Here is a 72,089-nt window from a genome sequence, read left to right on the forward strand (position 1 = left end):
TCTGTCTGGGAAGCAGAGATAAGGTTTATCTTTATCACAGTGCAATTAGGAAAGCTAGTCTGAAAGAGGATGTGAAAGTTCTTATAAAAGGATATATGAACACTCTTATTATGTATTATACTCCTAACGCTAGTGTATTTAGGAAAATCGAATTAGGTAGTAAGACTCTGCTCCAGAAAACCCATTTCTCTGTTTTTAATCAAAGGACAATTTTCAAGGAAAAATTTTTTTATCCCAAACTGTCTTGTGAGATGTCAAGTCTCAGTGGCTTCCAAAGTGAGCTCTTCTAGAAGAATTTGTGGTCTTTTTCTTCTTTTAACTGAGATTATGGTATAATTTTATTAATAATTTCCAGATTCTAAGTAAAATATAAATATAACTTTATTTTAAAAAATAAATATGTATAAATTTTAAAATGTAACATTTGGTAACTTACAATAGTTTAACTAAGGTAGAACACAAGAAAAACAAATAGGTAGCTTACAACTTTTAACTCTTTTTTTTTTCTTACTTTTTATTTTGAAATGATTTCAGACTTACAGAAAATTTACAAAATAGTACAAACCACAGAGTGACGATGTCAAGATCCTGGTTTGTAAATATCGTTCATCAATAAAAGGAACAAGGGCTCTGGAGAAATAATCGATTGTAGGGCTAGGGCAGCTAGGGCTGGGAAAATACAAGACAAGGCAAAAAGCAAAGAAGTGCTCAGAAACCAAAAGGACGGAGACATGCTGAAAGGCTATAGGAGCCCCGACTGGTGTGGCGCAGTGGGCTGGGCATCATCCCACAAACCAAAAGGTCACAGGTTCATCTCCCAGTCAGGGCACATGTCTGGGCTGCAAGCCAGGTCCCCCATTGGGCACGTGCGAGACAACAGACTGATGCCTCCCTCACACATTAAAGCCTCCCTCCCTCTTTTCCCCTCTCTCTAAAAATAAACAAAATCCCTAAAACAAAACGCCCATAGAAGTCTACTAGAACTCCCAGTGGTCAGAGCTGGAATTATCTGAACAACAAAATAAAAAAATTATGAGACTATGACCCAAAGAATAAAATAAATATACAATGAGTCCTTACAAATATGAATATGCCTTAGACAAAAGAAAGTAGCTCCTTTTGCATATAAGATTTTGGGGTTATTATTTTGTATTTTTGTTAACAGGTTTTTTCTTCTATTATCATCACTGGTTAGATAACATATGATTTATAAATTGTTTGAATGTCATATGGAAGTACAGTATCCTTAATAAGAATTCACCTTACACTGTAATGGCCTTTTAGCAGTGAAGATCAGCCAGTTGCAATATTATCAACAAGCGGTATTCACCATTGCAGTACTAGAGTAGGCATGCCCCAGACCATTAAGAACTTGACAGAACTCCATACAGGAAAAAAGAAACGAACAAAATATTTACAAAAGGATTAAAAGATTGGGTAACTGGAGTAATGGCAACTGCATGAATCTAAATCTCCCCACACATCCTCCAAAAAACAATAAAAAATGGCAAATAGAATTACGTAACCTGTCTTAACAGAACTTGTGGTCTTTAGGGGAATTCTGTAGAGCTACTTAGATGCCATAGATAACATCAAGAATTTTTAAAGAATACAATTTTCAAAAATACCCTAATGCCAATAGAGCCAGAAAACAAAATTTTTAATGTAGGAAGAAGTAAAAAAACTTTTATACTTTATAACTATCTGCTACTACCTCTCATTTTCCCACCCTCATGTTGCCATAGCAACAAAGAGATTTATCTACCAGTTAATAAATAGTTGAAAATACACCACCAAGCAGCTATTTATATCATAGATTTATAGGGCGTTAGCCCCTTGGATATATGCATATTGGCAGCACTGGGCACTTTTTGCCATTGATCCTGCTTCAATAAATCCCAAGCAGTCTAGAATGTTAGCATATCAGAGAGCTAAAGCCATTTCCTATCACATTCATTTTTCATACATTTTTCTACTGTCACAAATGAGGAGACTCTGAAAAAAAAGCAACTGGGAAAAAGATATTTGCCTTGCTCAAAGGTGGTTGAGATCTGTGTGGAAAAAGTCCAGCAATGGTTAATATAATGAGAACAGTTTGCACGACATGGATGTAACCTGGCAGCCAAGGACAGTGAACTGGAATGCGCATGCATGACCAATGATGACTTCACTGTACTAGTCAGTGGGGGCGGTAGACACTGTTGAGTGAGCATGTGTACCGTGTGGCCATTGCATTCAAAATGATTGAGCCAGTAGAGCAACAAATCTGCATTAAATTTGTGTTAAGCTTGAACATTCCCCCGCAGAAACCATTTGGATGATTCAGGAGGCTCTCAGGAACAATGCAATGAGAGCAGCGCAAATGTAAGCGTGGCACAAATGCTTCAAAGGTAGTCGAGAATCTGTTGAAAGTGATCCACGTTCTGGAAGTCCTCCAACAAGCAGAACACCTGAGAAGGCTGAACACGTACAGGCTGCAATCAACAAAGATCAGTGACTGACAGTGCGAGAACTAGAAGCTGATCGGGGGATGCCAGAAACTACTGTGTCCAAGATTCTGATGCAAGATCTTGGCATGAAACATGCCATGACAAAATTCATTCTGCAGCTTCTGCTGCCAGAGCAGAAGGAACATTGTGCTGCAGTTGCTGATGACTTGATTCAAACGGGTACCAATGAACCAGATTTCCTCGAGAAGGTCATAACCGGAGATGAATTGTGGGTCTACAGCTGTGATCCTGAAACAAAGACCCAGTCGTCCCAACAGAAGCTGCCTAGTTCTCCACTCCCAAAGAAGGCTCAGCATAGTTGCAGCAAGATCAAGACCATGTTAACTGTGTTTTTTGATTGGGAAGGTGTTACACATCATGAGTACACCCTCCAGGCCAAACAACTAATAAGGAGTAACTACCTCCATGTTCTTCATTGGTTGAGAGATGCAATATGACAAAAACAGCCACAGCTATGGGCAGCTGGTGATTGGCAGCTTCATCTCAACAATGCTCCCACTCATGCATCATGTCTGGTGCATAGTTTTTTGGCAGAACATCAAATCACTCAGGTGACTCAGGCCCACTACAGCCCAGATTTGGTGCCCTGTGACTTCTGGCTTTTCCCAGAACTAAAATCACCTTTGAAAGGGAAGAGATTTCAGACCATCGATGAGATTCAGGAAAATAGAACTGAGCAGCTGATGACAGTTCCAACAAAGGATTTTACTGTGTTTTGAACAGTGGAAGAGATGCTGGGAGAACTGTGTGAGGTCCCAGGGTACCTATTTTGATGGGAACCGAGGTATCATTGTCTTACGTACAATTTTTCTTGTATCTTCTATCTTCTTCAATAAGTGTCTCTATTTCTCATATTACATGGCTGGATACTTACAGACCTGTATATAATTACTAAATTATTGGTCAAACAATGGCAGAGCCACCCAAACTTCTCAATCCCATACTAAATGTTAAACTAAAGAAATCTATGGAAAAATATAAAACCAGATATAGAAATTAAAACTCTTGGAATTTTTTTAATCTGATTCAAATATACAATATTTTGCTGTGTATAATGCATACTGACATTTTTGGCCCAAACTTACAGGAAAAAAATCTTTCATTTTAATTTTTTAATTCAATGTTTTATTTATTTATATTTAGATACTTGTTTTTTGCATTATAAAGGAATTTTAGCATTTAGTTTTGAACATATTATGGTACAAGAAATTTTATGTAACAAATAATTACAAAGCACAAGAACAGATACAAGGTATTTAAGGCACTATCTATGTATAATGCACATCCTTACTTTTCCCTCAAAAATTTGGGCAAAAAGTGTGCATTATACATGGCAAAATATGGGTAGTAATGTATTTATGTGCACTGAAAACCTCAGGGCTTCCATTTAAAACTGCCCTAGAGCAGGCAGAGGGGGAACTTAATATGACCCTGTAGCAAGTTCTATTAAATGGATTTAGGAGTAGGAGAGCAAAATTTGTCTCTAGCAAATCTTTTGACCACTCTCTCAACTTATTTCCAGTTAAAGGGACAATTCTAAGAAAGGAACTCGAGTGAGTGTGTGTTTACACCCATCCCTCTGCTGGCTGCCCCTGTGTGGGCACCACCCCCGCCCTGCCCTCCACACAGTCGGGTTCCCAGGGCTGTTACAAACAACTGCCAAAGTCATGGAGAGCACGCTCCAGCAGCCCTGGGCACCGGCTCCATTAACCTACCTGGTTTTCTCAGCATTAACCCGGGAACCACTCCTGCCTGCTGAGGGGCCATGCCCCTCGTGACCTCCCCCCAGGTCGGGTCCTTCAGGGTCAAACACTTCCTTGCTCTGTTCAAGTGTTATGGAGTTGTTCACCTGGCTTGAAGTAATAAAATGCAGAAATAAAAATACTAAAAATATATATCTAAAATTGTAATGAAATAGGCTGGGGGATTTTTACTGAGCAGGGGAAGAATTTGGGTAAGAACTAGTTTTTGAGAGTGCTCCCTGTTGATTGCTCCATTCTGAAGAGGAAAATAATTTATTTTTTTTCAAGGAACTTATGAAATTAGCAGCTGAATTTAAAGCTACAGATTCTTTGTTCTTTTTACTTGCACCAACATGGAATATGAGTTTATGACTCACATTTGCTCATTGATAGAGCAATGAATTTTCCCTTTAACTACAGATCAAGGCACTTTTGTAAGTCTACAGCACAAGGAAGCCTCCCACAGAGGGAAGTCACAAAGCAGAGAGCTGACAGGCTCGGCTCCAGTGTGCCTGAGCAGGAGCTTTTCAGACAGTATTGAACAACTGTGCAACGTTCATGTCATGCGCGTCTAACCCAGTAACACCCTGAAGATTCACAAAAATGCCAAGTGTGCCACACATGGATCAAGAATTTGGTACAACTGAAGGAATGCCAGCAATCTTCACAGGTGAGGGGGATTTTGATAAGACCTACCCCATAGCTTTGGCCGGGAACGCCTCTTTATCAAAAGGCTCCGTGATTCCCTTTGAGCACCAGTTGGTTATAAAAGTAGACTGCCAGAGAACAGAAAATGGATATGGTGGCAAGTGGGAAGTCTCCACTGGCCAGCGGGGAGGTGTGCTGAAGCAGCTGCTGGGTTCCACTGGGCTCACGGGCTGAGGAGATGACTCTAGGAGAGATAGCCTGCCAAGAACAAAAGAATAACATGTTCCACCTAGATTATTAAATGATTTTATAAACAGAATGATGATGAAGGAAAGTTCTACATAAAAGAATTTCTGATAATAGTACAAAATAAATAAGAGAATTAGAAAACTCACACTTTACCCACAGCCTAAGGAACAAAGGACCTGGACCTTAATTACCGATGGAATGGTTAAGTGACAAGCTACCAGTGAACATTAATCTGACTAAAGCACCTGGACCTACCGGCCAACCCTAAAATACCATGAGAAGTGGAACAGGCATTCTGTGCTTCACCACCTTTGACTCATTCTTGTCTAAATAAGTGAACCTAAATCTAGTTGAGCCTTTAGATCAAGTTAACAGCCCACAAGAAACATAGAAAACTAAGGATGATGTTAAATGGCAGCATGAGAATGCAATCAGCCAACTTCAGAATGAGAAAAACTCATTGTCCCAGTTTCTTTAAGAAATAAACAGTATGAAAAAGTGGCGGGGAAGGGGTGTTGGAGATCAAGAGAGACTTCAGAAAGAGAGGCAAACTAATGCAATGTGTGGACGCAAACAAAACAACTTGTAAAAAGACATTTTGGGGACAAATATGAAAATTTCAAAAGGATTGTTTAATCAGATGATATGAAATCTTTACTAATGGATAGTGGTGTTTTTAAGCCCTTATATATTATAAACAAACTGACATATTTATGGATAGCATGGATTTGCTTTAAATATGCCATCAAAAACCAAAGATGTGGGGAGGGAATAGATGACATAATATTAGCAAAATTTGATGACTGTGGATGCTGGTCAATGGGTACAGAAGATGCATTTTACTATTCTACTATTGTGTACGTTTAAAATATTCCATAAGAAGAAGATTATGAGGACAGAAAGAACTGCTGTGGCAAACAGTTCCCATAGTTCAGTCTCCACTGACAAATCCATAGACAAAGTTCTCAGAGGGGAAAGTGGACAAAAAGGGAGGAGAAGGAGGCAAGGAGGGAGAAAAAAATGGCTGGTCAAGTAGCCGCAAGTCATTTTGGTCTCTCTAATGGAGAAGACTTGAGTTCACCTCTGCGATTCAGTGTACCTTTTTTTAAGCAAAAATAATCTCAGATGAGTCCTTTGGTTAATCAAATGTTCTCACCATTCTTCAGGAACATGGTGATATAATATGAACACAGATGTTTAGTTTGAGAAAATGCAATGTCCATGGGCAACACAGATTACTATAAGAATGTCTTTGCCAGGATTATGTTTCTAAGGCTTTATTGTTTACCTTTAGCGTAGTATTTCTTTTCTGTGCATGGATTTAAATAATACAATTGCTTTTCCCTTGGAAATGGGTGGGTTTAGGAAAAAGCAGGTGCATTGAGAGTTGCTTAGATAGAAATGGACATGATGCCCCCATGATGGCAGAAAGACAAGCAGGCAAGACCTTCAACTGCTTTAAAAGCAGATTAAACTGGGCTCAGCGTGGCTCAAACTGGACAGGAATTCAGCCACCTTCCTCTGATCTGCCATGTTTCTTAACTTGAAAACCCCTCAATGTGCAGATGTTGAGCTACTGTAATTTGGTATAATTGCCTCAGTGGGAGCCATTGGTCAAGATCACTTGGCTATGGGATTTATTTAAAAGGAATAAATATTCCTGCTTCCAATGTCTAAGAAAGAACAGATCCTGAGCCACAAAATTAAAATTGAGAAGGCAGGCATCGACTAGAGAAGGAGTCCCCAACCTCCGGGCCATGGACCAGTACCAGGCTGGGCCTGTTAGGAACTGGGCCGCACAGCAGGAGGTGAGCTTGAATGTGATGCGCTTGAATCATCTCAAAACCACCATCCCCCACCTCAGCCTGTGGAAAATTGTCTCCCACGAAACCAGTCCTGGCTGCCAAAAAGGTTGGGGACACTGGACTAGAGGACAAAATAAATTCCTTTGCCTGGAAATTGGATCCGGCCTCCACAAAGTGTCACCAGCCTCAAGACTACCATCAGGGACCCACCATCACGGGTTCAGGCCTATGAGAGCTAAGTGTATTCTCACCCAGAAGTGGGTTTTGGTTATATTCTGTGTAGTATACTTCTCTTCCACCATTCTTAAATCTTCATTAGTTTTGTCAGTTTTGTGGTCTGTCAAGAGGACACACTTGGACACAGGTTTCACCCATATCCATGCAAAGAAGTAAAAGAAAAGGTGCCGGCCAGGAATCCTGTGGTGACCTGAAGCAGAGTGAGCAAAGGTTCATGTACAAAGCAACACAGAAATCAAAACTCCCAAGCCAGGAGCTTACACCAGGATAGAATTTTTAGCACAGGTAAACATCTGGATTTCCAAAGAAATGGTGACGTATTTATTGCTGAAGTCAGAGTGGAAGCATAAAGGCTTTATAAAGTGCGTGTTACTGCACACGTGTTCTCACAAACTGATGAGGCATGTAACCAGTCAAAGTTATAAAAGGGACATTTAATTTTAGTTTGGATTTAAAAAACAAAACCAAACAGCAGTGCATTTGATTGCAAAGGAAAACACACTGCAGCTAAAGCTCTGACAAAAAAAGAAGCTCGAAACAATTAAATTTGTTGGATTTGTGTCTGTGTGTGTGTGAAAGAGAGAGAGAGAATCATATCAGCCTTCAATATAGCCACATCTCCTGACACCACGGAAATGGAAAAGGATTTCATTAGACATTGAAATTTGTGTCAGTTCTGTTTTTGCTGGTGACCAGCTACTCGGAATATGATAGCTTGATTCAGTCTGGAGAACTGTGGTGTCCATCAGTCGACGCCTTCAGGCTTCAGGACACATTAACATGTGGTAAATAACAAGAAGAGAGGTCTTCCACAATAGATGTTGGTGTGAGCAGAAATGACAAACTTCCCCAGCAGATCCAACTGAAACGATCCCAGCCCAGTATGGCTCTGCCTTCCTTACTGAGACTATATTTTATGGTCTTTTCAGGCATCTGGTCCTAGTCCTCTGCATTAGATTCCTTACCCCCGTATCTCCATGACATCAGCTGAGAGTCACTTACTTGATAGAATCCAAGAATGAATGGGGTAACTAGAACTAAACTTCCTCCCAGCACTTGATTTTACACCCACCCACCCACCTGCCCTTAACGAGGAGGGAAGCCCAGTCCTTGTCTAGTTCATTCCAGCATCGGCAATTCTTAGCAACACATGCTCAGCCAAGGACAAATTAGCCTTATCCTATCACATTCTAATTAATCCCAGTATACCTTTTCCTTGGCCCATAAATTTCTACCAACTTATTGCATCCCTGTCTAGTTGACTCCAAATAGATCTAACCTGAGTAAAATTACCACTATGTAGATTTATATGAATCAAAAGTTAAATAATTTACAAAAAATTTACTGTTTCTTTCTGCATGTCCAACAACTACTTCCCAAAATAAACAAACCTGAGGATTATTTAAAATTTATTCAGTTAATTTAAAATTTTTTATTTACCTGTCCCATTACTTCCATGTTCCAGTTAAGTGCTGTTACACAGATTAACTCATTTAACACAATCAGCTAATATTTATTGACTATTGTGTACCTAGGTATTAGACAATGCAAAAGGAACAGTGTAGTATAATTTCCTAAACTTCAAGCCCTTGAAATACAGGTGAGTAGATAAGACTTGAACAAACACACACGAACCAGAAATCCATAGTCAGAGCCATGCAAGTGACTGAGACAGCAAGTTTGATAGGCACTTGGAAGAGGGCAAAAGACGTAACTGGCACGTAGTAAATGTGCAATCGATGTCTGACTGAATTAAATTGAACCAGGGCATTTAATATTGAAAGTAAAGACGGGGCGGGGGGTGACATGAAAATTCGATAATCTGGAAACCTGCAGGAAAATGCTGAGAGATTATATGCATGTTTTCTTTTAAACGGGGTTTTTTTACTTACTATAAAAACATATTAAAGTGACGTATTTTACTTTTGAATGTCACCACTGCACATTGAAAGGGAATCCTTACAGGTGACATATCTGATAATGTGCTAAAAATATGATTATAATTTTAATTCATTCTGTTTGGGATAGAACATCACTATAGCTGCTATGTATCCTACAGAATTTTGCTTAATTTGAGCCTTCTGAAAAATATGTTGTCATTTGATTAATAACATTTCTTCTCCACTGCAAAATTGGTTTTCATGTTTATTTCCAACAGAAAAAGAAAAGCAGAACGTGACATTATTCTGCAAATTCACAGTGACAATATGAAAAATCCCATTTCAGGGGAACACTACACAGGAAGTACTACAGACGTGAAGTGGTGGCAGGAATCTGTCTCACACCTTTCCTGTGACTTTGATTCATAAACCAACACCAGTGTGCCTGAAACATCACAGATTAGTGCACTGGTGTGATTTGCAAGTTAGAATCTCCGAACTAAGATATTCAAATTAAAATGGAATCAAAATACTTCTATTACAGTGGGAGGCTCACAAATTAAGACCCTAGGTAGCATCACCCGCATCAACATGATACTTGGAATTCCAATTTGTAGTCAGGATGTAAAAGAATAGATCTCCCAGAAAAACTAAGTACAGGCACCTTCTGAACAAGAAACTAGTAAGAACATAAATATAGTAGTAAAGAATATTACACTCCATGGATGAAGTACTGTAAGGGTAGGCGGCCTGGAGCAAGGGAAAGGGCAGAGAGCCAGGCCATATCCTGGTGCCTGTCACACTTGCATTGAATGGATGAGGGGCCCTGGACAGCTGAGCAGCAATAATGAGGGCTGGGTGATGCTGTCCATCACCATCCTTACCACACTTCCTGCTGTGGACTGGCCCCCAAGGAGCCTCCGATTTTATTGGGCTTTCCCTGAACTTAAGGCATTGACTGAGCAAAGGAGGGCTGTCAGTCTTCCTGGTGGAGGGGCTCTCTTTGAAATAAATACAGTGGTACCCCAGTACTCGTCATTACTCTTTTCTGGAAATCGTGATGAGTGCTGAAGCTGATGAGTACTGAACATGATGAGTGATGAAGCATTTTCTCTTGCAGGACTGTGTTGTGACTCACATAAGTTCCAGCAAGTGCAACAAGTCCCAAGTGCTGAAAGACTTTTTCCCATCAAAATGCAATGAGTTCAGAACTTGTTTGCCAAGTTCTGAAGCCGATGAGTACTGAGGTATGACTATAATTTGAAATAAATAAATATAGTTCCTACATTTTCTTCTTGAAATGTGGTTATCCTGTGTCCAAAGCTCTGAAATATAATCACAGTATAATGGACAGTGTTGGTCTATGGACCCCCATACTGTGATATTACTGTAATGGTAACAGTAACAACTAATATTTATGGAATTTCTATCATGTGCCAGATACTCTGCAGATGGTTGCCCATCCCCAGCAGTGAGAAAACAATCGCAGAGGTATTGATTCCAAGTCCCTAACACATGGTAGAGGCTCAATAAATATTTGTTGGATAGGTGAGCAAATGAACAGAACAAACCTAGATAATTCCTAGCCCTGTACTTCCTGGAGGAAAAGTATTCATAGTGGGGTTGGGCAGCCTGACCCTCCCTAGTGCTCTAATTAATGACAAACACATGCACACTTTTCTTGGCAGCATCTCTACCTTGGTCCTCGTTACCTTCAACCACTTTCTTGCCCATCAGTTCTAAAACATGTTAGAAGCGTCTAATTCTTATCCTCTTTATGTATCGGCGTAGAACATTCAGTGTTCCATGCATGACAAATATGTGTAGAATTGGAAGGACAGTTAAAAGTCAAAGCAAGAATCACGATTCATCACATAAAAGAAACATAAATCCTGACGGTAAAGGGCCTTAAACGTATCCTGACAGCACTGCTCCTTTTTCACCAGGGGGAGAATTGGCACGTGGTTTCAGTTTTACATGTTTCAAAAGCCAAATATATGAGTACATTTGAGAGTATAGATTCAAATGCCAGTTTCCAAGAAATAGGCACTAGTCTGAATGTGAAACCCTCTTTTGGCCAGCAAACCCATGCTGAATTGAGAAAGGATTTCTCTAAATTTAGCTATCTTTAGAAGTCATTCTGAGATAAGGGCAAGAAAGAGCCAAAGGGATGACTATAGGAAGCCCATTCCAAAAAAGTTCCAACATTCACATATTTATTTCATAGGCACTTACTGCATGCCTATTATGTGTATGACACATTCCAGAGCACAAAAGGACCTTTCAGTCTGGTGGGAGAGACACAGAGAAATCAGGACTGTGGGACTCGTGCTTCTTCAGGGAGCTACAGAGCACAGGGGGACCACCTGACCGAGCTAGGGCGCTGCATCTGGAGTAGATTATATGCAGAACAAAAGGATCATTCTGAAAATAAATATTTCATCTGGCCTTCCAAGGTAAGGGTGGCATTTAAAATATCTTCTCGGGCGATGCAAAAGCCCACGTTGAGAAGCTTTGGGTTGAAACCACAGGCAGGTGGAGAAATCCCTTCTCCAGCCTCTCATGCTTACCCAGAAGTTTGTGCTAAACTCAATATATCAGTGCAGTAAGATATGCAAATTTTAAAATGCTCTTCACTTTATAGTGATGTGCACAGTAATAGAATAATGCTTTTGGCCACCTAAGAAAGATAAACTCCTATAAAAACTCAGCTAACCTAAGCTTGAAATAACCTGATGTTTTTGGAGTGAAGGTCAAATAAACCTCAGTGAAACCTGAAAAAAAATGCTTGAGAAAAAGAATCTCATCAGGTTATTTTCTTTCTAATCCCCTACCTTAAACTATCTTCAATATGTTTCTAAGTGCACACAGTTATTCATGCTGGAGTATGGCATGAATAAAAATGCTGTAAATGCAGTTTTGCACAGTATGGGAACCATCGAGTATTTTTACGTACTGATGCCATAATACCAGTTCTCTCCCACTAAGGAGGAAAGAACTGAAGTAGAGTATATAACAAAACTTTTATAACTGAATTGTGTTTTCCCACCAGACCCTACAGGTTCTAATAGTTTAACATGGCATATGTACTGGTTTTCTTTTTTTTATTCAATTGTCCTATGATTACATTAAGTAGATTGCTAATGCAGTTGATTAAATGAAGTTTCTTTGAAAGGACTGGTGATGTTAATATTCCTGGTGAAATAATAAATATCACTAGCATTAAAGCCGTAAGTATGACTTTACTCATAAGGGGAAAACAAAAGTTCATCAAGGATCGAGCTAATGGAGAATGGATGGCTCTCTATCTTTAATTAAAAATCGTTTGTCGATATTAGAAAAGAAGAAATGTAATGTTAACACAGCAACACATAAATAAATATTTAGAAGTCGATGAAATGCCAAGTTTACCAAGAATGCTTGGGGAGCTGGAAACTCATCTATATTAAGAAAAATATCATTGTTTATACATGAAGTTATTTCTGTAAGATTCAAATATTCCCATTTAACATTTAAACACTACAAAGTCTTATTTTATAGTTGAAGTTTCTTATTATCTAAAGTGAATGCCAAAAATACAGAAAAAAATATTAAAGCAGAAATAAAATATTAGCAGATTTTTCATTTATGAAAACAGCAGCATGGTAGATGAGAGTAAATTAACAGTCCTCAAAATTGAAACACTAACATGTTGTATAAAATTACAAAATATTTTTAAAATGCTTTTCAATGCAAAACTGAGAAGATAAGAAAGTAACAGACACACAGAGCCCAAGAATGAAGCGAAAGCATGCACTCGTGCAGGTGAGCAAGCACCAAAGCTGGCTTCTACCCTAAGGTTTCTGCTGTACCCAGGGACCTCAGCTTCTACTGTGATGGCTGCATGGAGGTCAATGGTTAGGAGATCATCCCTAAGATCTATGCGAATAAGTACACTAATAAAAAAAAACTACACACAGAGCTGGAACACTAGCCTCAGGTGCAAAATGAACCCCAGTACACAAAAAGAAGATAGCAAAATCTTGCCTGTTTTCACTTTGGCACTGCGTGTGGAGCAGGAGGGGTGGGATTCCCTGATAATTAGTAACAACTAGTTTGCACATGAGCTTGTAGTCCAAATTCACACCACCTGTAAGGACAAAAATCCCCAAGCACAGAATTTAATTCAAAGTGATCCAAATTTAGTAGTTCCACTAATCAACAGGCAGAAGCCAATGCTAACACTACCTAGAGAAATTCAGCTCCAACCCAGAGCTCAGAGAGAGAATTCCAAAGAATGTGAAGAGTCCATAGTAAGAAAAAAAGTTACTAAACACACACAAAAAGTAAGGCAATATATGTGAGAAATATATAATAGATCCCCAAAAAGATCTGAATATGGAATTCTTAGGCACTGGAAATAAAATAACCATATTAAATATGATTTGAAGAAACAAGAGAGCTTAAAAATATAGAGACAAACAAGACTCCATAGAGAATAATTAAGTATACAGAATTGGAAACAAATAGAATCCTAGACATAGATATTAAAAAAAATGAAATTAAAACCTCAATGGAGGGATAAGATAGACAAGACACAGCTAAAAAGAAAATTGGTGGATATTTAAAAATTGCCCAAAATGAAATCTGGAGACATACAGAGAGGAAAACAATAAATATACAGGTTCATGACATCATCAAGATGGCGACATAGACTGTTTTTGACCTCAGTCACCCTCATACGAAAACACCTGGCAACCCTCCATAGATAAGACACCACTGTGAAAAGTCCCAGAACCCTGAGCTGAGGGTAAGGCTGAAACCTCTGCTGGACCACAGGGACCAAGAAGAACCATATTAGAAGGGTAAGAGGAGAGGTTTCACTTTGAACGCATTGCCCCTCCCTAGGCCAGCACAGCACCACACTGAGAAAGGTGGCCTGGGTCCATGGTTTCTCCAGTTGTTAAAAAAAAAAGTTCCCAAAGAACACAAGGACTTCCAGTCAAGATGACAGCACAGGTAAACACAGCTCACCTCCTTGCACAACCACATGAAAATTACAACTAAAATACAGAACCACCATCACTCGCAACCATCAGAAATCAAGTTGAATGGAAGTCTGACAACTACAAAATTAAAGAAACCACATCCATCCAGATTGGTAGAAGGGGCAGAGTTGAGGGATGGGTTGGTCCCCACATCCACATGTGGTAGATAAAAATTTGGGAAGTATATCTCTGGAGCAAGGAGTCCCAGCCCCACACCAGGCCCCTCAGGCCAGGGTTCCAGTGCCAGGAAGATTAAGTCCCTATAACCTCTGGTTGAAAAAAACAGCAGGGGCTGAGTCAGTGGAAGAAAATTCTGGAGTCCCAAGCAGTTCTCCTTAAGGAACTCACACATGGACTTACTCAGGTTCATTCCCTCTGAGCTCTAGCACCAGGGTAGCAAGCAGCTTGAAGGCACCAGTGGCATACAGTGAGGAACTGAAGTGTCTGGTATCAAGGCATGAGCTGGGGCACAGATTTCTCCCAGACAGAAAGGCAGGCAGAAGCCATTGTTCCTTTTCTTAGCCCTCTCCCCACAGAGTCACAGAGTGGCAGGCAGTGCCATATCTGAGACTCCATCAACCTGGCAAACACTGTTTGCCCTGCCCTGGAGATCCCTTGAGGCTTCATCCCACCCAACTTACAAGCCCAGCTGATCCTCCATGGAAAGGGGAGGTTGGTAGTCAATGATCAGTGGTCACAGCCAATCCTTGCAGCTGACTGGCCTGGGTAAACCCTTTGCATTGTCTTATCAACAGCAATCAAGGCTCAACTACAAGACAAGGGTGTACTCAGCCCACACGAAGGGTACAAGGGTACACACCTCAAGAACCCAGCTTGGGTGATGGGGGAGGCTGTGCCACTGGACCCTATAGGATACCTCCTACATTATGACATGCTAACAAGACACGCCGTCATAGCAGCTCTACCTAATACATAGAAACAAACACAGCAGGGCTGCCAAAATAAGGAGACAAAGAAACATGGTCCAAATGAAAGAAGAGATCAAAACTTCAGAAAAAGAACTAAACAAAATGGAGATAAGCAATCTCTCAGATGCAGAGTTCAAAACACTGGTTATAAGGATGATTAAGGGACTTAATGAGGACCTCAACAGCACAAAAAAGGATACAGTCAGAAACGAAGGCTACACTAATTGAAATAAAGGACAATTTACATGGTAACAACAGTAGAGTGGATGAATCTGAATCAAATCAATGATTTAGAACATAAGGAAGCAAAAAACAACCAATCAAAACAAGAAGAAAAAAGAATCCAAAAAAAAATGAGGATAATGTAAGTAACTTCTGAGCAGCAACTTCAAGAGATCCAACATTCACATCATAGGGGTGCCAGAAGGAGAATAAGAGCAAGAAAGTGGAAATTATTTGAAAAAATAATGAAAGAAAACTTCCTTAATTTGCTGAAGGAAATAGACATGCCAGTCCAGGAAGCACAGACAGTCCCAAACAAGATGGATGCAAAGAGGCCCACTCCAAGATACATCATAATTAAAATTCCAAAGGTTAAAGACAGAATCTTAAAAACAACAAAAGAAAGGCAGTTAGTTGTCTACAGGGGAGTTCCCATAACATTGTCAGCTGATTTCTGAAAAGAAGCTTTGCGAGCTAGAAGGAACTGGCAAGAAATATTCAAAGACATGAAAAGCAGGGACCTAGAGCCAAGACTGCTTGATTTACCCAGTAAAGATATAATTTAGAATCGAAGGGCAGATAAAGAGCTTCCCGGGGGGGGGGGGGGGGGGGGGAGAACTAAAGGAGTTCATCATCAGCAAACCACTATTATATGAAATGTTAAAAGGGACTTATTTAAGAAAAAGACGATCAAAACTATGAACACTAAAATGGCAATAAATACATATGAGCAATTGAATCTAAAAAACAAACTAAGCAAACAAAAGAAGAGACAGAATCATGGACATGGAGAGTGTTTTGATGATTGCCAGGTGGGAGGGGGTGGGGGGGAATGGGTGACGAGGTAAGCGGATTAAGAAGTACAAATAGGTAGTAACAGAATAGCCATGGAGATATGAAGTACAATAAGAAATGTAGTAGCCAAAGAACTTACATGAATGACCCATGGACATGAACAATGGTATGGGGATTGCCTGAGGGAGTGGGGGGGATTGCCTGGGTGGAGGGGGACAAAGGGGAAAAAACTGAGACAACTGTAATAGCATAATCTGTTGGGGACTGCTCTGTGTGGTTTCGGAAACGGTAGCCCTGCGAGAGCAAGCTCTGAAAGGGGCTAGTAAGTCTCCCTGGAAAACTGGGTAATGCAGGTGGCCAGCACGACCCAACACCAACACTGAAGGTTCCCATGAGAATCAGGCGTCAAATGTACATTTTATCCTTTGAATCTTGCTCTGCTTTGCTTTGTATAGCCCTATCGATATAAATCGGATGTTTAAGTTCAAGGCGTAAGGAGTAAACTCCTTATTTCATAAATGTGTCTTAAAGACCATCTGGCATCAGTATGTCTCACAGACGCTGACCTATGACAAATCTCTGTGTTCCTTCAATTGTTATCTGTAGATAATATCTGTTTTTGTATGACTATAGCCTTTTGACATTGATTGATGAGGTATGTGCGTATGCTGTATACACCTACACGTACCATTCCCAATAAAAGCTGTTTGGGAGAAGGGTTCATGGCATTCACCACTAGAGGGAATCATCACCCACCTTCCCACTGGAACAACAAGATTGTGTCCAGGACAATTTATTTCTCATCCACAGCAGCTGGGAGAGCTCTGCTAGATGGGGCATCTCCCACAGCAATCAATAAAATATAATTAAAAAAATAAAAAAAGGTAAAATGATATAGCAAGAAAAAAAAGTTCCCAAGGTAGACATTCAGCTTCCCAAGCTTTGTGGGTCACTTTCCAAGAAGCCCACTCAGGTCTCACCCCATGGGGATCCCTGAGGGAATCTGCCTGGCCCAATCACTGGAGATCAAATAGAAATGGAGAAGGGGACAGAGCTGATATTAGAGAATTACAAAGGATCATAAGACACTACTATGAACAATTACATGTGAACAAACTGGACAACCTAGAAGAATTTTTTTTAAAATCCTAGAAACATACAACCTCCCAAGACTAAGTAATGAGGAAATAGAAAATCTGAACAGGTCAGTAATGAGGAAGGAGCTGTTATCAATAATCAAAAACCTTCCAACAAAGCAAATCCTAGGACCAGAACAGTTCACTGGTGAATTCCACTGAACATTTAAAGAATCAATGCCAATCCTTTTCAAACACTTCCAAAAATAAGAAGAGGAAGTACTCTTGAAACCATTTTATGAGGTCAGCATTATCCTGAGAGCAAAGACAGATAAGTTTATTATAAGAAAAAAACTACAGTCTAATACCCCGGATGAATACAGAAGCAAAAAATTCTCAACAAAATACTAGCAAACTGAATTCAAAAGCACATTAGAAAGATCATACAATATGATCAAGTGGGACTCATTCCTTGGATGAAAGGATAATTCAATACACAAATTAATAAATGTGTTACCACATATTAATGGAATAAAAGATAAAAATCAAAGGGTCATTTCAATAGATGCAGAAGGAGCATTTGACACATTCATAATCCTCTCATGATTAAATTCACAACAAATTGGCTATAGAAGGATGTACTTCAACATAATAAAGTTAACATGAGACAGGCCCACAGCTAACATCATACTCAACAGTGAAAGTTTGTAACCTTTTCCTGTAAGGTCAGGAATAACACAAAAGTGTCCACTCTCCCTACTCCTATTCAACATAATACTGGAAGGCCTAGCCAGAGCAATAAGGCAAGAAAAAAATTAAAAGGCATCCAAATTCAAAAGGAAGAAGTAAAATGGTCTCTGTTTACAGATGATATGATCTTACATATAGTAAACCCTAAAGACCACCAAAACCTATTAGAACTAGTAAACTAATTCAGTAAAGCTACAGGATACAAAATCATGTCCTCTCAATAACCTCCTCCAGCAATAAATTTTGATAACAGAGAAAGATGCCAATATACCACAAAAGGTACTCAAATAATGTGTGTCATTCGACATCATTTTGTTATAATATTGATGAGGAAAAAAATCAATTCCAAGCTGAGGCCACTGTCTGTGTGGAGTTTGCATGGTCTCCCCATATCTGCAGGGGTTTTCTCCAGGTTCTCTCTAGTTTCCTCCATATCCCAAAGATGTGCATGTTAGGTGAACTGGTGTGTCTAAATTGTCCCAGTCTGAGTGAGCATCAGTGTGGGCATGGGTGTGAGTGTGAGTAGACCCTACAGTGGAAGGGCATCCTATCCAGAGCTGGTTTCCTCCTTGCATCCTGAGCTGCTGGGATAGGCTCCAGCCACCCACAACTCTGAAGTAGAATAAGTGGGTTAGAAATTGTTACTTGTTTTTATTAATCATTCTGAAACCTATGTATTGTTCACATTTATTTCAATGTTTAATATTAGAATTGTTTAGGTCTTTATTTAGAAGGTTGGTGATGTTTTTATGACCAAAAATATGCTGTAGAAACTTAACTTTATATCAATTAGCCTATGGTAAAGTTGGTTTTATTATAAATTGTTGTTTTGCTTAAAGTTGCAGTTCCCAAGAACCTATCAACAATGTTAAGTGAAGACTTACTGTTTTGGTAAATGACTATCATCTTGGTAGTGAATAAAAGCAGGCTAAAAAACTACAGGTATAATATGATGTCAATATGCTTACTGGAAAAATAAATATACATACAACATATAAATTCATATAATCTAGTAACCACTGAAGAATATTTTGTCCTTGTAGCTGCACCATCAGAAGATACTCCTATGCAAAACTTTAAACCATATTTTGACAATGTAATTATCCATAGTTTTATAATTTTAGAATTCATTATGTTTGATGGCAACTAAGTGAAAAAATATGGCCATTCTTCCTTAAAATCACCATAGTGTGCAAATTACAAAATATACTTGATGAATGAATGTACATTTCTAACTTCTGCATGTAAATGATATTTAAGTGTTGATGGTTGCACTGCTTATTTAGCCAGTATACCTCCACCAATTGTACAAGTAAGAACCATGTAAAGAACCTGCAAAATAAAATTCATAATGTTTGGAAGCCAATCAAAGATTACCATATCTACAAAAAAAAAACCAGGAAACTATATCTATAGTGAGGAGACAATTCTATCAGAACTGACACAAACTTCAGCGTTAGTACACAAGACATTAAAAGGGTTATAACTGTGATCTATAAATTCAAAATTGTAGGTAGAGACACAGAAGATATTTACAAGACCCAAACTGAATTTCTAAAGATTATAACCATAATGCATAAATGAATATATATTGATGGTATTAACAGGAGAAAAGAAATTGCAAAAGATTACTGAACTTGAAAATATAGCAATATCCAAAAAGAAAAAAAAGAATATTTTTAATAACAGCATCAGTAAGCTGTGGGACAAATTCAAATGGCTTAATATATTGTATGTGCTTTCAGAGGCCTTGGAAAAGATGGAAAATAAAAAGAAGACAAAAGTATTTGAAAAATTACAGCTGAAATTTTTCCAAGCTTGGTAGAAACTATCAACCTACAGAGTCAAGAAACTCAATGAACTCCAAATAAAAGAAATGAGAACAAAATTCCACCAAAGCATCTCATAATCAAATTGCAAAAATAAAATAATAATTAGTGAAAAAGATAAATTGTAAGAGTAGCCAGTAAGAAACACACACACATTTTTAAGAGAGACAGAAATTCCAAAGGCACCCTCAGAAACTCTTGAGGGTGAAGGGTATGTTCATTATCTTGATTCTGGCTACTGCTTCACATTGTATTTATATACACATATATCTGAGTGTGAGTGTGTGTTTATGTATGTATATCACACACAATCAAATTGTACACTTGAAATGTGTGCAGTTTGTTGTATGTCAAGGACACCTCATTAAAGCTGGTTTTAAAAGAGCAGGTCAAAGACAAAAGCATAGGTTTCCATCTTGGTCTCCGATCTCAAGATTATGTTTTTTGTTTTATTTGGTTTTGCCTTTGTTTCTATGTCCAACTCTTCTCTGTTAGCATGGAACCAAATTTTTATTTTGACACTAAATATCTGTGTGACCTTAGCATATTACTCAAACCTTGGACTCTGTTTATTCATTCAAAAAAACCCAAGGAGGTTGAACTGAATAATCCCTTAAACTCCTTCGGCATCTATAATTTCCCTTGAATCGGATTACAAATAACACAGAATGACTCCTCTCCTTAAAACTGATTCCAGGGTAGATGTAGGACTTGCATCTGAGCACAATTAAATCACTCGCCATTCCAATAGATTAAAGCAATGAAAGCAGAAAAACTATCTGGCACTCCATAACTTTCCATATGCTGTACATTCAAAGATTATCAGGGAAGGGAAAGCACTGACCTGTATATGGAAAGTCACTGAAGCAACAACAACAAAGCAGGCAGCTCCATCCTGTCATCCTGGGTAAGACCCAGATACCTTCCCATAGGACTGGCACACTTTGAATCACTAAGTAGGACTTTGGATTAAACAGTCTGTGAAGGCCCTCCTACTTGCTCCAACATTCTGTGATTTGCATTTATATTGTAGAATGAGGATTAAAATGGAAACAGATGAACATTTTCACCCCCAGTCCCAGTTTTCATGTGAAATGTTTCTGCACAAAAATGTTTAATTGCTTTGCAGAAGTCACAAAGATGATTCAATGCCTCTTTCCTCTCCAAATGTGTGTAACTATTAACTATGCTTGTACGATATAGAAAACATGATGTTTTGGGATAATTTGGAAATGAACATGAACAATATTCTCTAAAACAGCTATCACTGTTATCTAAGTCAGCAGGTGCTTGCTGAATTTTGCTATGTTCATTGCCCATTTTGGCTTTGCCCTTAAGAATATCCGTATCTTCTTAAAGTATACTTAAACAAAAAGATGGAGTACTTATTTCTATAGTGGTTACTTACATTACTGGTAGCAGATACTCCCAATACCCATTCCTGCCTGCCATACTTCTTCCACCTGCCTCCCTTCATTAAAGTCTGAATACATTTCCAGCCTATCCTTGAAGCTAGGAGTGAACATATGACAATTCTAGCCACTGGGTCATAAACAGAAGTCATTCAGCAGCCACTGTGAACTTTTTCTTATTATGATGAGGTTTATACATCCCCCATGACCCATCCCAACCCACCCCACATCACCTTCTTTCTTCATTAAACACAGGTGTTATGTCCATGCCTGCAACAGCTATAGTGCCACCATGCAATTACAAGTCAGCATGCCAAGGGCAGTAGTGGGAAAAATAGAAAAGGCTTAGGTCCCTAATGACATAGTTGAGTCAGAAAGATAAATAAACAAATAAATACCTATTTGTTTAGGTTTCTGTTATCCAGGCTGCCTAGTAGTTGCAGCAAAACCTACTCCTTATTGATACAATAGGGGGAAAGGACTGTCTTTAGTTTGAGAATATACATGTGACTTGCCAAAACAAATGAAGTGGATTCTTGGTTTTTCATATTCAGAAGACCACCATTATTTAACAGGGCTATTACATATAGTCTTGATTTCCATCAACATTCCAAGGAGGAAACATTAGCATATCACCATCATCTCAGGTAAACAGCACATGATGTATAACTTGTATAGACACATGATCCAGTTTCTATCATGACCATAGCCTCTTTCCTATTACCAAAAACCGTAGTCATGTATTTAGCATCAGTGTGTCTTCTGCCTCAAAAGTCATAGTCATTTCATTCATTCATCTAATGAATAGTTAAAAGACCCACTATGTGTCATATACTGTCATTTCGCATTTTCTCAACTGATAACTGCAGAGTCTTGTCAGTCTTTGCCATCCAATGTGCTTCAAAACTCTAAGGATCTACATTTTGTATACGTGGGCAACAGTAAAATAGTTATAATTTGTTATGTCATTTGTTATGGATACCTACACCAGAAGTCAAGATCGGGCATCAGCAAATGGTTCTATAAAAGGCCAGAGAGTAAATATTTTAGGTCTTATGGGCCATAGGGTCTCTGGTGGAACTGCTCAGCTCTGTCACTGCAGCACAAAAACAGCCCCAGACAACATGAAAATGAATTAATGTGACTGTGTTGCAATAAAACTTTATTTATAGACACTGAAATGTACAGTTCACATAACTATTAGATGTCACAAAATTTTCTTCTTTCCATTTTTTTTCCAATCATATAAAAATGTAAACACCATTCTTAGCTCTTGGGCCGAACAAAAACGCAGCAAGCCCCACAAACCATTGCTAAATGAAACCTGTTGTTTTGCCCTGAGGGCTTCAGTCACCTGATTGTGTCTTGCAGAACAAACAAATGGGAACTTTCAAAACCTCGCTAATGTTTCTTGTGTAATTCTAATAAAGTTTTCGACAGAATCTCTAATGTGTGATTTACAAATAAGTCATTCTAGATTTCTTAACTCCTGCTTTCATTTATTTGGGGGAAATCAGCCTTGCATAACAAAGAGAGCATTACTGTGAATGAATTATGATCCGAAATCACATTTCCACTGACAACTGATACTCCTCAGGGAAGCTACATGCCCAGCACAGAGGAGCTCTGCTCCATTCACCTCTGAGCTTATCTCTATTATCTTCCCCAGGGATCAGCCCATCAGGGCTGTTTTTCTCCTGTCACACAGCACCCGGCAGGGTAAGAAAGGAAGCATTCTTTGGTTGGCTTTTCAGTCTCTTCCTTGAGTTTAGTCGGGCCACTAGAGATTTGCATAGTGTCCTATTTCATACAGAAGTTAATGGGACAATAATAATAATTATTATAGCATTAAACAGAAAAAAATTGCTTTAGCATGCTTGGTGAAAAGGGCAAAACAGCATTATTATAGAGTATAAAAAACAATGGTTCTTGTCATTCTAGGACTCATAAACACAACCCCAAAGAATGACTTGGGCATTTTTTACTATTGCTTTTAAGATCTTCTCCTATGCATATTTGGCATCAATAAGTCATATAAACTGTCTTTTTATGATCAAATATTTTCTAATTCCGTTTTGCTAGCCAGGAACAGAAATCAGTGCACTGTGAAAGCATCGGGCAGCTGCAGCCCACCCACCTCTGTCCCATTCATTTGACTTATTACCCTTTCTGTGGCTGCAGCTCCTCTGCCAGGACTGGAGCTCTGCCCACATTTCCATTATTTTTGGCTACAGTCCTATTAAATGAAGGTGACTTTGATTTCCAGGTCCAATAAAAGCATTTGAAGATGGTTTGGCAGTATGGACAGTGAATGAGAGCATCTACTAACTAACAGTATGGCACTATACTAAGCTCTTCATATATTTAACACATTACCTTGGATGATTCCTTTCACCTCTCAGCAATGAGGTGCTATTACCATCACCTTATAGATAAGGGAGGAGGTGGTACTTGTTCCATTGCATCATACTGCTTCCTGGATTATAGTTCTTTCCAGCCTCTTTCCTTAAGATCTGAATTTATCTCCACTTTCTCATGTGGGTATGCAGAGATGTCCCAAAACAATGGTCAATCACCCTAAACTGATTTTGGATTACCTGGAGCTGTCCCCCCCCTTTTCCTATCAAAATAAATCTGAGACTGTTGTGTTCCTGCTCCAGGCCAAGCCTCTATCACTAGACAAGCTTTCTCCAATCCCTGTCCTGGGCCTGGTGAAAAGATCCCAGTCCCTCCCCGACAGCCAGTGTTTCCAGATACCTAGGAGGCCCACACCATGTCTATTCAAGTCACGTTATTTCATTGCAAATCTTTGAATACTTAATCCTACCAATAAATAGGAAGGACATTGTCCCACCTTAAATACTACTTCAAAAATAAATTGTATACTATAAATGTGTGCCATTAAATCTGAATTTTTCTATGAAATGAAATATTCCAATTAAGTTTTTATTGTTTTCAATAACCATTTTTCAAGTGCTTTGTCCTAGAAAGTGTAATAATATGCCCAAAGAGATACATGGAGCTTTTTTATGTATTTAAATAATTAGACCCAGTCCCAGTTCCAAAAGTTTAAATAAATTAGCTAGTGAATTTCTATGTATCATAAGAGAGCCCTGTTTTATGTTGCATAATAAAGGCATATGCAGTTGGAACTCATTCTGGGCTTATGACAAATAGTGAGAGAGTTGAGTTGTCTTTGATGTCTCTTCGCCCTTTCTGCAGCACCTTTCCCTAGGCACCATGCTACTGTCCTGTGTCACTCCCCTAAATGCCAGACCTTTCCTACTCCCTGTTTTTGTCCCTATCAAAACTACCTGAGGCGTCATTTTCTCAGTCATGTTCTCCATTTTCAACAAAAAGAAATACATGATATATTCTAATTACAAGTACCTTAGTATATTTCCCCTCAAAGGTAACAAATTATCAGTTTGGCTCCCAAGATTCTGAGCTAGAGGTCACTGGTCAGTACAAGGAGAATCAAGGTAAAGGATTTCAGATGACCACAGAAGCACAGAATACTGGACAGCTTGGCAGATAACCAAAAGATATGGCAGGTACAGATGGCAGCAGTCCAGTACCCAGGGATTCAGATGGCAGGTAATTGACAGAAGAAAATCATCAGGCAGGTGGCTAACAGCACAGGTTCAGCCATCGAAAGTTAGGTCAGGCACAGAATCAGAAAAATCTGTAATATGAAGTCTGAGAAATAAGAAATTCATAGAAACGGAATAATTCTATCTGAAGAGCCTGGATTACACAACTAGTTCCCTCCCCAGCTGTGGCAATAGTTTTGTCCAGGTCGGGTTAACCATAAAAGTCTGAGAATAAAAGGGATGTGATGTGTTCGGATGAGGAGAAATCAGACCACCCCAGCTAAGGTTAGTAAGACCATTGACAAAGCCTCGTGGACAATCTTGATTATTTCCCTCCTTCGAGAGCGGGCAGAATTGCAATGATTGAAACCATTCTAAATGTACTGCTTAAGTCCATTCTATAGCAAGGGGGAAAAATTCAGAAACGAACTCCACCTGGGAGCACAAGGTTGAACAAGGAATTGAGAATGGTCAAGAGAGGTTTCACAAGGAGATATTTGAGGTTGATTATAGAGCATAAATAGAATATTAACATATAGGAAGAAAGACAAGGAGGCTTGAAAATACACTTTGCACCTAAAGAATTGTAGGTTGTCGAGTGTGATTAGCAAATAGGTAACATAGTCGGAAATAGCAAAAATAAGCTAAACTATATATATGTGTATATGTATATACACACATACATACATATACACATGGTGTATATGCTCATATATGCATGTATAAACATACACCTATATACATACATACATATTTTGTTGTTAAATTGTAATCAGATTGTGATGGTCTTTGACTTTAATCTTAGGAAAGTGAACTTGAACTTAAGTGAATCCATTCAAAAATTTTAATCTGTTCTGTAAAATCAGTGGTAAGAATACAAAGGATGAATTGGGAGAAGAGAACCACCGCACAGAGACCAGAGCCACCCAAGGTCAGTTACGATGATCCACACAAGAGGGGATGAGGGGCTCGAGCAGGGCAGTAGTTGTGGAAAGAAAAAGGCAGCTTCAGTCATCCGTGATAGGTAGAGTCAACACAACTTAACAACCTATTTTACACATAGGAAGAGGAACACTGAGGTTCCTGGCTTATGCAATTGATGAGACAGGGCTGCCATTCTTGAAGATAAAGAAATAAGAGAAGATTTGGGGGACAGGATTATGAATTGGATTTAAATTTGAAAAAAAAACAATAAACCTGGAATAGCAGGGTGATGTTGTGCTATAGAATCAAGGATCCAGTATATTGCAATATTTGAACACTTGGGAATGCACAAAATTACCCAGGAAAATTTGGGGAAGGAAAGGAGGAAGAGACAACCTGGATAATTTGTTTACACATGAAAAAATATGTCACGACTACAAATTATGCAGATATTTCAGCCAAATGGCTACTATCCAATAGAAAGATTCTTATATTTGAAACAGGTGAGGGAGAGGAAGACCAACTCTGCTTAAGGGAGAAGTACTGAAAATTAGGAGAGCTTTTCTGTGCTCACAGTCCCCCACTCTCACTATTAAGGTTTCTTCAAAGGACGAGAAAATGATCATGGTCTGTGGGATCCTTTCTGGTCTTGGACTCTGGTCCTCTCCTCTCAAAAGTACTTGCTACCTTACACCTCACTGGCAGAATCCTGGCCTTTTCATGGGCAGAAGCTGGACTGGCAATGGCACAGGCACCACCTAAAATGCATCCAATTAGTGGGGTCATTACATGGTGAGGTATAGAAAAGTCAAATCGCTGTATTGTACACCTGAAACTAACATAACCATATAAGCTGTATACCAACTATGCTTACATTAAAAATAAATTTAAATAAATACGTAAAGATAAAATGCATCTAAGTTCATCACCACCAAGTCTACCTACTAATGATATAACACAGCAGACCTGGTCGACAACTTTCCGGAAACACACTAGTCCTGTTGTGGCCAGAATACCGCATGCAAATCGTCTTTATATGCATTCCCATTTCCTAGTAACAGACAATTTAGATTTACTTTTTCAGGTTATTCAGCAACATGTAGTAAATGACATCTATTACACTGGTCCAAAGCAAACACCCAAAATAATTAACCTGATGGTGGTACTCATTTCACAAAGCATACAAATATCAAATCATCACGTTATACACTTCAAACATATTTTATTTGTCAGTTATAACTCAATAAAACTGGGGAAAGAAAAAGAACCAAACATCTATTTTATTACTAAAAACCTCAGTATTCTCAATAATAAAATTGGGATTACAAATGTACCTTCCAGAGTTGTTGTGAGGGTCAAACGTTTGTGAATGTGTTTTATAAACTTTCATCACTACATAATTGTTAGTTTTTCTTGGTAGTATGAGACCCCTGAAGTTTAATGGATAGCTACTGATATATAGGATTAAGTGACAAAGTGATTTTCAAATCACTTTTACTACAGTTCTTAAAAAATAATAAATGATTAAGACATTAACACAAAGAAATGTGACATTTTAACAGAAAAAAATTGTATTCTGATGAGCTGATAAATATTCATAATTGTACACATTCAATTCAGCACCTACACAAATATGAACAAAAACTCTAGGCCTTTCCTTGTGAATGATAGAATACAGTAAACTAGGCTACCAACGAGAATCTAAACAAATGCATTTCATCTAATCAACAACATTGTATGAGTGGTAAAACTATGGAACTTCAGGGAATTAAAAGGACATTAATTTCATTGTTACATCCTTGGAGTGATATTGTACAGGCATCATTTTAGAAGAAGATTATTTCCAAAATGATTAATCAAAGCTAGACACAATGCAGCAAAAGCACTGTTGTTCCAGATAGTAGGTTTAATGAACAATCAGTTCAGGCTGCGGGAATACACTCTGGTTTCCACACCTCTCTGCAGTATTTTACATCTATGCTCAAGAAAAACCTGGGGAGAAGAAAAGCCATGACTGACCAATTGACCATTTCAGCAGCAAAACCTTTTACCTTACAGTAGAATGATGAAGAGATTAGTTGGTTCAAAAGAATAACTATGGAAAGATTTATAGATGGTAAGCAAAGTTCAGGCTCCCACATCCCCAAAACATACGAGTTTGTAAGGGGTAAAAATATGTCGACAATGAAGCCAACTCTGTGTATCCCAAGCATTTGAGGGCACCAGGGATGCAATTTTCTGAAATAAAATTTCTGTTCATGAGATAGGAATTATCTATAAATGGGGGCTTTTGTCTGAAAAGACAGAGAGAGAGCAGAGAGGGAGAGACAAGAATCATTTCCACTACAGAAGAAAGCTGCAGGTTGGCAGAGCAGCATCCGCTGGGGAGTGCAGATCTAATTCTGCTGTTCACAGTGCTAAATAGCCCCAGAAATTCCCAGCCATTTCCTCTCACAGAGGCCCTGGTATGACAGCATATGCTAAATAGGGGCCCACAACAGGAATCAATTCCAGCAGTCCTTTTACATGATCACAAGGTAAGTTTTAAAGCCCAAATTTTTTCCTTGATCGGGTGTAATGGCAATTAAGATCATTTTTCAGTAGATGAAAATGCGTGACTATATACCCCTAAACACTTAAAAGGGAAGCAGAAAGCCCTATTTCTCAAAAAGAGCAGGCTTGGCTTGCCTGGACTATACATCAAATTAAGTGTGGTCATGAGGCAAATGAGCCTAGGTTTGGGACAACAAATGCTGTCAATGGATCTGGCTCCATTAGACTTGGGGACAAACTACACTAAAATAAATGGGATCTGGTTCCATGGGGGACCAAATTATGGAGCTTAAGAAAAAAACTCCTTGCCATTATAATCAACTACTAAAGAATTCTGCGAGGGAAATACGCTCCAATGACTAACAGTTACTCTTTCATTAAAATGATATAATAGTTCTACCAATGTCATTGCATTAGCATTTTACATAAAGCTATAAAACAGTAGCAAGTAAAAAAAAAAAAAAAAACAACTGTCTTTAAAAGTCAGCACTTTTGAGCTTTGTTTATGACACTACACCGTCTTTGTGATATAAAATCTAACATCACTAAGATAAATACTGTTGGCTGGCCAGTTTTATTTTGGGCAGGAGTGCAGTAAAGGAACAAGGCTGCTGAGTTCATCTTTCATTTGGATGGGCTTCAACATTGCACGTACACTGGTTAACACAACCTGAGATTTCTCTGAGAAGCTTTTTGGAGTTCATATATCCTTAAGAAACAACTGAATTACATACTTTTACAACATTTAAACTGCCCCTTTCAGGGATACCTATATATATCTAAATATAATAAATAAATCTCTATGTAAATATCTAAAACATTTCCAGGCAGATAATAGAAAGCCATGGCAAAACCTACACAAAAGACTTCCAGAAAGACAAAGGTGCAAATGTAGGTGCTGACTCTGTTGACAATCTGTCCTCAGTCCATTGGGTCTCTAAATAAATATTAGACATTCTCCATCCTCTACCTAGTCTGTAGGTGATGTTCACATTTTCCATTTGTTGTTGTTTCCAATACCATTCCTTAAACAAAATTTCAATTAGAATTAGCAACACACTTAGGCAGGATAGTAACCCAGAAGGTTTAAACTATTAATTGGACATTACCCAATTGTTAAAGTTTAATGGTAACAAGTGCCTAGTGATATAGTTAGCATTCAGATTAAAAATAAAGGTTTGTCATGATTTTGAGTAAAAGTGGAAAAAATTTAAATAGCTAGTACACTAACTGTGGTTCTTCAGGAGCAAAAACAAATGGAGGATACGTCTCTTTTCTGTGTTATTGGCCTTATTTGCATATATGTGATTTTTTTTTTTTTTTTTTGCTCATATGTTCAATGACACGTGTTATGAAGGAGGCAGCATGCTGTAGCGGGAGAACATTGAATCCAGACTAAATTCTGGATTACAATTCTGGCTTCACCTTAGGAAATTACATGGCTCATCTCTAAAACTAGGAGACTGGGTTGGAAGATGTCTAAGATAATGGACAGGATGATGTGGGCAAGGAGAACACCCTGTCACCACACAGCAGTGGCAGGCTCCCGTGGCTTGCCCAACAACTGTCAAGGGCAGTCGGCGGGTAGAGGAAAGCTGTGTGTGGCTCAACATCTAATCAAACTGAAGCGGAAGTTCTGTCACCGTGGATTGTAAGAGTGCTTTTCTGGCCTCTACGTGATCTCACTCCAATAAGCAGCTAACTGATGATCTTCAATTTCTAAATAGTATGTTAGTATTACTTCTAAAATTCTATATTCTAATTGTAATTCTCACCCATATCTCTGTTCCTTTATTACTAAAATCTCCTCAATTTTAAAGGCAGGCAAGCTGAAGCAGGAAGTGAAGATTTAGTGAGTCGGTGTCAGTCAGAACCGAGTATACATGAGACTGGGCCCCAACTCTGGGTTCTAACTCTGTGCGGCCTTCGATTATTACTAAATGCTTCAATTGGAAGTTCCGCCATATTGAACATTTCTCACTGTTAATGAACACATTTAATCCTGCTGCCTACATCAAAAATCCAAGTATTGAGTAAACGTGTAGTAAATGTCTAAATGTCTATTGCAGACTTTGGGGCTTTTAGAATTCAGAAGGTGGCAGATAACATAATCCCTAACCTCAAAATGTTTACAGTCTGATTAGAGAGGTGGATATAAAAATGAAAGGTCAGCAAAGTATGTGCAATAGTTCTCAAAATAGTTTGTAAGAATCACTTGAAAAGCTTGTTAAGATGCAGATTCCCAGGCTCCACACCTAGACCCATGGATTCTAAGACAGTAGATCTGGGGTGGGTTCGGGAATTAGCCTTTTAAATAGCACCCACATAAGTGATTCTAACTAACGCGCATGTTCAGGAGACCACAGACTGAGACACACCAGTGGGTAGGAGCTCAGGCATGGGAGTCAGATAGTCTGGGTTTGACTCCCAGCCCCACCACTACCCAGCAGTGTGGCCTCAGTTATGTTACTAAAGTCCTCTGAGTTTTAACATTCTCATCTATAAAATGAAGATAATAATAGTGCCTGAGTGTTAAGTGGTTATAACATTGGAACCCACTAAGCACTTAATAAAAGTTGTTCTTCTTTGTGTTATCATTAATATTCTTATAACACTAGAAACTGACCAAGTGCTAATTGATCTGGCATTGTTCCCAGAATTCAATGAATAAAAGGAGAGTTCTGGATATGGGTGGGGAAAGCTTGAAGGAAGCAGAAGTTGGACTGAACCCTACCCTAAAATCAATGAAAGGTTCTATTATCAGAGTAAATAAATTCTGTGTTTAAGAGGCATACTGAGCAAATTATCAAGGTAGGTAAGAATGAGCTGTGTGAGAACCGGTAAGGGAAGCAGCCCCTGAAGTGGAAGGTTGGGATGGGGAAAAGTGGGAAATAAGTAGCCAAAAGACTGAAGGCTCGGAAAGCCTTAAGTTCCCCCATCTTATTATTTGAAACACCTAATTTTAAGAGACATCTTACACTGAGATAGGTCCCCATATTAAGAAACAAAATATAAAAAGATCAATTTATAGTAATCTGTTTTTACAAAAATAATCCTTTATTTGCAGAAGAATTTATCACACAGAACCTTAATTCATTGACTGCAATAACAGGTATAAGACATTTCAATTTACTAAAGGTAAGATATTCAACCTTCCAATCATCACCCAGTGGTCATTGGCACCAATTCAACAACAACAGGAATCCCCATTTTGGAATGCTGTGAAGAAGGAAACTTTATTCAGTGCAAAACAGCTCAACAGTGATACAGCACAACTGTGAAAACAGCATGGCTGTGGAAGCAACCATGGGTGGCCCTGGGACTGGGCCCCTTTCCAGCTAGCAGATATATTCTGCTCCTTGCTGGTCTGCCTCACACTGCGCTGGTCTGCCAGTGCTCTGCACTGGCAAGACAACTTCGGTGTTTCAACTCAGCCTGAGAAACACAATCTTCAGTCCTCAGTAGAAAGGGAAAGTGTGCTCCCCAAGGTAGAAGAGACCTGGTTTATACAGACACAAATCCCATCTCTAGCCCCTGGTTGGTCTGTCCTCATGCAAATGAGAACTCCAAATACTTGCAGTTTGATTGGTCCAAAGGCACTGTCCTGACTGTTCAGAAGAGCTGCTCTGATCGGTTGGTAAAGGAGCTGATGGGGCTATAGCTGTGCAACTTGGATTGGGAAGGGAAAGCGTCAGTTCTATTGGTTGAAACAGGATTTCAGGAACTCCTTTATGAAGGCTGGCTCAGATGGCAGGAACACAGTGCAGGCAGGAAGTTCAGTACAAAGACAGATAGTTCAAGGCATAACTTCTCCCTGAAGTGCAGTTTGCGTGAGAGGCCCCTGTGTAGAAATGGCTGCCTAGGCTCTGTTTCTTTATATTTGAGCCCAGTTAGCCACCAGGAGCACTTCTTAGTAGGTAACTTCATTCTGTGGGTCCACATCTTTCTCCTTTAGATCAGAACCTGTTGACAGACAGTGATGATGATCAATCAAGTCACAGTTTGTCCCATGTCAATGCCAGAGAAGCTTGGCTACCTGCTCTGGTTTCCTCTAGGCCCTGTGGCAGGGCAGTAGTCAATAGAGCAACTTGAGCCATTTGCTTATGAGAGATCTCTCAGGCATCTGTCATACTCAAAAAATTCAGTCTCTTATAAAAGCAGCCATAACAATTTGGGAAAGTTAAAGAACAACAAAGGCAAGTAGTTCATAATAGGAATCAGGAGTGATTGACAAAAGGTATTTGGCATCATAACCAATGAATTACAAACACAGAGGTGATACAGTGGCTTGATAGATCATTACTCAACCATTACTCAAGTTTTTGTAGGACACTTTAAACATTCCGTTATACAGAACATCAATATCTTGACACTGAAACAAATTGAACAAATTAGAATGACAATTTGCAACCCAGACCTTAAAAGAGCTAAGCCCAATTGGGAGCCAACTGAAAATGTCAGAAAATGTAAATCCTAACCAGCCATTGACACCAGAAGTGAAACTGAAATGCCCCCTAACGAACCTGGCAGGTTAACAAGTTTGGTTCTTTCTCACTCTGCCTGGAAGAAGTGTTTGTCTAGGCACAGGAGGAGGTATTGGCTATGACACCAACTCCTCCTTAGGCTGCAAGCCCATCATCAAGAGTGACTCCAGTGTCGAGGACGACTCATGCTTGGAAGTCTAAAGATGTTGGCTGGGCTCAAATGGCTCTGGCAGTTGAGCAAGCGATTCAGTTGATGGTTCCAGTTACTTCACATCATTGTATCTAATTGAGCAGTACCAAGGCCACCCCAGGAAAAAGCAGTTCTGAGAAAGCAATCACCCTCATCTTCCTGAAATACCTGCTGGCAAGTCCTATCCCACAGAAAGGCTGCAGGAGTTCTCTTCATAAACAGAGGGAATCTCATCAGGGTAATAATCTACTACAGATAAGGTGCTCTTTCTTCTCTAATGAGAAGTTGGAGGGATGGCTGCTAATCATTTTGATAGCAAAAGATGATGTCAAGTGACCCAAAAGGCACTGTCCAGTCAGCCTCCAATTCTAGACAATCAAATGCCCAAAGCTGACTTATGTATGTTCAGAGAAAAAAGTAAAACCTGTGGGGGCACAAAGGGTGCCTGCTACAGTTTGTTCATTTATACACTGATTAACAGAAAGGGAGAACATTTTCCAACCGGAGCTCAGTTTGGTTGGACCAGCCCTTTAGAAGTCCTTCCCAGTTTGGTTGGGGTGGGGTGGGGTGGGGTGGGGTGGAGAGGTGGGGAGAAAATGCAGACAACTGTAATTGAACAACAATAAAATAATTTAAAAATTGGAAAAAAAAACAAGTCTTTCCTGGGATGTTTGGAACATTGAGGGGTGAACGTTTAGATTCTTGACAGTGTGAGCTGTTTCCATTCACAATCGCCTTACCAAGGGGAGTCACACGGAAGTCAGGATTGAAACAGGTGCAACCAAATTTAAGGCATTTAAGATATAGGTATCAATGTGATAAGGGCTGGCTAGCAACTAATTCAACTGTGGGAGGTGGTTGGATCCCACCTGGAGAGAGTGCGGCCAATGCATAAGATGAATTTAGGCAGATACAGGGGAAAGGTAGAACTCCTTTTTGCAATTTAACCTGATTAGTTCAGAAGAGAAAGGTGTGGTGAAATCAACAGCAAAGTTAGGGATAGTTGAGAAACTGCTGACAGAAAAACAATGGGACCATCTGTTTTCCCACAGGTAGAAACAGGTATTGGAAGGCAATCCAGCATTGAGATAGATTTCATGAGGAGGCTAAAATTGAAAGCACTGTATAATAATACATCTATGCCTAAGGTTTCCCACTTACAAAGGTTAGAACAGCAAAAATCAGGAAGTACTGTATAGTTAAGGGTTTATAACAGGGAATAACTAGAACATATAATTAGCAACTATGAAACAAAACATAAGTTATACACAGCAGTAGTTGACCTTACTGGCCCAGTCCTGAATCCTAGGAAAATCATCTGTTTTGAATGGCACTGGCTTTTTGTCTGAGTGGTTTTCTGTTCTGAATAACTTTAATTTTGAGGTGTCCTATAGGCTGGGGTACTCAATCAAGTAAATGAAGTTTGGGAGACTTTTAAAATGAAAAACATCATATATTTTTAAACTTTGCAACTCAGGCATTAGTTAACAATACCCTGTAAGGTCCATTCCAGCGAGGCCGGAGGGAGTCCTTATGGAGATGTCTTTTTCAACGGACCATGTATCCAGGCTACAGGCCATGATGGTTAAGTATCTTGGTCTTCTGGGAGTACGCTGTGGGAAGACTGCCCTACGAGATTGCATTAATTTCAATAGCCTTTGTTAGTCTCTTGAAATAAGTTTGAAGGTCTTCTTAATAAGGCAGATTCACATATTCCCTGATCTAACTTCATAGGATAGGTCTTCTGGTAACAATTTTAGAAACGAACAATCAATGTTTACCAAAAGAAATAGATCTCAAGATAAGCAATACCAAGGGAAAGGATTTAGGCCAAGGCATATTTAAAAATTCAGTAAATTTTACCAATTGAGTTTTACCTATCTTGTTAGTTTGTTCTATAAAACCAGAGAACTGGGGTTGATAAGCACAATGGAAATGCTACAATATCAGCCAAGTTTTGCATACCTGGTATAGAATTTGTCTATTAAAATAGGTTCCCCTCTCCCTATGGGACTCTGTGGAAATTTTCCAAGCAAGAAAAATCCTTTCTAGAAGTATTTTAGTAACTGCTGTGGCTATAATCTTTCAACATAGGAATGCTTCTACCCAATGAGAATACATATGGAGCATCATTAATACATTTTTATCCTTGAAGGCAATTGGATTGAAAACCACTTTCTAAACATAAAATAGGCCTAATTACTTTCATTTCCCCCTTTTCTAAAGAGAGATTCCCTTATTTTAGTTTGGCATTTAATTGTTCACTTAAAAAACTTCCCAAGTTACTACAGAAAGTTAAATGGTTAGGAGTAAAATTTAGCTTTTTAAATATTAAGGTTTGGTTTACCTAAACAATCGAAGCCCTGATAATGCGGAGCACATCTTTACTTTCCCTTTATAATTTCCTACTGAGCATACCAACAGTACAGAAAAAAACTTTTGTCCACTTATCAAACAGAGAAGCCCCAATTCCTATTCTGTGTCAGCATACTTTAAATTAAATAAACCCATTCCAGTTTTAGTTTGACCACATATAGATTTATTTTTCAAGATTCTTTTTTCATGAACCTTCTGCAATAGACAAACTTTCTGCAACATCCACAAACCTTTCATCTTTTTTCCTTACTGCTTATTCCAGAACAATCACTTTGGAAAAAAATTACTTCCTTTTTCTTCAATAAAAATGTATTTCCATTCCTCATACCTTCTGTTACCAAATGCACATATCTTATTTTCTGTATGTAATCATTTTCAATCACTGTAACATCCTAATCAGGCTTTATCACAAGTGTCTGGATTTCAGTAAGAGGCATCTTGTGCCCTTCTGTGCTTGGAAAATGACACATTAAGTTCTCCACCTTATACCCTGGTTTTCCATTTGGTCTGTTAGCTCCAAAGCTAGACAGCAGTGGACAACTGCATGTCCTTACTTAAACTAGCTAGTTTAATTAAGCTAGTTTTTATTTATTATATATTAATCCTAGATCACATGCAATTTAAAAGCAACTGTGTTCATTTCTGTTATTTCTCCAATTTATATGGGTGCTCATTTGTTTTAAGCCAAACAAATAGGGCCCTTCTGCAATCTAAATTTGAATTTACAAATCAATTTGGCAGTAATATCAAATGATATCATATCTATATGAGACACACATAAACACAGACAATACAATACAAAACCCAAAAGAAAAATTATGGATTCAAAAGTAAATAGAAAGGTTTTAAAAGGGGTAGATTTTCCTGGGAGAAGAGTGAAAAGTGGCTCCAGAGGTGAAGCCTGAGCATCAGAGAGCTGGTGCCATCTGAAGACAAAGATGGGGGAATAGGAAAAAGGTAGCAGGTAGGTAGCGCAATAGGCAAGGGTGGAAGATTGCAAAGTGAGGGATCTTCTGGAGTTGTTTCAGTGAACCTGGTATTTGAGTTACAAGCATAAGGGCAAAATAAAAATTTTTCCAATGATTCCCCTTTTGTTCCAGGTTCACAAGCACTATTTCCTTTTAATTCATTCAAGGTATTTACCTAATTTAGAATTATTTTTTCCTACAGGAGGCAATAGTAGCCTCTTGATTTCACTTAGGAATCTCAAGGCACCAGTTTTTTAAAAAATAAGCTTCTGCCCTAGCTGGTATGGCTCAGTGGATTCAGCACCAGACTGAGAACCAAAGGGTCACCCTGTTCAATTCCCAGTCAAGGCAAATGCCCGAGTTGCAGGCCAGATCCTCCGTAGGGGGCGATGGACAGGCAACCACACACTGATGTTTCTCTTCCTCTCTTTCTCCCTCCCTTCCCCTCTCTAAAAATAAATAAATAAAATATTTTAAAAAATAATAAATTTAAAAAATTTTTTAATTAAAAATAAGCTTCCCATTGTTTCTGGGAGGTACTTTCTTTGTTGTAATTGAGCATGCATATAAACAAGCTTTGAAGTTGCAAAGGCACCCCATCTTAGTTAACAAAGTTTAAGATAAACTTACGTGATTTTTGTTCATAGGCCTAGCCAATTGCAATTCTCTTGACCATAATTTTGGTACATGTTATCAGCCAAAGTCCCTGACAGTGGCTGATAAGCATGTAAAATTACAACACAGGTTACTCATTTTGCACTCCTCCATATTGGTGGTGACCCCGACAAGTGCCCATTAGTGTGAGCATCCTCTCAAACCTCATCAACAAGGCCTAGTCCCAACCTGAAGGATATTTTCCCTAGGTGCCAAACACAACTGAGGGATACTCCTTGTAGGCACCAAGTACGAATGGTATAAAGGGGCTCGCTTGGTCCAAATGTATGAATTGAGGTCACTGGATGAGAGTCTCTTACCCACACCAAATAAAGCTAAAGCTTCCAAGACCTATCTCGCAACCATGGGAGGTCTTGGATCTGACATAATCTGACAGGAGAGCCTCAGGCACCTCAAGGAATACAACTCAAGCACAAGAGGTTTGTGCATGCACTAGAGGAACCCGTTTAGGGACAGTGTCAGGAGACTGAGTTGTCGTTTCAGAGCCCTACATTGGGCACCATGGAATGTTAACCAATGGTCATTGGCGGCAATTCAGTACCAATAAGAGTCCCCAATTTGGAATGTAGTAAAGAAGGAAACTTTATTCAGTGCAAAACAGCTCAATTGTGATACAGTAATACTGTGAACAACACAGCTGTGGAGGTGACCCAGAGGCCAGGCCCCTCTCCATCTAAACAGCTCTGCTCTGCTCCGCACTGTCTGCTTTGCACTGCATTGGTCTGCTCTGCTTCGGCAAGACAGCTTCAGTGTTTCAGCTCAGCCAGGGAGCTGCCATCTTCTGCCTTCAGTAGAAAAAGTGTGCTCCCCTAGCCAGAGGGGAGTTGGTTTATATATGTAATGGGGGGACTCCCCCCTGGAAACAGGGAGGAGTGAAGGGCCAAAGATGATGCATAGGTGCATCACCCCAGCAACTGGGATGACACATACATGACACAGAAAAAAAGAGGCCGCAAGGCTGGCCCTGAAAACTAGTAACGTCATTGAATGGGAGGGGCGCATTCAATCAACTCCCATCAACTTTCCTCCCATCAACTTCCCACATACCCTCCCATCAACTTCTAACATGCAGGAGATTCTGGGGTGGCCTTTAAAAGGAGAGCCCTGGAAACACTGAGTTCTTGGATTCTCCCTACCGTCCTGACCGATAGGGAATGGAGTTCCTGGACCACAGACCTTGGGGACTGGGTGGCCTGGAAACATTCCCAGGGTCCCTCCCTGAGCACTGTAGGGCGGGCCTGAAGCACAGCAAACTCTAGTTATCACTAGAGTGGGAAACAGTATGGAATTTCCTCAGAAAACTAAAAATGGAACTGCCTTTTGACCCAGCAATTCTACTGCTGGGATTATACCCTAAGAGCCCTGAAACACCAATCCAAAAGAACCTATGCACCCCAATGTTCATAGCAGCACAATTTATAATAGCCAAGTACTGGAAGCAACCTAAGTGCCCATGAGCAAATGAGTGCATCAAAACACTATGGAATTCTACACAGCAGAGAGAAAGAAGGAGCTTCTACCCTTTGCGACAGTGTGGATGGAACTTGAGAGCATTTTGCTAAGTGAAATAAGCCAGGCAGTGAGGGACAAATACCATATGATCTCACCTTTAACTGGAACATAATGAACAAAAGAAAAAAGCAAACAAAGTAAGAGGGGAGGAGGCTGAGGCCTACAGGCTTGGGGATGCTTGGGCTACCAGACTCAGGAGGTGCTGGTCAGCAAGCCCTGTGCCCCTCCCCCAGACAGAAAGCCACAGCGGCTGCCCACTGCCCACTGCCCATGCCTCCAACTAGGCTGGTAACCCACACATGGTGGCTGCCGCCTGCCCATGGCCCATGCCAATGCAAGCTGGTCAGTTTGACCCCAGTGTAGCCAGGGAGAGTCAGGCCCTGCACCCCTCTATGAGCACTTTAGGCCTGACCAGGAGCACTACAGGTGCTGGAAACAAGGCTACTAAGAAGGGGGCAGCGTGAGATGGGGAGAGGACATTTAAGTGGGCAGGTCCTGGGAGGTGGCCTGGCTGGGTGACATGTCCCATGCCCCCCCCACACACACACACAAAGCTGTGGGAAACAGCTGTGGTGGTCACCAACCAGCAGTCTGTTCACTCCTCCAGCTGCAGGGGCAGGGATGGGCATCAAGAAATCTACTGTCTATATCTACAAGTAAATAAAAATTCCATTTTCCCTTCCACCTGACTGTGTCTCCACAGTTATTGCCTATGGGCAGCAGGCAGTGGGACCCCACTAGTTCGGTTACATACAGGCAAAAGTCCCACCTCCAGCCCCTGATTGGTCTGTCCTCACGCAAATGAGGACTCCAAATACTTGCAGTTCGATTAGCTCAAAAAGGCACAGTCCTGATTGGCCAGAATAGAGCTGCTCTGGCAATTCTGACAAAGAACAAAGTAAGAGGTATCACCATACCTGACATCAAACAATATTTAAAGGCCACAGTAATCAAAACAGTCTGGTACTGGCACAAGAACAGACACATAGATCAATGAAACAGAAGAGCTCAGAAATAAATCCATGTCAATTAATATTTGACAAAGGGGACAGAAGCATAAAATGGAGTAAAAATAGCCTCTTCAACAAATGGTGTTGGGATATCTGGACATACGAAAAAAATGAAACTCGACCACCAACTTACACCGTACCCAAAAATAACTCAAGATGGACAAAAGACTTAAATATAAGTCATGATACCATAAAAGTCCTAGAGGAGAACATAGGCAGGAAAATCTCAGATATTCCACGCAGCAATATTTTCACCGATCTGTCCCCTAGAGCAAGGGACATAAAAGAAAGAATAAATAATTGGGACTTCATCAAAATAAAAAGCTTCTGCATGGCAAAAGAAAACATTAGCAAAATGAAAAGGGGACCAACTGTATGGGAAAACATATTTGCCAATGATATCTCGGACAAGGGTTTCATCTCCAAAATATATAAAGAACTCACCCGACTCCACACCAGGAAGACAAACAATCCAATTAAAAAATGGGTAAAGGTCCTGAACAGATACTTCTCCAAGAAGGACATACAAAGGGCCCAGAGACATATGAAAGGATGCTCAGCCTCATTAGCCAACAGAGAGATGCAAATTAAAACCACAATGAGATACCACTTTACACCAGTCAGAATGGCCATCATAAACATATCAACAAACAACAAGTGCTGTCAAGGTTGTCAAGAAAACGGAACCCTAGTACATTGTTGGTGGGAATGTAGACTGGTGCAGCCACTATGGAAAACAGTATGGAATCTCCTCAAAAAACTAAAAATGAGACTGCCTTTTGGCCCAGAAATTTTACTGCTGGGATTATACACTAAGAATCCTAAAACACTAATCCAGAAGAACCTATACACCCCAATGTTCATAGCAGCACATTTACAATAGCCAAGTGCTGGAAGCAGCCTGAGTACCCCTCAGTAAATAAGGGGATCAGAAAACTATGGTACATTTACACAATGGAATGCTACACAGCAGAAAGAAGGAAGGAACTCCTATGCTTTGCGACAGCATGGATGGATCTGGAGAGCATTATGCTAAGTGAAGCAAGCCAGGTGGTGAAAGACAAATACCATATGATCTCACCTATAAGTGGAACCTAATCAACAAAACAAACAAATAAGCAAAATATAGCCAGAGACACTGAAATTAAGAACAAACTGACAGTAAACACAGGGGATGGGGGAGGAAAATAATGGGGGAAAGAAGGGAAAGGGTCATCAAGGAACATGTATAGAGGACCCATGGACAAAGCCGAAGGGGGGTAGTATTGAGGGTAGGAGGTGGGGGTAGGTAGGGCAGGGGAAAGTGGTGGTGGAAAATGGAGACAACTGTATTTGAACATTAATTTTAAAAGGTTTAAAATTAAAAAGAAGAATACAGCTGCTCCAATTGGTGGGTAAAGAAGCTGATGGGTCTATAGCTGTGTGGCTCCAATTGGATGGGGAAAGCCTCAGTCCTATTGGTTGAAATAGGATTCCAGAAACTGCTTTATAAGGGCTGGCTCAAAAGGCAGGAACACCGTGCAGGCAGGCAGTGCAGTGCAGAGGCAGGTAGTTCAGTGCAGACTTCTTCATAAAGTGCAGTTCGCGTGAGAGGCCCCTGTGTAGAAATGGCTGCTATGATCTGCTTTATAAATGTGAGCCCAGTTAGCCACCAGGAGCACTTCTTAGTAGGTAACTTCATCCTCAGGTTCCATACAGTGAAGGACTATGAGCTCTTTTGAAAGCAAGGGACTATTTTATTCATTTCAGAAACCTCACACTCTAGCAGGAACATGGTGACAGCTCTATAAATGTACTGTTGCTCAACTTACTGGTTACAAATATATAGAGTTATGATATCAAATGGGATGGCCATGAAAAAAGTTTCTTGCCTTTGAAGAGCTGCCACATCCATTCATTTTTCAGATTCCCAGGTGAGGCTATTGCTTTGAAAATGCAGCCAAATTCATTGTTCATTTATTCTGAGTGTCCATAACTATGTAAGCAGCAATAAATTAAATATTGTACACATCAATAGTCAAGTTGCATAATTCAACTGAAATGCACTGAACTCTCGTTTGACTTTGTAGGTATCTGGGTAACTTCATTAAATTCATAATTTAGTGGATGATGAGAAAAACACAGTGCACTGGGGCACTAAGAGCCTGCCTTGTCTCTCCTCTCAGGTTCTGTTTACATGGAACCTTGGAGTTTTACTTAGAGTTGCTACTTGATCCTCCATGAAACATGCACATTAAATATCTCAAAACCCCCAGAATGGAAGCATCCCTGAACTGGTTGCCCACAAATTTCTTTTGTGATTTAGGGTATTTTCAACTTCTTTTCCTTTATCTCAGGAAAACAATGTTAAAGAAGCATGCGGGGTAGTTCTTTTTTCTTTCTTTGACTCCTCAAGTGATGTCTTGAAAATTATGTCATGACCACAGGGCACTCAAAACATATAGGCCACAAGTTCTTTGAGGGCGTACATACTTCACTTGCATAGATGCTATCCATACCCCACAGAGAGGGAAGCTGTGCTTGTCACCTGTAGGCACAAACTAAACACAGACCATGGGACTACATCACTGAAAAACCAGCAACCTAGGCACAGGGAAATGTCCCTGTTGGTTACTAAAATATTCATTACAGTAGAAAAGACTCGCCTTACAAGAACCACAGCAGAAAATGGAAATTTATCTAAAGTGATACTTTTATATTACTTTGCCCAAGAAGTAATTACTGTAATGAAAAATATCGCAACGATACAATTAGCAATCTTTGGTGAACTAAAAAAATATGTGTACTCCCACTATCATTCACTTCCTGTTTTGTAAACTGGGAATAAAATGACCAACTTAAGCTTCACTTCACTAATTTGATTCTGGTTAATGCCCCAAAGGGAGATATCAGCATGTCTCTCCCAATTGCCTCCCAGGGAACGAGAGAGAAATATTTGGCCTATTAAAAACAACGGACACATTCACTTCTGTGCTGACCTGGTGAAGACCCTGGGACTCTGTTTACAACTGCCAGGTTCACGCAGCTCTTTGATTACGTTCTATCAGTGTGTTCACAGCCAATCAAGCACAATAGCAGGAGACAATTAAATCAACGAAAACAGAGCAGCTTTGATGGCCACACTTGCCTAATGTCCCCCAGTCTATTTTCTGCACATGTAATTAACAGTGTTCTGTGCCAATAACTCAAACCTGATTTTGGTGGTAAGAGCTTTCTTTGGTTATTGCCTTGGAATAAGCCAGGCCTGGACTTGTTTTCCAGCTGATACACTTGGTAGCTGTGTGACCTTCAACACATTTTTTAATCTCTCTGAACCTCAGTTTATCTATAAACAAAGATATCACATCATGAGAATATTGATATAGGAATCTAATACTCAGCATGTACTCAACCAACATAAGTTCACTAACAAACACTGCTCAAAACTATGTTAAAATAACTAGAACTTTGACCTTATGGGACTAAAACAATGGAAATGAAAATAAACAAAGATGGGTTCAGAATTGTTGGGTTTTAGTTACACACAAAATGATTTGTCACGTAAGTTCCAATAGTAAATAATTTAACAAATTGATTCCCATCAAACATAAATACGTCCTTGCGAAGACACACTGCCCTGATAGGAGGTATCTTACACAATCAAACCCACAGAAGCAGAGAGTAGAAGGGAGGTTGTCAGGGGCTGAGGGAAGGGAAAATGGAGACGTCCAACAGGTAGAAAGCTGCCGTTATGCAAGGAAAGTTCTAGACAGCTGCTGCACGACAAAGTGCCTGCAGTTAAAAATAGTGTCATACACACTTAAAAGCCTTTTAACAGAGCAGGTAACATGTTAAGTGTTCTCGGCACACACACAAAAAGTTGGAGCAGCCTAAGGGACGCACTCTTCACACCATCTTGGAATGAGAAGGTGAAGCTTTTTTAACACACACAATCGAGAAGACATGGGCATCACCTTCAACAAAAAGCAAGCAATCTGAGAATGCACTGAGGCTGGCCTTGATCATCCAGACCTGGGACCGAGGTTACAGCACTCGGCTGAAGCCCAGACAGCACTATGCGCTCACCATCTTCCAGTCCACTGAAAATACCAATAAATGAGGCGACTGCAGCTACCCAGGTTCCCTTCCATCATGTTGGAAAACGACACACATATACATGATTCAGAATTAGCAAAAAGACTGTCTGGTTACTCCATCCAGGACAACAAGGACAGACAGGACTGTGTGGGGCTGACAGAAATTCCATACTTCTATAGTGGCCTTCAGCTGCAATTTCTGTTCACATTTACTTATATTGATTTAAGTACCGAGACATTCAAGAAACAGATACTTCATGCTTATTATGTCTTCAAAATGCTATTGAAACCAAGAAAGTCCCAAAGCAAATGCTGAACTTTACTCACATAAAACCTTGTCACCCCAGAATGCAGATTGGCACAACCACTATGGAAAACGGTGTGGACATTCCTCAAAAAATTAAAGATGGAAGTGCCTTATAATCCAGCGATTCCACTTCTGGGACTATATCCAAAGAAACCTGAAACACTAATTCAAAAGAATATATGCACCTCAATGTTCACTGTAGCATTACTTCCAATAGCAAAGATATGGAAGCACCCCGAGTTCCCATCAATAGACAAGTGGATAAAAAAAAAGCAGTGGAACATATACACAGTGAAATACTACTTAGCCAAAAAGAAGGAATGAGATCTTACCTTTTCCAATAGCGTGAATTAACCTAGAGGGTATTATGCTCAGAAAATAAGTGAGAGAAAGAAAGACAAATACCATATGATTTCACTTATATGTGGGATCTAATGAACAAAATTGAAAAAAACAGATACAGACCCAGAGAGAGCAGACTGACAGCTGTCAGACAGGAGAGGGGCTGGGAGCTGGGTGAAAAAGGTGAAGGTACAAAAAGCAGTACACATTAGTAGTTGCAGAACAGCCACCGAGATGTAGATTACAGCATCAGGAATACAGTCAATAATATCTTGATAAATATGTATGGGGCCAGGTGGGTACTTGAAGCAGCAGGGGGGCCACTCTGTAAATTATATGATTTTTCTAACCACCTTGTTGTATATCTGAAAGTTACAGAATAATACTCAATGTAAACTGTAATTGAAAAAAATTAATTTAAAAAATTGTCCCTCCAAAGAGATACAATATATGGTAATTTGCATGGGAAACTAGATTATTAATTTTATCTTGTACAAGAATGGTCTCCCCTCAGGAAAAAACCCTATGTTTTTTATGGTGATTTTGTAGGTCGAGGAAAAAATTTAGGAGATCCATATAATCCTGTTTGTGAATTTTCTTGTCTATGCTGGTGACCTGCACTTGAACAGAAGAACCATGAAGATTTTTTTATCCTCACTCAAGGACATTTTTTCATTGCTTTTTTAGAGAGAGGGAGAGAGAAAGGGAGAGAGAGAAACATCAATGTGAGAGAAACATCGATTGGTTGCCTCCCATTCACACCTGGACCAAGGATCAAACCCACAACCTATGTATGTGTCCTGACCGAGAATCAAACCCGCAAACTTCTGGTTACAGGATGGCACTCCAACCAGTTGAATCACACCAGCCGGGGCCCATGAAGATTTTTTGATAAATATGAGGTATGGCTTCACAAAAGAAGTCTTGCATAAATATAAGCTACATGGGGGAAAAATCTTACAAATCTTGGAAGTCATCTATGTCTGGCTCCCAATTGGTATAAATGTTGACAATGAAGCCCTGGTCATACACGGTGGGATATCAGAGTCCAGAGAAGAGACCTGAATTTAGTCAACTGTACAGAAAGCAGAAAAATGAAATCTGTGCTGATGCCACCAATTCCAATAGATGGAGACCATGTTATTTACCTGAAGAGAGAGAACTAGGTTCTCCTCAGGGAATCAGAAAAATTTAATTGGATCCCTTCTGAACACGTAACAAAGCATGAGTGGGAACAGATTATCAATATTCTGTGGAGTGACCCCAGAGGCAAAAGAGGCAGTTATGCAAACACATGTGTCAAGGAGCGAGCTGCTATTTTGGACTAGGTATTACCCTTAAGATTCTTAATAAATACCAGTTGAAGATGCTCATTAGGTCTCATGAATGAAAGCCTGAAGCATTTGAAATCTGCCATGATGAGAAGATTATTACTACATTTTCTGCTTCTAATTATTATGAAGAAGGCAGCAATCAAGGAGTTTACATCAGGCTGAGTTTTGGTATGACCCTTCAATTTTTCCTCTGCTATGTAACTAAGGCAATGTTTTTAAGGCCTCTTATCAAAGGGTGAATACTATTAAAAGTAGTGCCATCAGGATATTAAAAGAGAATGATTTCATGAAAAACTGACCTCACTCATGCTTTCCAACTGCAAGACCGCCCAAAACTTTCTATGGGCAAATGCGCTTTTTCCACGGAGAACGCTTTGGGGCTGAACTTACCCTGGGGATCCCTGAGTTCGCACCTTGTCACCACACACAAAGATGGTAACAGTGACTACGTGTCCTGCTTCTATCATGTCCACATTCAAAAGCCTATGAAAGAGGTTCAGTCAGCTCTAATTGAAACTCTGTACAGATACTGATCTTACCTGCAATTCATCTTTCATGTCACTGACTCTGATCACTCAGGTCTGATCTCCAGGGAAGAATTTCATTCCTTGTGGAAACCTTTCAGTAGTTACTACCATGTTCACATTGATGATTCCCAAGTTGATGAGCTTGCTAAAAGAATAAACTTAAACAAAGATGGAAGCATCAGCTTTCATGAGTTTAATTTTTTAAAGTTTGTGCTATTTTTATTTTTGTCTCTATTTTTTAATTTTTACTTTTTAATTACCATTTACTTTTAATATTATTTTGTATTGGTTTCGGTGTACAGCATAGCAGTTAGTCAGTCATATACTTTACATAATGTCCCCGCCAATATTTCCAGTACCCAACCACCACCATCCATAGTTATCGCAGTATTACTGACTACATTCCCTATGCTGCACTTTACATCCCGGTGACTATCTGTATGAAATGGTCCTTCTCAATCCCTACACCTCTTTCTCCCAGTCCCCCAACCCTCCTCACCTTTGGCAAACACCAGTCTACTCTCTACTGCTCTATGAGTCTGTTTCAATTTTGTTTGTTCATTTATGTTGTTCTTTAGACTCCACATTTAAATGAAATCATATGGTATTTGTCTTCATCTGACCAACTTATCTCACTGAGCATACTATTCTCTAAGTCCATCCATGCTGTTGCAAATGGTAAGATTTCACTCTTTTTTACGGCTGAGTAATATTCCATTGTATATATGTACCATTACTTCTTTATCCACTCACCTACTGAGGGCCACTTGGGTTGCTTCTGTATCTTGGCTATCGTAAATAATGCTGCAATGAACATAGGGATACATATATTCTTTCAAATTGGTGTTTGGGGTTTCATCAAATAAACCCCCAGATGTAGCATCACTGGGTAATAAGGCAGTTCCATTTTTAATTTTTTAAAGAAACTCCATACGATTTCCCATAGTGGCTGCACCAAAATGCATTCCCACCAACAGGGCATGAGGGTTCCCTTCTCTCAACATATTGCCAACGCTTGTCATTTGTGGATCTGTTGACGATAACCATTCTGACAGGTGCAAGGAAATGTCCATAGTGGTTTTAACTTGCATTTGTCTTATGATTAGTGATGTTTTGCATCTTTGCATGTATCTACTGGCCATCTATATGTCCTCTTTAGAGATGTGTCTATTCAGGTCCTTTGCTCATTCTTTTATTGGATTGTTTGGGGTTTTTTGGTGTTAAGTATATGAGTTCTTTATAAATTTTGGATATTAACCCCTTATCAGATATATCATTGGCAAATATATTCACCCATTTAATAGGCTGTCTTTTTGTTTTGTTAATGGTTTCCTTTGCTGCACAAAAACTTTTAAGTTTGATACAATCCCATTATTTTATCTTATTTTCCATGTCCAAGGAGATACAGCAAAATGTTAACAAAATATCAGAGATTTTGCTGCCTATGTTTTCTTCTAAGATTTTTATGGTTTCGAGTCTTACATTTAAGTCTTTAATCCATTGTGAGTTTATTCTTGCACATGGTGTAAGGAGGTGGCCTAGTTTCACTTCTTTTTTGCATGTTATTTGTCCAATTGTCTGGCACCACTTATTGAACAGACTGTCTTTACCCCATTGTAAGCTCTTCCCTCCTTTGTCAAATATTAGTTAATCATGTAAGTATGGGTTTATTCCTCGGCTCTCTATTCTGTTCCACTGATCTACACATCTGCTTTTATGCTCGTACAATGCTGTTTTGTTTACTACAGCCTTGTAGTTTGATATCAGGTAGTGTGATGCCTCCAACTTTGTTCTTCCTTCTCAATATTGCTTAGGCTATTCAGGGTTCTTTATGGTTCCATATAAATTTTTGGGCTATTTGTTCTAGTTCTGTGAAATACAGCATTGGTATTTTGATAGGAATTGCATTGAATCTGTAACTGTTTTGGATTAGTATGAACATTTTAATGGTAATTCTTCCTATCCATTAACCCATATATGCTTCAATTTATTTGTATTTCCTCTGATTTCTTTCTTCCGGATCTTATAATTTTCCAAGTACAGGTCTTTTACCTCCTTGGTTAAATTTATTCACAGGTATTTTTATGTAATTGTAAATGCGACTGTTTTCTTGGTTTCCCTTTCTTTACTGGTGTATAAAAAACCAACTGATTTCTGAATATTAATTTTGTATCCTGCTACTCTACTAAATTCATTTATCAGTTCTAGTTTTTGGCGGAGTCTTCAGGGTTCTCTATGTACAGTCATCTGCATATAATGACACTTTTACTTCTTCCTTTCCAATTGGATGCCTTTTCTTTTTCCTCCTGGTCTGACAGCTATGACCAGCACTTCCAGTACTATGATGAGTAAGAGTGGTGAAAGCAGACATCCTATCATGTTCCTGATCTTAAAGGAAATGCTTTTAGTTCTTCCCCATTGAGGAAGATGTTGGCTGTGGGATTGTCATATGTGGCCATTGTTATGTTGAGATACGATTCCTATATTCCCACGTTGTTGAGAATTTATCATAAATGTGATAAATGTGTACTGGACTTCATCAAATGCTTTTCCTTCATCTACTGATATGATCATGTGGTTTTTATCCTTCATTTTGTTTATGTGCAGTATCACATTAATTGATTTGCAGATATTGTACCAACCTTGCATCCCAGGAATAAATCCTACTTGATTGTGGTATCTGTTCTTTTTATTGTACTGCTGGATTTGGTTTGGCAATATTTTATTAAGAATTTTTGGACCATGTTCATCAGGAATATTGGCCTATAAATTGCAGTGTCTTGTTTGGGTTTGGAATTAGCATAATGCTGGCCTCATAAAGTAAACTTGGGAATCCTCCCTCCTCTTGAAGGTTTTGGAATAGTTTGAGAAGGGTGAGTGTTAGTTCTTCTTTGAGTGTTTGGTAAAATTCAACTGCGAAGCCATCACTCCAGGATTTTTGTTTGCTGGGAATTTTTTGAATATTATTTCGATTTCATTAAGTTGTAATCAGTCTGTTCAGATTTTCTGATTCTTCTTGATACAGTTTTGGAAAACTATATGTTTCTAAGAATTTATCCATTTCTTCCAGATTGTCCAATTTGTTGGCACACAGTTGTTCACTAAATTTTTTATATTCCTTTGTATTTCTATAGTGTCAATTGTTACTTCTAGTCTTTTGTTTCTAATTCTATTTATTTAGGTCCTCTCTCTTTTTTTCTTGATGAGCCTGGCTAAAGGTTTATCAATCTGGTTCATCTTTTCAAAGAACAAACCCTTGGTTTCATTAGGGTTTGAGGGTTTGGTGCTTTTTTAGTCTCCACTTTGTTTATTTTTACTCTGATCTTTATTATTTCCATCCTTCTACTCACTTCGGGCTTGTTGTTCTTTTTCTAGTTCCTTTAGGTGTAAGGTTAGATTGTCTGACATACAAATCAACTGGTTTCTTTGCTATCCAGTCCAGGCTAGACTGACAACAATCAAAGGGGTATCTATACCTAAATTGTTTGTATGTTCTCATGAGAGAGAAACCAATCTCACAGAGGTATGTTGATGGGAATGAAAGAAGAGAGTTTCAAGAAATTTCTGCAAGCCCAGCATATTCATATTCACTCCACAACAATACAAGGGAAGAGGACAATTGTTTTTGCTTTCTACCTAGGGAAAAAGGCTTAAAGTGGTCACCTGACCTATCAACCCAACCAAAAAGATGAGTAGTAGAAGGCAATTTCACCAGGAACTGAAAATCCAGTGTCTAGGGAATCGGATTAGCAGGAGGACTGAAAGCTATGAGCAGTAAGCAGCTATCACGCAGCTTCATGGTTTCCCATGGTCATGGCCATGATCATGAATTGGGGTGGGATTTTCCCTCCTGAATGTACCTAGTTTGGGATAGGGAAGATGTGGCCTCAAGGGATTCGGGCAGTCTTTACACTTCAAATAGTCCCTAACTTTGCCCTTTTGTCTTTCAAATCAAGCAAACCAGAAAGGTGCAAGGCAGTAGTTCTCAACAATGGCTATTCTTTGGAATCACCAGATCAGCTCTTAAAAATCACTGACACCGAGGCCCATCCAGACTAACTGTAGCAGAATCTGTGGGAAAGCAGCCAGGAGTGAGAGCCACTAATGTAAAGCCACAACTTGCAGTAAGGGACCACACACTGCACATGTCTACATCAAATATGAAGGGGCTCCCACCTCTGCTATAACTTTTCTTGTGACCATCATTCCAGGGAGTGAAAGGTCAGAGAGGGAATGACTAGCAAGTACAAAAAAACATACAGATGGTTCATAAACCAAGCATCAAAATGAAAAGCAAAGCAACGCAGGCAACCCCAAGAATACCACTTTAGCCAAGATTAAACCAGTGGTTTGCATCTAAAATGGATATTGGATAAATCCTTCACAGGTTTCTTTTCTTCTACCCAGTTCTTTCTGCTGTTTTTGACTTTATTTTCTCTCTGGAGGTGATCTCTGTGGATTGTGCCAAACAAGCTTTTTCTGATTGAGTCACTGCTATTAAGACACTTTCCATGATTACCCAGCCTCAGTGGAATTGTGGAGAAGATTTCCAATCCATTTAGAGGTAGCAAACCAATAAAATGTTGCAATATATTATCAGAAGGCTGCTGTAACATTACAGATGCACTGTCTTCCCACAAAGAGGCTAGAAAGACGAAGTCCTGAATAGCCCAGGATATTAATGAACTTGATTTCAGCTGGGTGCCAATGCTGATCAGCCTGGGCAATTTTTTTTCACTTCTCAAAATAAGTATACACCCCAGTTCACTTGAAATGTGAAACTTAAGAAACTGGTCCTCATCTGAGCTTGGTGCTCTCCTTGAGAAGGTGAGAAGGAATGTGAACTAGCAATATTAGATACTCTGTGAACTGCTTCAAAAAGAGAAGCTGCTATGGGAAGCTCTGGCCAAAATTAAGCCAGTTATGTGGCGCTATCTACCCTTGAGGTATTACCAGGTGAGGTACCTGCGAGGAGTTGAATTATGTCTCCCAAAATAATGAAGTCCTAACCCCCAGTACCTGCGGATGTGACCTTATTTGGAAATAAGGTCTTTGCCGATAATCAAGTTAAGATGTGAGTTAGCCCTAATCCAGTTTGACTGGTGTCCTTATAAAAAGTGGAAATTTGGACACAAAGACAGGCCTTTACAGAAGGAAGAGATGTGAAGACACAGGGAGAACACCATCTACGAATTAAGGACTGCCTGAGGCTACCGAAAGCCAGGAAAGCAGAACAGAACAGATTCTCCCTCATAGCCCTCAGAAGAAAGCAGTCCTGCCAGGCACCTTGACTTCTGACTTCTAGTCTCCAGAATTGTGGCACAATAAACTTCTAGCATGTAAGCCAACACGCTCATTGTACTTCATTACAGCAGCCCCAGGAAACTAAAAGAGCTTCAAAAGAAAGTACTGATTTAAAACCTGGTGGATCATTCAAAACCATGCCAGTAATCCAGAGACGTAGATAAAAAGAGGCATTCAAGGTGATATGTCAAAAAAGGCAGGCACCAGTGATAGAGAAAGTTAAAGGGTAGAGGGAACAGGACCAGAAGCAATCTCAAAAAAAACCCCAAAAACATCAGATTAGGTTCACTTCATGAACATGAACTTAACACCCACTATGGGCCAGGCACTGTCCTAGGTGCCAGGCATACAAAAGGGAGTATGGAAACCCCCCACCAGACTTTTGGTGATGTGGTGTGCTGATGTAACAGTAAGCTGGGTGCTTCAATATCAAAGGGATGGAGAAGGCTCACATACAGGCTGGGATTTGGAGAAGAATCCCTAGAGAATGGGATACCTAAGTTCAATCCAGAGGATGAGAATTGGCAGGGTGGAGCACATATTTATTTTCATAAAGAATCCAGAGGCCTTTTGGTACTGTGTTGAGATTTTCTAATAGGATGTGATTTTTAAAAAGGAAAGGAAAGAGACATAGCCTTCACACACACACTTGAACATAAAGCACCACAAGTTTGGCACCTATAGAGCTGGAGAGAACCTACAGAAATAACCAGTAAAAACAGCAGCCACATTACAGAGCAGAAAGAACCATGCCAGTGGGAGTAACTGGCCCCAGCCTATAAGGACATGAGACCAGAAGGGAACTAAAACCGCATGTGCCACGTGGAAATCAGTTCTATTTGTTAATGGTACATGGGAGACACCCCACACCACTGCCACCTTTGAGAACTACCCGAAAACCATAAAGGACTTTGCAGGGGTACATGACAGCAAGTGAGAGCAAGCCAGAAAAACCAGGAGTAAAAATTTAAAAAAAAAATAAGGATGTGATATAGATATTGTAAAAAATGAATAAGAGTATTTTGAAGCAGCTTAGATATACTGCCCTCACCCCATCTATCCATCCACGTTTAGTCCAATCTGCACTTGTGTTTACTTTTCTGTCTTGTGTTAATTTGTCATCATTATCACTTACCAATATTCATTTCGTGAAAGCAACCTATTTTGGGAATGATGGCTCCAAACCACAAACAAGGCTGCTTTAACGACCCTGGAGAGTGACAATCTAATGGGGATCATTGCGGCTGCACACGTGAGCACAGACAGGCACAGCATGGACCTGCTTTGTGCTGCAGCGCTCTGCTAATTGGGTCTAATGGAGGAGCTGGAAGTATTCTCCTTATGTTTTCCTAATGCTGTTAACGTCTGTTAACGTCTTCACGAGGTTAATGAAACCATTAGCACTGGCCGACTATGTATAATAGTCCTGTGTAATATAAAACCATCTAAGCTCAGTCTTATGCAAACACTAGGGATTACTATTGTTCTAGTGTTTTTGTATTTGTATTTGTTATTGTGCAAAACATTGGGGTCTGGCCCTTGTTAGGCCCAGAATTAGAGACCACCAATGACCTGATCTGATTCAGAGATTCCTAGACTGTGAGGTGGACACCAACTGGGGGTGTTTAAGGATATCCCCCAGGTTTGGTCACATCCTTTATGGTCTCTACTGCCCCCCGCTGGCCCACAGAGGGAGGTACAGATCTCCAGCAACCCCCTGGGAGAGGGAAAGCACCAAAAGACAAAATATGAACTGTTATGGACTATCACTTACTATGTGCTTTTTAGGTTAATACTTACAACATTTCCACGGGGTTGGTCTTGTTACTGCCATTGTACAGATAAATAAACCTTGGCTTGAGTAGTAAACCAAATTACCTAAGGACACCGGGCTCAGAGTGGCAGACGCTGGCAAGTCATAAATCTAACTCACAACTCTTGTTACAACTGTTGTTATACCACTGGGAGGTATGGGATAGTGAAAGGAACATGAACTTTACAACCAGACAAATCTGGATTTTGATTTTAATTCTCCAACTTAATACGTTTAAGATAAACAAGTTATTAAATGTATTTAAATTTGTTGAGCTCGGTTTCTTCATCTGTAGAATGTGAATCAACATATCTACCTTGGAGGATTTCTGTGAGGGTCCACAATAAAGTAGGCAAAGCCCAGGACCTGGAATAAAGTTGCTGCCCAACAGGTGGCAGTTGCTATTTGGGGCCAGAGACAGAGGTTGACAAGAATCAGCTTTCCTGTGGCTCAGTAGTTGCTTCATTCAATAACCCAGGAAGTCTGTAACTCAAGTCTCTGGCTCAAAAAAAGAAAAAATACTAGAATGTTCAAATAATGATGCAATACATGTGAACAGCTCTGTAACACTTATAAACCACTTTTGTGTATATTTTATTGACCTTCACAAACAGGTATCAATAAAAGCATAAATATGCCGCAAATAATTGAGGAAACTCACAATATGCCCAGCATTACAGTGTACCCATAACATACATAGTTGAATTTCTTCTTCAACCCATACGTAGGGATTACTATTTTCCCTATTGTCTAGATGAAGAAACTGAGGCTCAGAAAGTTTAAGTAACTTTCCCAGAATCACACTGTACAAAGCAGCAGAGCTAGGGCTTTAGCACGGGCCCCTCTGACTACCAAGCTCACTTCTCCAACCACTGGCTATAATGCCTTTTCCTGAAGTATGGGAGCAGCATTACATTTCCACTACACACATGAGAAATTCTGACCCATGTAAGGGTAAGAAACTTGCTCAAGGACTCAAAGTTCTATTTGGAAAATCAGGCCTGAGTGATGACCAGGGTGCCCGCAACCGGGATTAAGTTCCCTGTCTCGGAAGATCATAGCGAGGTTAAGATAAACACTCTCCAGGTAAAATACAGGTAACACTTATGCATCAAATAAATTACATGTTTTAAATGTCTCTAAAATCCTTTTCAAAACTTTAATGCTGTAACTCCATACTTAATGTAGAGGACTCAGCCGTAAAACGAGAATAATTTTTTAGCAAAATAAAGCAACACTGGCATGAAAAGGTGTCACATGTGTTGGGTTTACACTGTGACAGCTGGAGGAGAACCTTGGGAAACCAGCCATTGTCCAGACGCATTCATGTCCAAAGATAAATTAGTAATAATGGAAAAAACAATTATTTGCTGAAACTGGAATGAAGTAAAGAAACAAATATTATCTCTTTGCAAATCTGGCCCAGCACTTTCACTATAAATTAAAACGTATGATAAATCACAAATAAATTGACTGGACATCTGCAGCAGAAATTAAATTATCAAAGAAAAACTGCACATTTGGGGAATTCTATGAATATGGAAACCACTATGAGAGATGGCTTTCCTTTGGATTCATTTCTTATTTAAATCTTTTAAAGAACAAATGTGATGCCTCCCACTGATTAGCTCCTTTTGAGAGAACTAGACTGTGAAAAGAGCTCTCTCCAGCAGTAAATCCAGAAAATATCATTGTCACAGTGTCAGATACATAAGGACACTGCCACACAAGGAGGAGAATACATAACTACAGTATCTAATTACAAATTTATCAAGTTGTGGATACAAATCTAAAACTTGTAACATGGCATAAAACAAATCTCAGTTTAATCATAATTATGATTATCACAAAATCAGAATGGAAAGGAAGCCTTTATAAATATGATTTTTCTCTAAAGATGGCTTAGGTTTCTATATATATAAATCTTTGTATTTAAAATGATCAGTGAAAAGAGTATAAATAATCTACAACTACAAATAAAATAACATTGTGTTTCCTAAAAGTTGTATATAAAGGGAAACTTTAAATTACTGCAGATATTGGTATTTAAAATAAACCTATAGCTTGTCTCTTTCCCTTTATAAAGTGAAAAATAATGTACTGTTTCTCAGATCCTGTTGGTTTATTTTTATTTTAAATTTCTATTTTTCCTTTTAATGTAAATATTTATATTTTTCTTCAGACAAGACTTGCAAGGTCTGAAAGTGCATTAACTGAGGAAAGTTTGCCTCAAACACAGACTTTCCTGCTTTTCAAGGAGAGTTACCCTTTCTGTGACCACAGCATGAAGATACACTTGGCCATTCGGCAACACTCGGCCAGGAAACTGCTTCATCTCATAACCACTATGGGCCACCACAACGTAAGGACAACACAGAAAAATGGCAAGTGCCCAGGAGCTAAGGAGGAAATCTCCCATCTATTTCAAGATGTTTTTAACATCAAAGAGTGAGAGGAAGTCATCTTGACAACAGTGGACATACCAAATTCCCAGCCTTTCCTCTCCGAATCCATGCCAATTAAAGAAGCATAATTTTATCCTACATACCATACTCCCTTCATACCTTATTATGTATGATCTTGTCCATTCCTGTTGCTGGTATGACAGGTGTAAGGCTCTCCTCTATCTCCAAAAGTGAGTCTCTTGGCAGAGAGGCAAACATACCTATTATTTTACTTATCTCTTAAGACATATGGAAACGGAGTGAGGAGAGCTCCCACCAGAAAAGCCAAAGCAGATCCACGTGTTCTTCATACCTCAGGTTGGACATGACACCTGAAGCAGGCAAATGGGCCCAGAGGGTCCATGTGTCAGAATAAAGCCTTACCTTTCCCCTGGCAAGGAAGCTTTAAGAACCCAGCCAATACAGCAGCTGTCTATCAAGCCAGAGAAAACATCCAGCCTCAATCTTTGCCATGTGTGAGATTAACTCTGACATACAAGTGTATACTTTCATCTGGGTGAATAAACTCCTTTCTTTTAGAAAAACAGACTGGGCGGGGAGGGGGATGTTTTTATTTTCAGAAATCCTTAAGGGGTAAAATCAACCCAAGCAGCCTAGAGAAAGAAATCAATAAATCACACACCAGAGCCTAAGGTTTCACTGTATACTGTCTGTGAGCGGGGAGAAGAGGGCGGCAGAGATTCATCTGCCCCCTCCATGGTCTCACTGGAGCTGAGACAGCATTCTGTATCAGGACACTGCAGGCAAACCTGAGAAGACAGTCTTCTGCCTCCACAAACAGAAATCTAACTCAGAAAGCAAGACCTCTTTATATATCTCCTTACATAGCACCTTCCTGATGTGTGGTTTATAACAAGGAGCTGGTACTTTGTTTTCTAATGGTATCACATTATACAAATGTTAATGAGAATTATTATTTTCTAGAATAAATGCAGTCGCACTTAGAAGGAAAATGTACCAAAGCTGTATGGTGAAGAAGATTGGACCCATATTCAGAGGACCTGAGCTCTACCACTGCCCTACACCACCAAGTTCCCAGGGCTCGCTCTGGCTCTTGGTGTCCTCATCTGATAACAGGGTGACTGCAAGGGCTGTGAATTGACAGCCCCTGAGCTGATTGCTCCATGTTTCTCCAAAATCTGAATTTAATCATCTTCAAATGAAGTACATGCATCATATGTTTTTGTCTTATACCTGGTCCTCCTTCACACATTTATGATACCAACGCCTGAAATTCAAGAATCTCAGTCGTTCCCAGTCTTCAAAAGAAAGTAGTGTTTTGACCCAGTCAGCCACAGCTCATGTCTCCTTACTGCGTCTCTACTTGGATCTCAGCTTGAGCTGCACTTTGAAAATGAAAGAGATACAGGCAGCCAAGCGGGAGGAAGGAAAAGCGTACGTTACCATGTGGCACTGTCAAGCATCACACCATGTTCTAGACATGCAAGCAGCATGACCAGACAGAAGGGTGTAAGGGGAGACGTAAGGAGAAGAGAAAAATGGAAGTGAGATGCACCGCAAGAAGCAAATCTTGAAAGCAGCTGTGAGCTAAACTGAAGCCCTTGAACTGTGCCCTGAAAACTGAAGGGAGAAGACAGAAAGGGGATAGGGATCACTGAAGGTTTTTAACCTGCTGGATGTCTATTTTAATAAGCCTCTTTACTCTGGAGGCTACATGGAAGATGGGCAAGTACTTTTCCCATCAATGAAAATGAGCTGGTGTAGACCAAGGGTTCACAATGCTGGCTCCAAATGAGAATCACCTGAGAAGCTGGTAAAAATGCAGCTAAACTAACCTCATCCAAAAAATTTCTACTGAATTTGGTGGGAGGAGAAAGGAACTGGTAATTTTTTTTTAAGATGCAAATTTTACGGACTGAAATTTTATCAACTATATCAAAGAAAGTTCCTACCATTCCAAGTGAAACGTGGTAAAAAGTCATTTTCTCTGCTTCTCCAGACCCCAAATCTGGAACAAGGTTTGCAAAGCACCTCAAACAGTGTCTATCACTCTTCTTCAAACTGGTTTTATTCTTGGGTGTACTGAGCATCTCCCTAAAAAAACACAGGATTACTTCAGAGAACAATTTCAAATTCTATTTCAGAATTTCATACTATCAAATCATTTAGATGTGAAATACCAGCACCTCCCAAATAAATAGAAAACCAGTAAGAAATATCTTAAAAACCTGCAGGGGTGTCCAACCGTTTAGCATCTTTGCACCACACTGGAAGAAAAAGAGTTGTCTTGGGCTACACATTAAATACATTGTGACAAGTAATCACACACACAAAAAATGATGTTTTAAGTAAATTTACGATTTTGTGTTGGACCACATTCACAACCATCCTGGGCCGCAGGATGGACACCCCGCGACTGTTTTTAATCAATCAGTTAGTAAGCATATATAAAAAACCTTAGTCTGTAAAAAATATTTCCCCAAATCCCAGCATGGTACATGAGCAGGTCCCTACTCATTTTCGGCCTCTCTCTTCCCCTGGTCTGAACCTGAGAAGCTTGTTTGTTTACTTGTTTTCAAAACAAATATTTATTGAGCACTTCCTATGAGCCAGGCATTGCGCCAAAGACTTTACAAATAAGTTAGTATTCATCACCATTTATTAACAGGAAACTACAGAAAGGAAAAATAAATCGCTGGAGGACACTGACCTAGTAAGGAGCAGTGTCAGAATTTGAATCCAAGTTCATGTCTCCTAAATCCATGCGCTTCTCCGTCACCCTACACGGTGCTGTCACTCCTCCCCTCTCTAATGTATCTTGTCTTGAAGCCCACGCCCACACCTTCACCCTGACCTGCGGAGCAAGACTCCACTTCGAATTCACAGAAGGTAGATGAAAAGTCGAATTAAGAGCTGGCACACCCACATAAACACTCCCAGCCCCAGGTCACCTGGTCCTCACTCTGGGGTGACCCCTCCGATTGCTGTCAGCAGGGTGTCCTCTGCTGTTTAAGATGATTAAATATGGGTTAAGAACTAAGGGCCTGAAGATTCAAAGGGCCACCTTACAGTGAGGAGACCTAATCTTGAGATGGATTTGTACCTTATAAACCCTTATAAACAAACTGTACCTCCCGGTCATAAAGAAAACACTCCTAACAAACAAGGACTCACCCACCCCAACCACCCCGCAAAGGAAAAAAAAGACATCAATCTGTTTCAAGATTTTGTCCAAATTCAAACCACAGGCTGCAGATCACTACAGTGGCCCTGAAATCAGTCTCCACCCCACCGACTAGATGTTACTTTCCTGTGTTCGTAGTGTTCACATTAACCCAAAGCGTCACCCTGCACGGCTATCGTCTTCTTTTAAAAGTATGGCTGCGAGGAGGATGAATGCCTCCTCTCTCAGGCATTATAATGATGCAGAACTTGCTACAAGAAGCATACAGCCCCAGATGCTTTCTTTCTTTACCCAGAAATTATAAAACATTTAGGGGCTCCTGGGGCAAGTTCATCATCAAATATTCAGCAACATCTGTTAGTTACTGACAGCCTAGACCCGGAAAACATGGCGCCGGCCGGCCCGCAGGCCCCGCTGCGTCACGAGGCCGTTAGCCGAGGCTGAAAGGCACAGGTCACGCTCCTTCGCTTCCACCACCCTCTTTCCCCCAGCGCTTCCCAGTCACGGGCTCCCGGGGCAAGTTTACGCACAGGTTTGCACCCAGCGGCTCCCCAGAAAATCAGTTTTTATCAAAGGCTGCCTGGCCCTGTGGGCGTGGGGCTGAGTCCCGCTCCACGGAAGGAAACTTACGCGAGCGAGTCACAGGAAGCCAGGTCACAGCCAGGGGATGTGCCTTGAAGTAGGTGAGAGCACCGCTCCGTTCCTGCAGTTTGCGCATGTGCACAGGCACGCAGGCGCACAGGCACGTGGGAGCTTCGGGCGGCTCCGCCCCAGAAACTGGCAGAACCGCATGGAAAGCAAAAACAGGCTTGAGGTCGAAAACATGTGACTTCTGTCCGGCAATCAGCCGATATATGCAAAATCAACTCCTTCAGTCTGCTGGGCGCAGTGCTAGGCTGTGGCTTCCAGTTCTACCTCTGCCACCTTTTCACCCTAATACTTCTGTGACCTTAAGGGTAGGTTTTAAGATGGGGGGACAAGGCAGTCATCTAGTGAGCTGTTGTAAATACAGACTCTTCCTGACACCGAAGACAGCCGCCCTCTCTGCCCCACTCCGCTCAACAGCCGCCCTCTCTGCCCCACTCTTCCCACCCCCATCTGCATATTTATTTTGGAAAAAGTTTCTGGAGGTATATAGCCCATCCCCTTCAAGAACTACTAGATTAGCCCTGGCTGGTGTGGCTCCTTGGGTTGGGTGTTGTCCCACAAAGCAAAAGGTCTTTGGTTCCATTCCCGGTCAGGGCACATGCCTGGGTTGCAGGTTCAGTCCCCAGCTGAGGCTGCCAGAGGCAACCAATTAATGTTTCTCTCACATGTCGATGTTTGTCTCCTTCTTTTTCTCCCTCCCATCCCCATTCTCTGAAAATAAATAAAATCTAAAAAAAAATAATAATGCTAGATGAGATCCTTTAGAAACAGAGTGCCAATACACCCAATTTGTCCAGGACAATTTACACCTGGCTATTTTTATTAATATCTCCTTTTATTCTCAAAAGGGTCCCAGTTTGGGAATGTAAATTATACAGTCACCCTGTATAAGGTCCCCTACAGATTCGATGTGACTTTTAACACACCCTCGCCTAAACTTTCAGGGCTTCCAAAAATTTCTCTACACAACTCTCCCCAGCTATTTTGAGATTCTCAGTTGGGATGTCTCTATTAAGTGTCTCAGCCTTCACACTGAGGCGTCCATATTTCCTCCTCTCCTGCTCTGCCTCCCCCAGGGTTTCCAATGAGAAGCTACGTGAAGACCCCTCACCACTGAGGCTGCACAGCAGCAACCGAGCTAGCCCCAGCTCTGCAGAATGAAGGGGGAGAACCCCACATACCTGCTGGTGCCACATTCAGGCACAAGGCCTGGAAAGCCATGTGAACTCAGGCTGCTAACAACACCCAGAGGTCTTTCTCGAGTTACACTTATTATTACAGCTCAGTGCTCCTTTTAAAGAGACCATGAAATTAGGGCCTATCAGCCAACCTAAGTCATAAGTGAGTTTCCTTAGACCCACCACATTTTTTGTTTTTCATGTTGAGCCAACATTTTAAAATTAGATTTCATAGAAAATCCATGATGTGCTAAAGAACCACTTGTGAAAGCCACAAAAATGTTAAATTTTCAAGAATTTTGTGAGTTATCATTAAAACTTAAATTATACAAACATACATCTAAATAAATTCTATTAAAACAAATAGAATGCTTATACTGTGGTAATGGTTGAATGGTTCAGAAAACATACTAAAATTCATTGAACTATACACTTAAAATGTTTGAAGGGTAAGTTGTATGGTATATATATTTCAAAAAGCTGTTAAAAATAATTTTTAAAGTGAATACTCAAAAGTCATCACTCATTAATTATTATAATTCACTATAATTGAGATTATACTTGGGGTTATTTACATCTAGTGTATCTGTGCAGTGGAAATTCCATCTACTATAAAACTATTTATTGCACATCTCTTCCCAACCGCACATTCTGTAAAATCTCTTCAAGCCTTGAAATAAGTCATGATGTGCTGTTATTCACACCATGGAACTAGGCTAATGTTTCGTATCAGGGCTTGGTTCATTATTTGTTGATCGTCTAGACTTAAGTAAGGTAATGGAGAAAATGTTAATAATGCAGATTAAACTTAATAGCGTGTGGTGCCTGTTGTGTTTACTCCAGAATGGAGTGTGTTTTCAGTACTTGAAAATTACCAGCCGGGTCAGAAGAGAGGTCGTTCACGTCACGATGAACACGTGTGCTTATGAGTGTTGGCTGGTGTTTCATTTACCGTAACAAGAACTGTGAAAGTGAAACAAAGACTTCTGTCAGAATTACACTCATAATCAAGCTTTTATTCATAATCTGATTTTGTGACCCTACTGTTGGTGATAGAATTATAAAAACTGAGAGTGGATGTGGTAAGAAATAACAGTCACCCATCGTTTGTTAAATTGTATGAGTATTTGCAAATTGTGTGCTACTTATCCTTTGTATAAGTAAAATTTATAGCACATTTTGTATATATTTATATACATATATATGCATACACACACACACTTTCTGTTGTTACCAGCATGCCATTGTCTAATGTCCTCATTTCCAGGTTTTTCTTGTAGTCAAGGCTGGTAATACTATACCTATATGGCCACCTGGTAACCTCAAGTTGGCTGGAGTTGAGGCAGTGTCTTATACCCCTTAGACGGGCACACAGCCCCCAGTTCATGCACAGTCCTCATCACTTCCTATTGTTTTATACTCTGCTTCTCATGAAGCAGAGGATACCTGCCTACCTCCTGTGGGCAGGTCGTCTCCTGGAGAATCAGACCCAAGTCCATTGTGCTGACCAGAGGACCGATAACTGAAACAGACAGGCTGACTAATGGTGGGATAACTAGAATAGATAATTAAAATAAACCCAAGCTTCCCTTCCATCTGTCAGCATTATTCTGTCTATGGCTACCTCATTTCCAACTCTTTCCTTTTGCCAACCCAATTTTTATTTTCCATCTCCCCTCCTACTTTCAGCTCAATTAACTCACCAATCCGGCCTCTTGGCTGCTGATCTTCCAACTTAGTTTTCTAAACTCCATCTAGCATGCTTATTCATGCCACGGTGTACCCACGGACAGGTAATTCAGCCGTAAAACCTCTCCACTTTCCACAGAAACTGGTCCCATTCCACTGCTCGAGGCCCTTCTCAGTTCAGCTGTAGAAGAATTCAAGTACTTAAAAATCATGAAAACAAAGTGCATTGTTGATATATATTCCCTTTGTTAATAGCAGTATCTGCGAATTCAAATTCATATCACATTTTCCTATAACAGTAACATTATAAATACAGTGTACAGCTCAGTCCATTAAACACATCACTTACCTACACTACAATATAAGCAAGCTATAGATTTCCTCTGCATTCTGGGGCACAGAGTAAAGAGGAAGAGGTTTACCGAGCTCCAGGCCAGCCACGGGTAAAATTCTGAAGTGAGTTAAGCCCTATTTGTTTTTTTTTTACGCAGTCTCCTTTCTATTTCCCTCATACTTAATTAAATCTAAAATCTTCCACCACCCCAACAACCAGCTGAACTGTAAACTACACTATCTAATTGAGTAGCCACTAGTCACATGCGGCAACTAAGCACTTGAATTTCAAAGACTTAATACAAAAAGAAAAGAGAAAAAAAGAACATAAAATATCATTAATACTTTGTACATTAAGTAGATGTTCAAGTGACAACATTTGGATAATTGGGTTAAATAAAATACAGTATTAAAATTAACTTCACTTTTTAAAGGTTTTAATGTGGTCACTAGAACATCTAAAATGGTACGGTTGGCTCACATTTGTGGTTTCCATTGTCTTTCTATCGGGCAGCATTGCTCCCAGGGGTGCAATAAAACTCCCAGGGGTGTCCGCCTCGGCTCAAGATGGCCATGAATGCGGCCCAACACAAAATCGTGAATTTACTCAAAACCTTTTTTTTTTGCTCATGAGTTTTTGCTAGTGTTTGTGTATTTAATGATGGCCCAAGACAACTCTTCTTCTTCCAGTGTGGCCCAGAGACGCCGAAGGTCGACACCTCTGACCCTTACCATCCAGAGTGTCATCCACAGACCAGCAACTTGAGCACCACTTGGACACTGTTATAAAGCAGAATGGCAGGCCACTGCATTAGAGGCTGCAGTTTAACAAGATCCCCAGGTGATTCATGTGTACGTTAAACTTGAAACGCACAGTTCAGGGACCTGCAAACTTTTCCTTTACTGGGTCAGATAGAAAATATCTCAGGCTTTGTGGTTCATACAGTCTCAGTCACTACCACGGAACTCTGTCATTTTATTTAATATTATATGGAAATGAGTTCATGTGGATGTGTTCCTGCGGAACTTGATTTACAAAAGCAGGCCACAAAGTTTACCCATCCTTGGCTAGACCAGTGGTTTCTCAAACGTTAGCATTCATTAGCATTCATTAGCATCCCTTGGAGAGCCAGTTAAAGCACAGCTTGCTGGGCACCATCCTCAGAGTTTCTGATTCAGTAGGTTTAGGGAAGCATCTGGGAATTTACATTTCAACAAGTTTCCAAGTGGTACCAGTGCTTCGGGACCAGAGGCCACACTTCGAGAGCCACCACTCTAGGGTTACGGTTTTCATTTCCGACTGTACACTGGAGTTATCTAGGAGTCTTTTTAAAGTTGCTCATGCCTGGGTCTCCCTCCAGACCAATCAAATCACAATCTCTAAGGGTGGGGCCTGGTGACATTGATATTTTTTTAAAGTTCCCCATGTGTTTCTAATGTGCAACCAGGTATCTGCACATAACAAAATTCCCAACATTCCCTGCATAACAATGGCAAGGAGTTAGGAAGACAGAAATGTTAATGAACTAATTTACAATTATTTCTGAAAGACCTATTGCACTTTAACACACCAAAGACAAGTATTTTCCAAGGGATTTCTTCTTAATGGCTCTCAACTTGGTAGAACAGACAACCTGACAAAGCACAATTTTAAAACTTTCAGGTTGTTTGGGGAGAGATTTTTAAGTGAGCAGGAAGAAAGACAGGCTATCAGGACTTGCTTTCCTATACTGTTTCTGTTTTTGGTTTCACAAGCCAACAACTCAGCAACAGCAAGTACCAAGACCTGGCTCCTAGTTCTGACCTTGCTGTTTAACCAGCTGTGTGACCTTGGGTAAGTCACCTGAGCTTGTGCTTCCTTGACTATAAAACAAAAGGGTTTGACTTCTGTCCCTTCCAGCTCCAAATGTCTTTGCTTTTTTATTTGTATTTTACAAATCATGACTTACATGATTTTTCTGTCTGCAGCAGCCATGGGTATTTTTGTCAATAACCAGGCCAAGAGTGAAGGCAACTGTTCATCCAGTGATGTTCTGGACAATGATTTTTGTGTATGTGGTCGCAAATCCTTCAGCACCAAGTAGTTTGTCAGCTTTGCGGACCACCCTCAGAAATCAGAATCACAGCCAGGACCAACATCAGGAGGAGACGTCAGCTACTGTGCCAAGTTCTCAGCTACTTTGAATAGTGATATTTGGGCATGAGAGGAGGAGGAGAGTGAATAATCTTAACCATGGCCAAAAAGAGGAAACACTAAGTCCTAGGACAGAGGAGGCTCTATACTTAGATGAAGGAAGAACAGAAGGGGCCCGGGAGAAGTCACCAGAGATATCCCAGCACCGATAGGAGAATTTAGGTCAAGTGGAAAGGACAATTGCTACATACAGTTGGGGAGACAATAGGGACATTCGTGTGAACCAGAGGAAAATACTCATAAATTAGGGGGAAGAAAAGCAGGCATATATAATTGACTTTTTGCATCTATATTTCAGGCCTAAATCATATGTAAACATCCCAAATTTCCTTAGGAAAACCAGGAGGTTTACAGTACAGTAATAAAATCAAGTCTGATTGTTTGGGAGAACCCTGTAAACAACGGTGTCCTTACGACTAGACAACAGACTTTGGACACGAGGAGCCATAATTCCTGTGTGGGCTTTTAAGGAAAACGTTTTATTAACTTACTTCACTAGATATTCTTTCTACTGACTAGTCTTTTTCACGTCATACACCCATGGGGACTAGTTTTTCAGTTAGATATTTTTTTACTACTCTAAATAATCTCAGTTTAATGAGGAATTAATTAAATTGATATAGTGAAAAAAAACAAATGGAATGATCACCAGCCACAGTCTAGAAATTCATCTTTTAGCAATAATGGAAGTGAATCAGTGTAGAGCGAGCTCATCTCTGTCTTCCCTAAAAGTCCTGACTAGATTCATAAAATAGAAACTTTACTAACATATTCACCCTCTTGAGGAACTTCCAACAACAGTTCTACCCTCCTACTCTTCTGGAAGAGAGGAGCAGCAACTCATCTGATGGTTGAGATTGGGGCAAAATGCATAGCTTCTGCATATCTTTGGCTGAGTCTTGAGAACAAAAATGAGTCTCAAATCTGAACCATTATGGAATCAGGGTGAATAGTACTAAGCATTCCTGTTTCTCAGCAGGGGAGGTAATTTGAAAGATATAAAAGTGACAATTTTTCAAGAAAGCAGAAGCATTACACGTTTATGTTCCAATAAGGGGCATATTTGTGTTTTCATTTCTTCCTCTTTTTAATCTGAAATGGGATAATATATTATACATTAGTCTTCAACTTGCTTTTCTCACATAATAATGTACCATTGGAATCCCTCTAAATTAATATATGTAAATCTAATTCACTCTTTTTGTGGCATGACAGCTTGTAGCAAAGATTATTATCATTTACCCTACCATTCTTTCATTAATGTTTATTCAGATTACTGCCAACATTGCTGGCTTTTTTGCCACCACAAAGACATTAAGTAAACATCCTTATTCATATATCTGTTAGTGTTTGTGCTTTTTTGTTCCACAGGATAAGTTACCAAAAGGGATTAGAAGATCAAATGGTATGATGTATTTTAAACCTTGGCAGATGTTGCCAGATGTTTTCCCCAAAAGTTCTCGCTATTCAAATTCCAACCAATGATGTATGACTACTCATTTTTAATTTCACCAACACATGGTGTCTCCAAAGCTTCCCATTTTTAACACACACTAATGATTTCACTTTTATGTTCCTAAGTACTAGTGAAATAGAACTGGATATTTGCATTCTTTCGTGAATTTTCTGTGCAAATGCTTTGTCTTGCCCATTTTTAAAACTTAGGCCATTTCCCTTATTCTTATCATTGTTTATCAGGGTTGTTAAACTTGTCCACCATAGATGTCGAAATATTGTGTTTCCTTTTTGTCTTCTGTCTTTTGCTTTCATTTGTTATGTGAAAATGTACATATTTTTAAGTTTTTTGAAGTTTACTATCTCAGTCTCTTATTGCAACTAGGTTTTCTTGCCTTGCTTAGGAAGTTCTTCCCACCCAAGGTTATGAAAATATGCTCCTAAATTTCATTATTTTACATTTCTACATTGAAATCTTGTGCATATCAACAATGTATTTTTTTATTGAGGTAAAATTTGCATACAGAGAAAGGCACAGATCTTAAGGGTATGATTCAGTGATTTTTGGCAAACGTGTACCCCCAAATAAACAAAAAACCATTGAGATCCAGAACATTGCCATCACTCCAAAGAGTTTCTGTGTGGCTTTTTGCCATTCGCTGACAAAAAGGCCTCATTGACAGCCACCGTTCTGGTTTCTGTCACATACATTAGTTTTGCCTATTATTGAACTACATATCAATGGAATCATACAGTGGGAACTCTTCTGTGTCTTCTTTCACTCAGTATAATGTGTTTGGGATTTTTCCATGTTTTTGCTAAGCCTGCTAAGCCATATTCCATTGTATGAGTGGATGTACAGAAGCTTGTCTCCCCATTCCTCTGGTGATGGCGTTTGGGTAGTTTCCAGTTTGGGCTCTTATGAACAAGGCATCCATGAACATTCACATACACACATCTTTTTATGGACAGATTGGCTAGATGTTTCCATTTCTCCCCAAGGAAATATCTAGCAGGAGAATTGATATGTCTTAGGGTAGATGAAGATTTAAGCTTTTTGATAAACTACAATTTTTTTCTAGAATGACTGCACCATGTGGTACACCAACGGCAAAAATGGGAGGTCCTATTGCTTTACGTCCTCACTGTTTGCTTCAGTTTTCTTAATTGTAGCCAGGTAAGCAGGTTTGAGGTGGCTTCTCCTTGTGATTTAAATCTGCACTTCACTAATAACTGATGTGGAGCCCCTTTTCACGCCCTTAGTACCATTTAAATTGGGTTGCTTTTCTCTTATTAATGAGTTATAGAGTTCTTTATATGTTCTGGGTACAACCCTTTTGCCACATCTGTACATGTGGCTTTTCATTTTCCTAACAATGTCTTTTGACAACAAGGCATGTTTTATCTAAATAAAGTCTAATTCATTATTTTTTTGTTTGTAGTTATTTTCAAAAGAAATCTGCATTCTCTGGGTTCACAAAGATATTCTCCTATGTCTCCTTCTAGAAACTTTATAGTTTTACCACTTAAATATAGGTCCTTGATTTATTTCAATTAAGTTTTGCTTACAAGGTTTTTGTTTAAGTTTTGTTTTAATAGGCCTTGAATTTCACTTATTTCTGAATCTTTAATCAGTTGTTCTAGCACCACCAGACTGAAATCTTTATGAGGACAAGACTAGTCCATTCAGAATGAAAAGATAAAAAATAATTGCAATGCTTGGAATGGTCAAAGGTAAAAAGCATTGGGCGTTTTTACAAGCTGGAAAGTCGTAAATTGATGGTACCTTTCTTCAGAGCAATTTGATGAAGTATAAAATCCTTAAAATATATGTAACTTTTGAGCTAGAAATTACTGATTCAAAAAGTTGAACTGGCAATTTAATGTCTAAGAATTTATATTAAGGAAATAATTCATATACCCAAAGATTTGTGTACATAATAGTCACAGGATAGATGTAATCCAAATGTCTAAAATCAGGAGATAAGTAAAATAAATTATGACATTTATAATAAATTTGACAATATAATTTTATGCCACTATAAAATTGGGTTCATAAATGCTTTACAGTCCTATTACTATATATTTGTAATATAGTAAGTGAAAAAAAGTATAAAACACCAAATATCACCTGACTACATTTCTGCAAAAAGATGACATAAAAAATCAGAGAGATATACACCAAACTTTCTACTCTTAAAAGAGATGTTTACTCTTTACACCCATTCATTCTTTAATCCTCTACAACATTTGGGGTTGGGGTTATAGGTAATGTTATTTTTCATCTATATTTCCTTTTTTCTCTACAAATAGCATATGCTGCTTTTGTATTAAGGAAAATACCTAATAACTTTATTTTGTTTAATTTTTATTGTTGTTCAATTACAGTTGTCTGCATTTTCTCCCCACCTCTCTACCCCACCCCAGCCAACCCCATATCTCTCCCCCGCCTCCACCTTCCCCCTTGATTTGTCCTTGTGTCCTTTATAGTAGTAGCTCCTGAAAACCCCTCTCCCCACTATCCCCTCTCCACTCCCCTCTGGCTATTGTTAGATTGCTCTTAACTTCAATGTCTCTGGTTATATTTTGTTTGCTTTTTTCTTTTGTTGATTATGTTCCAGTTAAAGGTGAGATCATATGGTGGAAAATATCTAATAACTTTAAAAGAAAAAAGGTGGAGCCTCCAAAACCGGTATGTGTTTTGGTCATATGTTTGTTTGTTTTTTTCCCCAATCAACTTCAAAACCGCTGTATTTCGGGAGTCGCTACTTTGCCTCCCCGGTCCTGTGCAGACATCATGTGGGTACACGGCGAGTTTACAAGGACCCCCCTCCGCCCAGCACATCTCCGGTTTTGTCACAGCCCTGGGAGGTGTGTGTCCATGGGCAGCCATGGAGGAACAATGAGCAGCACATCAACACTGCCACAGAGTCAAACAGGGAATAAAATACTACGCTGAGAAGAAAGATCATTTGTAGCAGGTATATTCAGAATTTCAGCTTTCGCGTGGAGAAGAAAACGAGGGGACTATTGGAATTGCACGTACCGTCCATGTGTTTGAACAAAGAGAACTGGTCTCACCTACGCCCTCCCCGCTCCGCACGGTTCATACTGCCATTGCAGGCATCCGCTGCTCACACAGGTAACAAAAGTGCTGCGCCCTTGCTGGTTCTGTTTCCTCTCTCTGTCAGTTACATAATTGTAGCCCTGACAGCTGTCCCCATTTGACCAGTGCCTGGAAGCACAGGCTTCCCTTAAAACTCGAGCTGAAAGCACAATGCGTTAGGATGTTTCCCTCTTCTGAAGTCAGTTACTCTATAGGGAAAGGAGTGATTTGCTCCTGGCTCCCAGTAACTCTTTAGTGCTCCACCGCAGCAGCGTAGCATGCTGGAGCTAGGAAAAGCCTTAGATAACAACAGCTATCACTGACAAGCGCTCACTTGTAATAGGCACCTTTCTAAGAGCCCCGAGCTGTGTACTAACACATTTAATCCTTTCAACTCTGAGGCAGCATCTGTCCTCGTGACAAAGATCAGAGAGCTGAGGCACAACGGCGTGAGGTGAACTTGTCCAGTGCCACGTGAGAAGGGTTCCAACATCGGAAGGGAGTTTGTCTGGCACCAAAGTCCCCTTCACCCTCGTGCTCTGCCTCTCTGACATCATCTGTAATGGAGTGCTGCCCTTAGAGAGCACCAGCACCACTCCCGGGGCAGACAATCCAGAAAACGCGGGTTACAAAGCAGTATATCATTCATGCATCTGACTTTTATTTCTACAGATCATGTTTCTGACATAGAGAACATTTTCCTCTTTATGCAGCAAATCTTTCCATCTTATATGGTGTCTACCTTTGGCCATATACTTTTTCACATGTCCATACGATATATATAGTCACCTATGTTTACTTCAGTTCTACATTTATTTACTTATTCCATATCCTATTTACTTCAGTTCTTTTTAAACATTTATATCTCTAATTTGGGTGAGATTTACTCTGATGTGGTATGGAGTAACTTTTCCCCAAATTGTTTAGTCTGCTGCCTAGCGTGATTTCTGATGCATTTACCCTTTCCCACTGATTTTAAGTGTAGCCTTTATCACATGAGTCTGGTTCAGAACTCTTCCTTGTAGTCTATCAATATGTCTCTCAACACTCTTTTTTATCCATATTTTGATTTTTAACACATTTTAATATATTTTTTATCCTCACCTGAGGAAACGTTTATTGATTTTTTTTTTAGAGAGAAAGGAAAGAGAAAGAGAGAGAAGCACCAATGTGAGAGAGCAACATGGATCAGCCACCTTCTATACACACTTTGGGGATTGAACCCGCAATCTAGGTATCTGCCTCGATGGGGATCAAATCTGCAAATTTTGGGGGTATGAGCCAATACTCCACGCAACTGAGCCACTTGGCCACAGCTACACTTTTTTAAAATTTCTATTGTTATTCAATTACAGTTGTGTGCCTTTTCTCCCCATCCCTCCAACCCCACCCCAGCCAAACCCACCTCCCTCCCCTACCCCCACCCTCCCCCTTGATTTAGTCCATGTGTCCTTTATAATAGTTCCTGTAATCCCCTCTCCCCACTGTCCCCTCCCCACTCCCCCCTAGCTATTGTTAGATGCCACAGCTACACATTTTAATATTTTATGGGAAAACATCCTTCTAAATTATGACTTTTTTACAAAGTGTTTCTCAATACTTTGAAAATAATTGGTATCAGTTGATACAACTTATTCTCATTTCATTTAACAACTTGTTGATCTATATTTGTGTGGCTTTCTTTTTTAGATCTTAGATCATGTCTGAAATGCTAGAGCCCCCATTTTATCTATTGAAAAAGACATGTTTCGCCCTGGCCGGTGTGATTCAGTTGACTGGAGTATTGTCCCATAAACCAGAAGGTCACAGATTCGATTGCTGGCCAGACACATCCCTGGGTTGCAGGTTTGGTCCAGGGTCAGGGCATGTCTGAGAGGCAACCAAGCAACCAGGAGATGTTTCTCTCTTGCATGGATGTTTTTCTCCCTCTCTTTCTCCCTCCCTTCCTCTCTCTGGGGTCAATGAGCATGTCCTTGGGTGGGGATAAAAAAAAAGACATGTTTTTTTACCCAGGAACACTTTCATCAATTATAACTTAAGTTTAAAAATACGCCATGCCTTAGTTTGAGGTTAATTAGGAGAACGAGTTTTGTCATAAGGCCAAACACCTCCTCTGACCTGAGGGAATGATCATTCAGAGCATGTCATTCAAGGTGATAGAGAGCAGCTAGGATCACTCAGTTTTTTCCAGAACTTTATTTATATGGCCTTTCTATAATTTTCTCCTTGAATCAAGGAATTAAGGAATTTGAAGAAAAAAATAACTAATATCCATGTTCAGCATTCTTTTCATGTGTGACTATGTTCCCCAGATATTTTTCCTAGAGAAAACATTAATTCAGTAGAGAAGAATGCTGCGAGAACAGGGTACAACTAGGTTATAAATTAACAGCTCATATTATTCAGCGATGAGGATCACTCATTAATGAGCTAAATACAATGGACAAAAAAATGCATTTTCCTTCTTCTAAGTCATTTGGTGAAAAATTAGAGTTTAATTCATCATAGCCTGAAAAAGAACATGCTCTAAAAATATTTTGACTTGATTCTTCAATAACGGAAGCACACTATTTAGCTTCCAGGGGTCATAAAAATCTGTCCTTTAAGCTCCTGCTATTAACAATTTTGTACTTGCAACTGTGAGTTACTAAAAATATTGCAGGAATTAGCACGGGGTTACAACAGACACTCAGAGCTGAAATCCTATGCCCAGAAACTGCTGTCGGTTTTGAAATCGCCCATCATCGCTGAGTCAGTTGCTCATGTGCATGTCTGCT

At 39.7% G+C, this 72,089-nt stretch overlaps 1 pseudogene; it reads left to right on the forward strand.

Moving 5' to 3' along the window:
* Positions 1-6,906: 6,906 nt before the first annotated feature.
* LOC112304366 (serine/threonine-protein phosphatase with EF-hands 1-like) lies at positions 6,907-48,334 on the forward strand (annotated as a pseudogene).
* Positions 48,335-72,089: the final 23,755 nt, after the last annotated feature.

The sequence above is a fragment of the Desmodus rotundus genome, chromosome 1 (assembly GCF_022682495.2).
Source record: "Desmodus rotundus isolate HL8 chromosome 1, HLdesRot8A.1, whole genome shotgun sequence".
Classification (NCBI taxonomy): Eukaryota; Metazoa; Chordata; class Mammalia; order Chiroptera; family Phyllostomidae; genus Desmodus; species Desmodus rotundus.